Source organism: Dendropsophus ebraccatus, chromosome 7 (genome assembly GCF_027789765.1).
Source record: "Dendropsophus ebraccatus isolate aDenEbr1 chromosome 7, aDenEbr1.pat, whole genome shotgun sequence".
NCBI classification, from domain to species: domain Eukaryota; kingdom Metazoa; phylum Chordata; class Amphibia; order Anura; family Hylidae; genus Dendropsophus; species Dendropsophus ebraccatus.
In genome coordinates this window covers 136,254,389-136,326,477 of record NC_091460.1, presented here as the reverse complement: position 1 = coordinate 136,326,477, position 72,089 = coordinate 136,254,389, and the positions used below count along the sequence as shown (strand labels likewise).

The 72,089-nt window shown below is 43.0% G+C and overlaps 1 long non-coding RNA gene across 1 annotated transcript; it reads right to left on the bottom strand.

Annotated features, from left to right (window-relative positions):
• Nucleotides 1–23,865: 23,865 nt before the first annotated feature.
• LOC138797056 (uncharacterized) lies at nt 23,866–48,969 on the bottom strand. Its single transcript, XR_011363886.1, has 3 exons — nt 48,895–48,969; nt 48,615–48,686; nt 23,866–24,205 (listed from the first exon to the last, which is right to left on the bottom strand). It is a non-coding gene; the product is annotated as an uncharacterized lncRNA (long non-coding RNA).
• Nucleotides 48,970–72,089: the final 23,120 nt, after the last annotated feature.

The window sequence follows — 72,089 nt, the reverse complement described above, 5'->3', positions numbered from 1 at the left end:
CATTATACCAAGTCCCTGGGTGCTGGGTGTGTATTATAGGAAGTCACTGGGTGCTGGGTGTGCATTATAGGAAGTCCCTGGGTGCTGGGTGTGCATTATACCAAGTCCCTGGGTGCTGGGTGTGCATTATAGGAAGTCACTGGGTGCTGGGTGTGCATTATAGGAAGTCACTGGGTGCTGGGTGTGCATTATACCAAGTCCCTGGGTGCTGGGTGTGCATTATAGGAAGTCACTGGGTGCTGGGTGTGCATTATAGGAAGTCCCTGGGTGCTGGGTGTGCATTATACCAAGTCCCTGGGTGCTGGGTGTGCATTATAGGAAGTCACTGGGTGCTGGGTGTGCATTATAGGAAGTCACTGGGTGCTGGGTGTGCATTATAGGAAATCACTGGGTGCTGGGTGTGCATTATAGGAAGTCACTGGGTGCTGGGTGTGCATTATAGGAAATCACTGGGTGCTGGGTGTGCATTATAGGAAGTCACTGGGTGCTGGGTGTGCATTATAGGAAGTCCCTGGGTGCTGGGTGTGCATTATACCAAGTCCCTGGGTGCTGGGTGTGCATTATAGGAAGTCACTGGGTGCTGGGTGTGCATTATAGGAAGTCACTGGGTGCTGGGTGTGCATTATAGGAAGTCACTGGGTGCTGGCTGTGCATTATAGGAAATCACTGGGTGCTGGGTGTGCATTATAGGAAGTCACTGGGTGCTGGGTGTGCATTATAGGAAGTCCCTGGGTGCTGGGTGTGCATTATACCAAGTCCCTGGGTGCTGGGTGTGCATTATAGGAAGTCACTGGGTGCTGGGTGTGCATTATAGGAAGTCACTGGGTGCTGGGTGTGCATTATAGGAAGTCACTGGGTGCTGGGTGCATTATAGGAAGTCACTGGGTGCTGGGTGCATTATAGGAAGTCACTGGGTGCTGGGTGTGCATTATAGGAAGTCACTGGGTGCTGGGTGTACATTATAGGAAATCACTGGGTGCTGGGTGTGCATTATAGGAAGTCACTGGGTGCTGGGTGTACATTATACCAAGTGACTGGGTGCTGGCTGTGTATTATAGGAAGTCACTGGGTGCTGGGTGTGCATTATAGGAAATCACTGGGTGCTGGGTGTGCATTATAGGAAGTCACTGGGTGCTGGCTGTGTATTATAGGAAATCACTGGGTGCTGGGTGTGCATTATAGGAGGTCACTGGGTGCTGGCTGTGTATTATAGGAAATCACTGGGTGCTGGGTGTGCATTATAGGAAGTCACTGGGTGCTGGGTGTGCATTATAGGAAGTCACTGGGTGCTGGGTGTTCATTATACCAAGTCCCTGGGTGCTGGGTGTGCATTATACCAAGTCACTGGGTGCTGGGTGTGCATTATAGGAAGTCACTGGGTGCTGGGTGTTCATTATACCAAGTCCCTGGGTGCTGGGTGTGCATTATAGGAAGTCACTGTGAACACAACGTCTTAATTTACCAACGTTCACTGCTGTCCAGGGAGAACATAGATATTATGGGCTGATCCACCAATGTCCACTACAGTCCATGGTGGAAATTGAATGATTGACAAATTGATTGACATTTATTTTTTATTTACATTTTACAATTTTGGCACTGTCGCCGCAACAGGTGTTGAAAAAAAATCGCTACTCTGTAATAGTCCTATTATTGTAGCTACTATAGTTTGCCTGTTTTAATGAGATTCGTTTGTATGCGATTCACGAATATAAGTGAACTTCACAAAACAAATTCTCAAGTGATTTGCTCATCTCTAATAATAACTATGTATACCAATGGATTACTGGCTATAGGCACTTGTTAGAGCACCCCCCCCCCCCCCCAAAGATTCTTATATAGGGAATACAGGGAATAACTCACTGCTGGCAGTCATTGACAAGGGGAACCCTCTTCCTTATAATGCTGAGATTGGTCTACCCCCCTCCCCCCCATAGGTGAACATATGGGTAGTACCCTCACACAGCCCTCCTTTCCTCCCACCACAGCCGGTCATCTCATTGGGTCACTTCTGTTACGTACCTGCTCCCAGCAGCTTACATTTACAGATCTGGATGGAAAAGGAGTTATTGAAGAAAAAAAATACTTTTTTTGAAACCTGTTAAGTATCTTCTGTATACTAAACATTTTAGGTAGGAAACTAAAACGGCGTCCCCGGCTGTTTATTTAATATTACGTATGGAATGTGTTCACATTATGCAATGTTTATTTGATACTTTGTAACATTTGTAAACTTCTGACAGGTCCTATACGGTGGGAGGGAGGAGCGATCTTACATCAAACTGCTCAAACACTGACCTAAGTGGAAAAAGTTGGATTTCTTCTCCTGACAACTTTTACTGGCTCCAATGGCAGGTAGTTCTCATTTTCTTTCCTTCTACCATGACTGAGGGTGTACTGTGAGCTCTGAAATTTAATCAAACCTAATTTTCCTCAACTTCCTGACAGGAAATATTTGTGGCCGATTGCTTCCTGCAAATGTTTAGGGATGAAAAGTATTTCGCGAACTTCAATTACAGTTTGCGGTGGAAGCTTTGAGAGGAGCTTTAGACATTTGACCCACTTTTCTTGATTGCCATGTGAACAGATCTGTTTTGAAAGAATACACACGAATTACGCCACATCGCTGCAAGTAAGCTTACACTGTTTTTGCGGTTTCAGATGTCTGTAAAAGTAAAAAAAAAAAAAAAAAAAAAAAGGTTGGAATTGGCATCGCAGACGCTGACGTCTACCGATAGGAAGTGTTGTCTCATTGGAGACGCTGTGCGGAATACGATGATGACAGCAGTCAGTCTCTCCTTGGATAAACATTAGAAATCACACTAAGTGTGGAGAAATATTTTTGAAAATGAATGTCTAGGTTTCATGTCTAATATGGTCCAGTGTACGAGGTAGATGTGTTGGCAAGCTGTTAACGGAATTAATTTGATTGCCTTGGCAGCAAAAAGAGGATGCCTGACTGAAACCTCCTGGCGACAGTGCCAACATTTAATACCAAATGATTATTGTGCTCACTGTTGAGTAGGTGTTATAGTGGTGCTGAACACAGAAGCATGTGTGGGGGCTCCAAAGAAACTTACCATGACTATTAGGTGCCAATTGAACATGGCATTAAACTTATTTCTGGAAAAAAAAAAAGTTTTCCATCAACATCACTGGAGCTGAAACTGCAAATAGGAGCTACCTTTTCTAGTCTAGTAAATGTTATGTTCCGACATGTTTTCGGGCAATGACTTTTTAGGTAAACAGAGAGAGAGAGACTGTAAATAGTAGAGTTTTAAAATTTGAGTTCCAAAGTTGTGGACCTATGAAATAGTCTGTAACTTATAATACCGTAAGACATAGTAATAAACAATCGGGGGAAAAAATAGGATTATGGATTTTTGAAGAACCTGGGGTAGAAATTTAAACCGAATGTACCAGCAGGTACATCGCTTTATGATTTTAACATCAATAGACCGGCATTGGCACGGGGATGCTGGTGCAGCGGTCCTTTTTGGACCGCTGCCTAGTTCCCATGCATGGTGCCAGTCAGTCACGGCCCAGCCTGAAGCCTTAGAGGTGGGATGGCCTGCCCCGCAGTTGGAGGAAACCCCTCCCCTCTGTCACAGAGGGGATGGCAGAATGTCACACTGGGGGCGGGCCATCCTGTCTCCCGTGCTTCAGGCTGGGCCAGTGACCGGGAACAGACTGGCGCCTTGAACTGGAACTGGGCCGCGGTTCAGAAAAAGGACTGCGGCATCGGCAATAATGTGACGACTCTGATCTATTGATGGTAAAATCTTAAAGAGATGTACCTGCTAGGGGGGCGGAGCGAGCAGGCAATGTGAGAAGACGTGCAGGCCGGGAGCTCCGTCCACACAGCAGCTAAAAAGGCCAGAAAAAGCGCATTTATCGCCCGACACCTGCATGGGGAAGAGGTCTAGAAGTGGCCCCCACCTACCCGCACCGCTCACCCGCTCCGGGACCGTCACCCGCACTCTGGACCGCTATTTCCAGCCGATACCCGGTGAGCCCCGCCACACGACACGTCCCATCCGGAGGTCCCTGCTCCGCTGCGCCGCAGATCCCTCTCGGCCCTCCAGCCTCCCGCCGGTCCTGAGCCTCTGGTCGGCGCCCACATTACCTGGCCTCCCGGTCCGTTCCCCGCTGGCTGCCGGCGGCGGAGCTCCAACTTCCGGTCCGGCCGCATGTGAGGGATCGCGGGCGCCATCTTGCCTCTGCACACCGCCATCCCGGCCCGCCTGTGGAAAGTCTCCGTCACTGCTGGGAGAGGCCCCAACGCCACCTGAGGTACTGTCTCTCCCTCACTGCTGCCTGGCAAACCCCTCAGCGCTCCCCCTAAGCTTGGGCACCGAGCAGCTGGACACCTCTGTGCTGTGCTCAGCTTCCAGCCAGGACTTCCCTGACTCACAGGACTCCCTGCCCTTAGTGTCTGCTGTGTTGGCCCTGGGAATGTCAACAGCCCCTAAACCCCCCAGAGGGGACAAAGTTAAATCCTCTAAAGGGTCAGATACCCCCCACAAGCATAAAAACAAAAAGGGCCCTGAAACTGCCTCAGCTACTCAGCTTGATTTGTGGGTGCAAAATGGGGAATCTGACTCTGATGCTTCTCTCCCAGATGTTCAAACTAAAAGTGGTCTCCAAAAGCTGCTTTCTCAACTCCCCACTAAAAACGACTTCAACTCCCTTGTCGCTAAAGTGCAAAATGCTTGTAGGGAGGAGATTGCGGCTGTACGCAAAGACTTACAACACATGGCAACTAGGGTGGACGAGCTAGAGGAGCACCATGATCACACCCGCTCCTACATTTCCGAGCTACATGCTACTTCAGTTTCGCAATCTTCTGCTATGAATGATATGCAACGGCACTTAGAGGACCTAGACAACCGGGGGAGACGCAACAACATACGGCTTAGAGGGCTCCCTGAGGCTACGCAGGAGGAGGATCTAATGGCTACCCTGGAGGCTATCTTCAACTCTATCCTGGACGAGCCTGCGACTCACAAAATCAAACTGGACAGGGCCCATCGGGCCTTGAAGCCCAAAACCACAACGGGATCCCCTCGGGATGTGATTTGCTGTGTTCATGACTTTGCCCTGAAAGAACGCATTATGGCCAGAGCCCGTGTCCTCAAAGACTTTGAATTTGATGGGGCCCCTCTACAGTTATTCTCCGACCTGTCCTGGATCACCTTACAAAAGCGGCGATCCCTGCGCCCCTTGCTTGCTGTTCTCCGGGACCATCAGGCTACTTATCGCTGGAACTTTCCATTCGCCCTAACGGCCCGCCGGGACGGCCGGACTGCCACCTTTAGGGATCCAGACGACCTAGCTGCATTTTGCGACACCCTTGGGGTCCTTACCCCGAGACTATCGGACTGGACTGTCGCCCCCCCGCCCCCTCCACCCCCGGCGGTCTGGACCACGGTCTCTCAGAAGCGGCAACGTCCGAGGTCTCATACCACCTCACCCCCATCTCGGAGCTCCCCGAGTCGTGACTTCTGAATTACTTAGGAGATCTGGGCCCTCTGATCTTCTCTCCCTCCTTCTTCATTGAAAACTATTGCAACACCTGCTGGCCTTTACTCATACGTTATATTGTTTTGCATTTTTTGCTGTGTGGACTTGTTCCGTAGTTCTGGTTTACTGTAAGACCTTCTCTACTGTCTGTCTCCTCCTCTTCCTCTGGGGCTCTTCCCGCTTGGCACTTCAACTTAAGTGTTTTATATTGTACCCCACTTTGGAGTGCTGCCCTCGCCCGTGCACTTGGACCACGGGATTCTGGCCCAGTGCCATGTTCTATTGGGTTTTGAATGTTTTCCTAATTTGTTCCATGTTCGTGTGTTTGTCTTGTCCATGTCCTCTTGTCTACCTTGTTTCCTTCCTTTTCCCTACTCAGGTTCTCCTTCCTCTGCTCCTGGCGCCTTTGTCTCCAGTGCTGAAAGATACTACACAGTTACCTGGGACCCCGGCTCCCCTTCTTTCTTCAGGACCCGGTGAGTTACCTCCTACGCAGATGACCATGATTATAACTCCCCATGACTAGTCTATTTTCCTTAAATGTCAAGGGCCTTAACTCTAACACAAAAAGGCGCCTACTATTGCAGGAACTGCGAACCTCACATGCAGACATAGCATTTGTACAAGAGACCCATTTTGATTCCACAACTTGCTTTAGCTTTGCCAGACACTCGTACCCGACAGTTTACTCAGCCTCTTCTGGATGTAAAAAAGCTGGAGTGGCGATCTTGATCTCTCGCCACTGCCCCCTGCAAGTCACGACGCACTACTCAGACCCGGGGGGGAGATTTGTGATTGTAGTGGGCTCCTTGCAGGGTAAGACGGTTATGCTATGCAATCTATATGCACCCAATAAACGCCAGATTCCCTTCCTCCGTGGGGTACTTGCTCGCCTGGCCAAATATCCCCCTGCCCCCCTGATTGTGGGCGGTGATTTTAATCTCCCCTTTTCGGAAAAAGCGGATAGACATTCGGTAAGGGGACATCCCCCCTCGCCAGAATTGTCGAGGCTTTCGCGAGAGTTTCGCAAACTAATCCGTTTGCATAATTTATATGACTTATGGCGCATAGGCCATCCTACTGAGGCCTCTTTCTCTTTCTTCTCTCACCCTCATGCCACCCACACCAGAATAGACTATTTCTTTGGAAATATCCCCACAGTGCGGCTACTCCGGGATGCAGACATTGGGCCTATCTCGTGGTCTGACCACGGTCCTCTGTCGCTGACCCTACAATCTCCCACTGCCCCTACCCGTACCTGTCATTGGAGACTTAATGACTCTCTTCTAAAACATCAAATATCCAGAGACTCCATCAAAACTGCCCTCACCAATTACTATCGGGAAAATGAAGGCTCTGTCACATCTCAGACTATCCTCTGGGAGGCCCATAAGGCAGTCATCCGAGGCCACTGTATAGCCTTGGGGACTCGCCTGAAAAAAGACCGCCAAACTCGTCTCTTGGAAACCCGGGGAAAAATTGGGGAGTTGGAAAAAACCTTGTTGGCTCGACCTTTGATCTCTACCCTGCGTCGATTGGTTGCAGCTCGTGCCCAGCTCAAAGATTTGTTGATGTATAAAGTGGAACGTCTGCTCCTATACTCACGGCAACGTTTCTATGAAAAAGGCAATAAGGCACACACTTTGTTGGCCCGTATGCTTTCAGAGAGGTCGGCTGCCCAATCTCCGCGGGCCCTAAGAGACGAACAGGGCTCCATTCAATACCATCCTTCAAAAATCTCCTCCCTTTTAACTAAGTACTTTTCCGCCCTCTACTCTCTCCCCTCAACCCTTCCATTAGACCCGGAGGCCCGCTCACGCAAAATAGGCGAATTCCTCTCCTCCTGTGAACTGCCCACACTGCCCCCGGATGCATTGGCTGACCTGAACGCCCCCATCACTGCTGAAGAGCTGGAGGAGGTCCTCAAAAATCTCCCCTCTGGCAAATCACCTGGGCCAGATGGCTTCACCTACCTATACTTTAAAACCTTCTCTGCCGAACTTGTCCCACGCTTAGTCCCACTCTTTAATGCGTTCCTGGACGGAACTGCCGTACCCTCCACTATGCTCCACTCTCTTCTTACATTGATCCCCAAACCTGGCAAAGATCCTCTGGACTGTGCCAGCTATAGGCCGATAGCCCTCCTGAACTCAGACTTAAAACTGTTCACTAAAATATTGGCCAACCGCCTGGGCTGTTGGCTACCGTCCCTAGTGAATGCTGACCAGGTGGGCTTTGTGTATAATAGACAAGGCGCGGATAACACACGGAGGGTAGTGGACCTGATAGATGCGGTTAACCTACAAGGAGAGCAGGCTATGGTGCTAAGTCTGGATGCTGAAAAGGCGTTTGATCGCCTTGGCTGGCCTTTTTTATTTGAGACACTGAAACACTTCGGATTTCAGGGCTCCTTTTTAACAACCATCCGTGGGTTGTACTCCAGGCCGACCGCCTCTGTCAAGACCACTCATAACCAGTCTGATACCTTTGCTCTTTCTAATGGCACGCGTCAGGGGTGCCCTCTGTCCCCACTACTATTTGTTCTTTGCATTGAACCCCTGGCTGCGGCCATTAGAATTAACCCGGACATTCGGGGTGTGTCTGTTAGAGGGAAGGAGTTCAAAATCATGCTGTTTGCTGACGATGTATTACTGACTTTGACGAACTTACCCACCACTCTCCCAATTCTGCATGCTCTTTTGAACTCCTTTGGGACCCTCTCCGGATACAAAATAAACACATCTAAGACCGAAGCGCTCCCCCTTAACCTCCCGAGCTCCACTCTCCAACAACTCACTGCTAACTTTAAATATAAGTGGTCTTCCACCTCCATACGCTACCTAGGCATTCGCCTAACCCCTACTTACCATTCTTTATATTCTACTAACTATATCCCCTTATTCAGAGACATTAGAGCCCTACTAGAGAAATGGAAAGATCACTATATTTCCCTTCTGGGTCGAGTGGCTGCTGTAAAAATGTCCATTCTGCCGAAGCTACTGTATCATTTCGAAACCCTCCCAGTGAACGTTCCTAGAGCGGCACTTAAATCACTCCAAACGGCCTTGTTCCGGTTCATTTGGAATGGGAAGAGGCATAGAATTCCTAGAACGGTTATGATGTCTGGCAAAACTCAGGGCGGACTGGCTGCCCCAAACATTCTACACTACTACTGGGCCACCCACCTGAGACATGTAGCTTCTTGGTCCCAATATCATGCCTACAATAAGTGGACGGAGATAGAAAAGCGGTGGCTAGCTCCAACGCACCCTAATTCCTTGCTATGGCACCGATCCCCACCCCCACCCGTAACTGGACCCTTGCTGGGACCCATCCTCTTTACCCGATATATCTGGTCCACCTGTGTGGCTAAGTTCCATCTTACTTCCCCAGCCTCTCCTATGATATCGTTCTTGCTACACCCTCAGTTTCCCCCGTCTGGAGTCTGGGATAGTCCAGCTGTGGGGTGGAAGGAAATTATTCCAGTTTGCAGATGTGGTGAACCCCATCACTCGAACGTTGCTGACGTTCGAGGACTTGGCTCATAAACACAATCTACCTCCCACGGAGCGGTACACCTATCTGCAACTACACCACTATATGGACTCCACATTGGGGACCCTTACGGTCTCGAAACCCACAGCATATGAACAATTGATCCGTAGAGGGCACTCCACTAAGGGTTTAATATCTGACATATATAGAATTCTAAATTCCCCTGTTGACGACTCCTTCCCCCGCCACAAATATATGGACAAATGGGAGAACATCCTCTCGACATCTATCTCCCCAGAAACCTGGCAGATTATCTGGAGTAGGGCGGCCAAGTCCTCCATCTGCACGACCTATAAAGAAACTCAGTATAAAATTCTAATGATGTGGTACCACACTCCTGAGTTGCTTCACAGATTAAACGCTACTGTCTCTCCGCTATGCTGGAGGTGCAATGGAGCGACGGGCTCCCTATACCACATTTTCTGGCTCTGCCCTTCTATCCAACCCTACTGGCAGGCAGTCTGTAATCTGGCGTCTGCGGTTCTGCAAAAACCAATCCCCGGGGACCCCAAGATCTGCCTGCTAAACCTCGCCCCGAAGACACTGGGCAAAAACTCCACCCGCCTGTTGATGCAAATCTTGATGGCAGCTAAGACCCTTATAGCTCGGCACTGGAGACAAACGACCCCTCCCTCCCGCCTAGATCTTGTAGCGCGGATCAAAGAATTGAGATCGCTAGAATATCTCACTGCTTCAATTAACAATAAAATAGAAGGCTTTGAAAAGATTTGGGAACCCTGGGATACCTACTCTTCTTCCTAAAGTACTACAGTTTGGAGGCCTGAGTCTTACCCCCCCCCCCCCCCCCTTCCCTTCTGTTTCCTTCTACTGTCTTGTTAAATGTACGTCTCACTTTCTGTGGTGTAGTTTGGTTCGCTGCAGGACTTCTTGCACCTGATATAATCCCCGTTTGGGACTTCTGTTTTACTTTTTTTTTTTTACAGGTGACACTGCCTTTACTGCCATAGCCTCCCTTCTGCCTGCTGCTCCATTGCGGAGCGCGGTATTTTTCCTGCACTTATAATTGTTTGCTTATATGTCAGTGTCTTACCATACGAATGTTTCTTACTCCTTTATGAGATAAGCGGTGAACCTATATGTTTTGTCACTGCTCTGTTTGAATGTTATTTGAAAAAATTTAATAAAAACGACATTTATAAAAAAAAAGAGATGTACCTGCTGATACATTTGCTTTAAGGCGACTCTGTACCCACAATCTCACCCCCCCCCCCAAACCGCTTGTACCTTCGATAGCTGCTTTTAATCCAAGATCTGTCCTGGGGTCTGTTCGGCAGGTGGTGCAGTTACTGTCCTAAAAAACAACTTTTAAACTGGCAGCCCCGTGCCCAACGGCCAAGGCTTAGATTGTGTATACATTAGGCTGGCACAACCTCTCTGTCCCTCCATATAGCCTAAGGAAAACCAAATTTCCTTAATAATTAGATGACCATGGTGTTCAATGGCATAGGTATTTTCTAGGTGCCTCTTGTCAGCTTCTTTCCTTAAAGTGTACCTGTCATTACAAAAAACTTTTGATATGTCATAGAGACATGTCAAAAGTTTTGATCAGTCTGGGTTCACACCTGTACCGATCGGGAGAACAAGCGGGGAGAGGACCATGCTGCAATGCGTCCTCTCCCCGATCTAAGTTAGAAAATAAGAGTTGGGCTCCATTCAGCTTCTTATTATAAGTCTGACTTTTTTTTCGAATGGAACACTCAGAGCAATCAAAACTTTAGACATGTCCATATGGCATGCCAAAAGTTTTTTGTAATGACAGTGACACTTTAACCTTCATACCAGGTACAGAAATCCGCAGTTGGTGGAAGGGGTCATAGGGGGCACCACATCCCATCGTGCCCCCTAGAACATCGTTCTAAAAGGGCATTAGAGTAAAATACGTAGTAACCAATAAACATTTAGGACGGAGAGCTCATTATTATCTACTAGGACAATTCCTCTTCCATGTAGGCCGTTGTTGGCTAAGTAGATAGTTTATTCTACCTACACATTGCTAATTTTAAGCCCAAGGTGTAATTTCGTGCAAATTTTTTTTTCTTTTTGAGCTAGAAAAAGTCTATAAGGCAAGCATGAAAATACTTCCACACACCAAGCTATTGTTTCCTGGGTCAGGGTTCGGTTAACTTTTTGAACTTAGCCTATTTATTTGCATTGTTCCCCGGCAGCAGTGAGTGCTGCCTTTACATCCTTTCTCACCCTCTAAATCGCCTCTTTTCCAGCTGCTTGCACTGTTATTCTTCATTTTAATTCTCTCGCTGTGCATTCAGCAGCACAACCGTTTGATCAGGTCATGGTCCTATTCTCTCACAAAGTCCTGTCAGCACAACCTGTAGTAAGGAGCACAATACAGAGATTACATTTTCCATTTAGCTTGCGACACATCCTGGCATAGGCCTTTTCATTTTCTTCCATGTGGATGGATTTCTATTACAATCATGTGATTTGGCAGCTTCTTGGTATATAGTATATATGACACGATTGCTTCTCAAGGTTATAAGGATTTACCATATATTTTTTTTAATCTACAGAGAGCACACCCTTTAATTTCTATGGTTTTACATATCAGGACTAGGGATGAGTGAACTGGAACTGCCAAGTTCGAGTTTGTGCCCAAATCTTTCCATTTTTGCATACAAACCGATTCACAAACAGTATTGAGTGCTAACACCCTGTATTAGGGTATGTGCACACTACAGAATCCCGACGGGACACCCGCCGCGGATTCCGCAGCCCAGACCCACTCACGGAATTTGGCAGCCGCGCACATCTCCGCTGCTACCATAGGCTTCAATCTATGGTTTGCCAGATTCTGCCGTCCGCCTGAAGAATGAGCGGGTTTTTTCCTTTGGGCGGACGGCGGAATCTGGCAAACCGTAGAATGGAGTCTATGGGAGCAGTGGAGATGCGCACAGCTGCCAGAGTCCACAAGCGGGTGCTAGCTGTTGAATCCGCGACGGGTGTTCTGTTAGGATTCCGAAGTGTGCACATACCCTTAAAGAGAATCTGTCAGCTGCAATTCATGTTCCAAATTGCTGAAACTGTTAGATAGCGGTTAGGACAAGGAGACACGCTGTACCCTTCATATATCCACCTGTGCTTCCAGAAAGAAAAAATATTTTATTCTATAGAACGAAGAGACAAAGAGGCTTTCCCGAGCTCCTGAAATCCCCCCATCTCCCCATACAATGAACAAGGCTTTTTCCCGTTTCCTTCCCTTTGTCTATATAAATCATAAAAAAAGAAATAAAAGTACAAATACTGAGTATGCCCACATCTGTTACAACCTGAAAAATAACATTATTTTATCATATATCCTGGACAGTAAAAGGATAAAAAGCTCAACTATTTCACAATATTGTAAACACATTGTTATTTTTTAAAGCTATACTTATTTTAAAATGGTAGTGATAAAAAGTATGACTTGTCCCACAAAAAAAGCCTTTATATGGTTATGGTCATGTAAAAATGAAAAGGTTATACCACTTGGAAGGCAACCATGGAAAAAAAAAAAAAAAAACTTGGATACTAAGGCCCAGAATGTGTGATGGAGGAAGGGGTTCAAGGGTTAATGTAATTTTCAATCCTGAGAGCCTGTGCTATCAGTAATTTTTTACATTAAAATATATGTGCAATACAAAATGTGTAAAAAAAATAAATAAAAGTTTTAAAACATATTTTAACCTCTTTAGGACCAGGCAAATTTTTGTTTTTTTTTGCGCTTCCATTTTTTCATCCTCGCGTTTAAAGGGCCATAGCACTTCCTTTTTTTCACCTACAGACCCACACAAACCTTTATTTTTGCGCCACTAGTTGTACTTTGCAATGACAGACTTAAATTTTCCATAAAATATGCTGCAAAACCAGGAAAAAAATATTTGTGCAGTGAAATTGAAAATAAAACAATTTTTTTTTTATTTGTGGGGTTTTGTCTTAACACCATTTGGCCTATGGTAAAACTGACATGTTATCTATGTTTCTCAAGTCAGTACAATTACAACGATATGTATGATTTTCCCCCCAACTAACCTCTCACTGTGTCCTCTTATTTAGTACTGTAACATGTATAAAGGTTTCCATCATGTCCCCCCTTTCTCTTCTTTCCTCCAGCCTATACAGATTCAAATCCTTTAGTCTTTCCTGATATGGTTTATGCCTCACACCCTCCACCATTTTTGTAGCCCGACTTTGGACCCGTTCTATTTTATCAATCTCCTTTTTAGGTGAGGTCTCCAGAACTGGACACAGTATCCAGATGTGATGTCACCAGAGCTCTATACAGCAGGATCACAATCTCCCTCTTCCTACTGGTTATACCTCTAGCTATAAAGCCCAGCATACCATTATACTGTATATACAGCCCAGCATACCATTATATATATACAGCCCAGCATACCATTATACTGTATATACAGACCAGCATACCATTATATATATACAGCCCAGCATACCATTATACTGTATATACAGCCCAGCATACCATTATATATATACAGCCCAGCATACCATTATACTGTATATACAGACCAGCATACCATTATATATATACAGCCCAGCATACCATTATACTGTATATACAGCCCAGCATACCATTATACTGTATATACAGCCCAGCATACCATTATACTGTATATACAGCCCAACATACCATTATATATATACAGCCCAGCATACCATTATACTGTATATACAGCCCAGCATACCATTATATATATACGGCCCAGTATATATATATATATATATATATATATATATATACACACTGGGCTGTATATATAATAGTATACCGGGCTGTATATATAATGGTATACCAGGCTATGTATATATAATGTGTGATGGAGGAAGGGGGGGAGGGTACACCTGTATAGCTGGGCTGTATATATAATGGTATACTGGGCTATATACAGCCCAGTATACCATTATATATATAGCCCAGCTATACAGGTGTACCCTCAGGGTCCCTTGTCCCTTTCTTAGTAGAGTGGATGTCAGTCATGCACACCACTGCTCAATTTAAAGTCAAAGAGTCTGCTGAAGAACTGAGTACAGCTGAAAAAATGGTTGACTATAATGGTTGACTATATAAAAAAGTATAGCTGGAAGGAAGTAGTGTGGAAGACGGCACTCCTGGACGTAGATACTAAAATATAACTTTTATTCGTGCATATTAAAACATATAGGTGAGCATAGCAGGACCTACGCGTTTCGCGCTACTGCGCTTAATCATGGTCTAGTTACAAATGAATCTCGTGTCGAATAAAAACAGGTGACCAACCAATGAAAAGATCCCTACGTCATGGATCATGTGCCTGAGTGGCACAGGTGTAGCATAAGTGCTGCTCCCTCCCATCATATGTGTTTGAACAAATACAAGGTTATTTGCGGGATGGGAGTGCATGCTAGAAAAAAAAAGGTTATAAATAATGATACAATAGGTCATTTTTGTAATTGAGACCTTTAGGAAATCTGGTGTTTAAACGAAAAATCATTTCTGCTTCTTTGTGTAAAACTTTTTTATGCCAGTCACCTCCTCTCAATGGTTTGTTAACCCTTATTATAGCATATGTAATGAAGGTGCTGACATCCCCCCCATGTTCCTCTATAAAATGCTTCGCTGCCCCTGATACATTGGTTCTGTGTTGTTTCCTAATGCTGGTGAGATGTTCGCTAATGCGTTGTTTGTATTTCCTTATTGTGCATCCCACATAGGATAAGTTACAGATAGTACAGCCTATGATGTAAATGACATGATCACTGTTGCAGTTTAGATAGTTACTAATCTCATAGGTTTTTGATTCTGAGCTGTCACAAAAAGTCCTTTTGTTGTGAGTGACAAATTTGCATATGGGGCAGCGTGTGTCTCCGCATCTGTAACAGCCCGTGATCTTGCGGCTGGTGTGCACTGGCTCTAAGGCTAACATGCTAGGTGATAGCAGATCTCCAAGTGATTTGCCTCTGCGTGACACACATCTAAAGCCCTGATCCAGAATCTCGGACAGGATTTCATCCTGGCGCAGAATGGCAATGTTTTTTTTAAGAATGTTTGTGATTTGTTTGTATTGAGGTGAGTATGTAGTGGAGAACGTGATAGGTGTATTTGATTTTTGTGTGGTACGTGCATTATTAGCTGATTTCGAGAGCAGTAAATCCCGGTTCTTGGTAGAGACAATGTTTTGAGCTCTGCGTATGATTTGTCTACTGTAGCCTCTATTGGATAGGCGAGTTACAGTCTCCTTACACTGTGTCTCAGAAACCGTATTGTCTGAGCAGATACGTTTAACCCTGGTGAACTCCCCGACTGGAATGGCCTGTATAGTGTGAAGGGGATGTTCACTTGTGGCGTGTAAAATGGTGTTTCCCGCAGTGGGTTTTCGGAAGACTGAGGTGGTGACAAATTCATTATTGAATTTGTCACCACCTCAGTCTTCCGAAAACCCACTGCGGGAAACACCATTTTACACGCCACAAGTGAACATCCCCTTCACACTATACAGGCCATTCCAGTCGGGGAGTTCACCAGGGTTAAACGTATCTGCTCAGACAATACGGTTTCTGAGACACAGTGTAAGGAGACTGTAACTCGCCTATCCAATAGAGGCTACAGTAGACAAATCATACGCAGAGCTCAAAACATTGTCTCTACCAAGAACCGGGATTTACTGCTCTCGAAATCAGCTAATAATGCACGTACCACACAAAAATCAAATACACCTATCACGTTCTCCACTACATACTCACCTCAATACAAACAAATCACAAACATTCTTAAAAAAAACATTGCCATTCTGCGCCAGGATGAAATCCTGTCCGAGATTCTGGATCAGGGCTTTAGATGTGTGTCACGCAGAGGCAAATCACTTGGAGATCTGCTATCACCTAGCATGTTAGCCTTAGAGCCAGTGCACACCAGCCGCAAGATCACGGGCTGTTACAGATGCGGAGACACACGCTGCCCCATATGCAAATTTGTCACTCACAACAAAAGGACTTTTTGTGACAGCTCAGAATCAAAAACCTATGAGATTAGTAACTATCTAAACTGCAACAGTGATCATGTCATTTACATCATAGGCTGTACTATCTGTAACTTATCCTATGTGGGATGCACAATAAGGAAATACAAACAACGCATTAGCGAACATCTCACCAGCATTAGGAAACAACACAGAACCAATGTATCAGGGGCAGCGAAGCATTTTATAGAGGAACATGGGGGGGATGTCAGCACCTTCATTACATATGCTATAATAAGGGTTAACAAACCATTGAGAGGAGGTGACTGGCATAAAAAAGTTTTACACAAAGAAGCAGAAATGATTTTTCGTTTAAACACCAGATTTCCTAAAGGTCTCAATTACAAAAATGACCTATTGTATCATTATTTATAACCTTTTTTTTTTCTAGCATGCACTCCCATCCCGCAAATAACCTTGTATTTGTTCAAACACATATGATGGGAGGGAGCAGCACTTATGCTACACCTGTGCCACTCAGGCACATGATCCATGACGTAGGGATCTTTTCATTGGTTGGTCACCTGTTTTTATTCGACACGAGATTCATTTGTAACTAGACCATGATTAAGCGCAGTAGCGCGAAACGCGTAGGTCCTGCTATGCTCACCTATATGTTTTAATATGCACGAATAAAAGTTATATTTTAGTATCTACGTCCAGGAGTGCCGTCTTCCACACTACTTCCTTCCAGCTATACTTTGCATGCGGCGTCTGGCCAACGCCCTGAAGATCGAGCACCCTCCTCTGTCAAATCCTGCCTGCTGCCACTCCACCTACTTCATGGTGAGCTGTATCTCTTCTTTTTATATCTTCCATATATAAAAAAGTGACTATAATACATAACTATCGTTTTACAGATTTTATGTTTTACATATTAGACGTAATAGCTTCTCCTCGCATGCTAAATCATGACAGTGGTATCGTGACCTCATTTCCTTAAGTCAGGGTGTGAGACTCAGGGTATGACCTTTTATTCTGATATTTAGTTAAAAACATGATGTTCCCTCTTGAATGTTGTTTTCATCTCATAATACATTTGGATATTAATAGCATAATGTTATTATTTTTTTCTGAACACAGTTAGGCTATCCAAGGTTCAATTGGTTCTATGTAGAGTCTTACAAGAGTGGATAGTTCTGGCAAAATGCTTAACATTTTTTACAAGACAAAGGCAGCTCCATTTAAAGGGGAAGTCCGGGACATTAAAAAAAAAAAAAAAAAAAAGAGACGGGGAGGAGGTGGCTAAACATAGCAACATGCTACTACCTCACTGTCTCCCGCTCCAGTTCCCAGTCCCCAGGTTGTTTCCTGGTCTGAGCGAGGACATGTCCTGACACATCAGCCCTCTCAGCAAGTCAGCAGCTGTAGCGGGGTCCTGCCTTGGCCACTGACTGGCTGGGCAGGGCTGACATGTCACAACCAGTAGTGGATAATAATAGGTCCGTTTCAGGCAGTAGCCCAGGGCCCTAAGCTCCTGGGGGGCCCATGACCACCCAAAAAGATTTTCAGTGGTGTATTGTCTCCTGGCTACAGTTCTGCCATGATTTGCAAAAAATTGCTGTTTTTTTTTAACCGCAATTTTGCACAAATCAGGGCATCATGACATTTTCTATCTTGTACTAGGGGAAGAGTATTCTTTGGATATTATTATGGAATATGACGTTGTATGCTTAGCATGCCTATAGTCTCCTCAGTCTGAAGAGTTGTAGACTGCTTAAGCATTACACAATACAAAAACATGTGAAGCATTATGACCAGGCCAGCAACATCAACAGGTAGGCCTCTGTACAGATATCAGTGCCCATTGGGAATAAGGAGTTCATCATTATCTCAATGAATACGCTGTATATTTGACTAAGGGTCCTGCTGTGGCCTTCTCACCCTTTGGCCTACATGCACCTGAAACTGTCCTGGATCTTGGTTCATGTATTTCTTAAGGTGCCATATGGGTGTCAATCTTTTATTTTCTCTGTTCTGTACTGTCAAAAATTCATGGAATATATTCAATATAGGTAATCCAGGCTACTTACTTGTGCTCTGCATGGCCATGTTGTACTTCAGCTATCGCAATGCACTGTTAAGCACCTTTACTTACCACGGTATTGTGGTTTTCCATTATTGCACCATTTAGTTTTGAAGGTATATACCTATGGGGGGAGATTTATCAAACATAGTGTAAAGTGAAACTGGCTCAGTTGCCCCTAACAACCAATCAGATTCCACTTTTCATTCCTCACAGACTCTTTGGAAAATGAAAGATGGAATCTGATTGGTTCCGCCACCGCTGCTGCTGCCACTGGGACACTGGGACTACCTGCTCTCCGCCTCTGTCAGCAATTTCAAAATATCTGGTGACACACCATTCCCGCCAGAAATGGAAGCTCAGCATAGCCAGTATAGAGTCTGTACTGAGCTGCCGGCATGTTACCAGATGCTTTGAAATTGCTGACAGCAGCGGAGAGCGGGCAGCCCAGGACCCAGCAGTGTAACCTGAAGCATCTAGGCCCAAATGTAAAATCTTTTATGAAGCCTTTACATTTCATTTGCCATTTGTAATACTGGTGTTTTTTTCTGTGGCTAAAAGGCCTTGGACTTTCCCAAATCATGTCATCAAGTACAGCTTCTGTAGCTTTCTCCCTAAGCTTATCACCAGACAACCTACCTTGATGATTGTACCCTTTACCACCATCAACCACCAAGCAGGACAGCCACAAATTGAATCACTTTCTATCAGATACCAATTCAGACTTCCCTATTAACCACTACTTGCAAAATACAATGTCCTTGCACATCAAACATACAGTATGTCAAACCACTACAAACCAAAAATACATAAAGTCTATATGTTATAGATACATTGACACTACTACTACTACTACTACTAATAATAATAATAATAATAATAATAATAATAATAATAATAATAAAGCTTTATTTACTAATTTTACCTTGTGCCTCTTCAAGGGATTTTCTGGGAAAATGCCAAAGTTTAATATGTGTCTTTCACTGCATTAAAGTAATAAAAGACTGTATACTTACCCCCCTTGCTTCCCCAGCCCTGTAGTTTTCAGATCTTCAGGTCTGTGCTGGGCTCCTATTCTACCAGCTTCTGATGACATTCTTCTCCCTCCACTCAGCCCTGTGATTGGCTAATCAATGAATGTTACATCATCAGAAGGAGGAAGAGCAACACAGACTACAGACGAGAAGATATAACTGCTGTAGTGCTGAAAGAGCAGCGCAGGTGAGTATTCAGTCTTTTATTGTTTTAAAGGGAATGTGTCACCTAAATTTTCTTATACTGATTAGAATTATACCCAACACATGGTGGTTTATTCCAATCCGTTTCTATTTTCTGACAGTAATTTTTTTAATTTCACTTTTTGTACATTATTATGGGGGCTGCCTGTTAGGAATATGACTTTGCGCTCCTCGGTCCGTGCCGGGCGGTCGAGGAAGCGCTGAGTTTGTCTGTGTTTTTCTTTTTACTCTGTCTGAATTGTGTTGTATTTGCCAGCCACACCCGCTTTTCCTGGCAGACTCCTGGCAGTGCAGGGGTTACTGCTCTGCTTGATCTTCTCAGCTGAACTTGCTGCTGGGCTGGTCCAATCATCTGCTGGACTTAGTCTCTGATCCCAGATAAAAAGCAGCAAGTTTCTCCCTTCCCTGCTGACTATTAGAGTTCACTCGCCTGCTCAGCTCCCTGTTTAGTTACACTGATCTCTGTATTCTGGACCTTCTGCATTTGACCTCGACTATTCTCCTGTTTGCTGTTTTTGTACTTCGCCGCTCGACTGTTGCTGACCTGGTTTGTCTGACACCTCTTATTGTGTTTTGTTTGTCTGTCCGTGCTCTGTGTGTCGCACCTATTCAGTGTAGGGACCGACTCCGTGGTTGTCCGGGCCGTTTAGGGCCGTCCGTGGCAATTAGGCAGGGTCAGTGGGTGGGGTCAGCTCAGGGCTCACTGTCCGTGTCTTGTCAGACTGCCTTTGCCATACTGACCATAACAGAATAGTCAGCCTAATAATTTGTTGGGGTAACCTAGCATTATGGACGCCATGAAGACTCTGGTGAACCAGATGCAAGGTCTGAACACGCTGGTTCAGAACCTTGCTGAGCGCGTCCAGGAACAAGAGACTGCACCCCGACAGGTGACCATGACCACCCCTCTACCTCCGGAACCTCCGGTGCAGCTCCCTGAAAAGTTTAAGGGAGACAGGAAGCATTTCCGTACATTTAGAGAGGGGTGCAAGTTGTTTTTTCGTTTGTGCCCCCACTCCTCTGGAGATGAGGACCAAAGGGTGGGCATTATTATGTCCCTCTTGCAGGGTCCTCCTCAGGAGTGGGCTTTTTCATTACCCCCTGGATCCATGGAGTTGACCTCCGTGGATCAATTTTTTTCTGCCCTAGGACTCCTGTATGACGATCCAGACCTAGCAGCGGAAGCAGAACGCCAACTGACTTCCATGAAACAGGGAAAGAGACCTGTGGAGGAGTACTGTGCGGAATTCAGACAGTGGTGTGTGTCATCTGGCTGGAATGACCCCGCACTGCGGTGCCAGTTCCGGATGGGGTTGTCGGACCAGCTTAAAGACCTATTAGCGGTATACCCTACCCCCGACACCTTAGAAGAAACAATGACTTTGGTGATTAGGGTTGACAGGCGACTCAGAGACAGACATAGGGAGAAAGGAACTTCTGAGTCTTCTAGTTCTCTTCCTGTTATTGACTGTGTTTCTCAGCCTCCTCCTTCTGTTCCTCTGTCACAAGAAGAGCCCATGCAGCTTGGAGCCTCAGATACCAAGACCCGACGAGCCTTCCGCCTGCAACACAACCTCTGCCTATACTGTGGTAAACTCGGTCATCGTGTGAGGTCCTGTCCTGCTAGACCTGACCAGCCGGCTGAAAGACTCCAGCGCCTGAGTGACCATCGAGGGGGTCATTCAGGTGCACAGGTATCCCTTGAACATAAAAATAAATTATTGGTACCTATCTCACTTTGTTTGGGGCACAAATTGGTCTCGGGTTTTGCTCATGTGGATTCTGGGGCCTCCGCCAATTTCATTAGCTCCGGTTTTTGGTCACGTTTAGAGGCGTGTCCGCTTTTGCTCAATAATCCGCTGACCATTACTGGTACTGGTGCGGATTCTACCCCTTTGGCCAGGGGTAGAATCTGCTATATCACTCCGACTATGAAGGTGCAGGTTGGGTCAATTCACCAAGAAATGCTTGACTTTTTAATCATGGGCAATTTATCTACTGATGTTATTCTGGGTTTACCTTGGTTGAGTAAACATAATCCTGTTTTTGATTGGTCCACTCGTGAATTGGTAAAATGGGGATCTGAGTGCTCTCCTCATTGTATTTCGCTGAATGCCGCAGATGTCTTCCCTAAGGAGGGGGGGATCCCGGAGTTTATTTCCGATTTCTCAGATGTGTTTGATGAGAAGGCTGTTGATGTGTTGGCCACTCTGTTCATAAACCATATCCTAAGGTTACATGGGGTTCCTGAAAACATTGTCTCTGATAGGGGAGTGCAATTTGTCTCCAAATTCTGGAGAGAACTATGTGGTCGTTTGGGGATTTCGTTGTCTTTTTCGTCTGCCTTTCACCCCCAGTCTAATGGGCAAACGGAGAGGGTAAACCAATCCTTAGAACAATTTCTTAGATGTTTTGTATCATGTTCTCAGGATAAATGGAAAAACTATTTGCCTCTAGCAGAGTTCGCGCTTAATAATAGAGAGAGTCAGTCTACCAAAATGTCGCCTTTCTTTTGCAATTATGGGTATAATCCCAGGTATTCGTCGGCTCACTCTCCAGAGTCTGTAAATCCTTCAGCTGAAGTTATCTATCAAAGACTGTGCACAGTCTGGGCCCAGGCTCTTGTGAGCCTGACTAAGGCCCAGAGGTTGTCTAGCATACAAGCTAATAAAAGACGTATATCTGGCCATGAATATCAGGTAGGGGACAAGGTGTGGCTCTCCACGAGAAATCTTAAGCTCAGAGTCCCTTCTGGGAAATTAGCACCTAAATACATTGGCCCTTATCTAATTACAGAAATCATTAATCCTGTGTCCTTCCGCCTACAGTTACCCAATAATATGAGGATTCACAATGTCTTTCATAAATCATTGTTAAAAAAATATGTAGTTCCTGTGCTTCCAGCAGTCCTCCCTGCTCCTCTGGTCATCCAAGGTGAGCTGGAGTTTGAGGTGGACAAGATTTTGGACTCTCGCCAAGTTCAAAATTCCATCCAATATCTTGTCCAGTGGAAAGGATTTGGTCCCGAGGAAAATACTTGGGTTGCCAGTAAGGACATACATGCCTCACGCCTTATCCGGCAGTTTCATGCCCGTAACCCCTCTAAGCCTGGTCCTTTGAGTGAGGGTCCAGTGGCCCCTCATAAGAGGGGGGGTACTGTTAGGAATATGACTTTGCGCTCCTCGGTCCGTGCCGGGCGGTCGAGGAAGCGCTGAGTTTGTCTGTGTTTTTCTTTTTACTCTGTCTGAATTGTGTTGTATTTGCCAGCCACACCCGCTTTTCCTGGCAGACTCCTGGCAGTGCAGGGGTTACTGCTCTGCTTGATCTTCTCAGCTGAACTTGCTGCTGGGATCAGGGCTGGTCCAATCATCTGCTGGACTTAGTCTCTGATCCCAGATAAAAAGCAGCAAGTTTCTCCCTTCCCTGCTGACTATTAGAGTTCACTCGCCTGCTCAGCTCCCTGTTTAGTTACACTGATCTCTGTATTCTGGACCTTCTGCATTTGACCTCGACTATTCTCCTGTTTGCTGTTTTTGTACTTCGCCGCTCGACTGTTGCTGACCTGGTTTGTCTGACACCTCTTATTGTGTTTTGTTTGTCTGTCCGTGCTCTGTGTGTCGCACCTATTCAGTGTAGGGACCGACTCCGTGGTTGTCCGGGCCGTTTAGGGCCGTCCGTGGCAATTAGGCAGGGTCAGTGGGTGGGGTCAGCTCAGGGCTCACTGTCCGTGTCTTGTCAGACTGCCTTGCCATACTGACCATAACACTGCCATCTTTTTTTTTTTTAACAGCACTTGATATGCTTTACAGCAAGACTCATGGACATAGATGACAATAGACAGACTCTGTCCCCTTGAGATGAATGTGAAACATTACTGAGAGCTGCTATTGTCTCCTCTATCTACTGGTGTCACATGACTCTTTAATGCTGTACAGATCACTTTACAGCAGCCTCCTCTTATCACTACAGACACAACAGGAAGTCTCAGCTTAGTTTTAGCCCCAGTGGTGAGAATGAAAATTGGAAGAATATTTTATAAAATAGATTGAAAAATTAAAAATTAGAAAAAGTGTCGCCAAAAATTCTTCAAAAATAAGTTTAACATAAAAACATTATTTACACAGTAAGTCATTTTCTGCTGACACATTCCCTTTAAGTCCCAAAGAAAGCACTTTAATATGTGATAACTGAATATTTTAATACTTTAATATGTGAAAACAAATACATACAGTATGTATTAAGAACTTTACACACTCGGTATTGGTGTACGTGTATGAAGCTTGTATTATACTGAATGCAGTCAGCTTTTAAATCTCTTTATGGTGCATTGTAAAACAACAATCATGTGATTTCCATTATAAGAGTGCATTATCCCGATCCATGCATGCCTCGAGATGTTACGTGTGATTGTTACAAGTACATCTGAACATGTCTGACACTTCAAGTACACCAAGGATCCGTGACAGAGTTGAATGAAAACTTTTTATTGGCAGGAGCAGTACAAACATATAAAATCTGCCAGCTGTCAAGGATGTACTATAAATGGTGATTTTGTTTCACTGGTTTAATGAATTAAAGTAAGATTGAACCAAGTCCAATGATAGCATGTTTGGCCTTGCATAGACAAAAAATGAAAGAGTTGAGGATGTTTTCCCTGTTGGCAGTTGTTTTTAGTCAAGTGTTGACTTTCAATAGTTTCGACTTGGATAGGTTGTTGGTGAGATTTCTGTTTGCATCCAGTTTTGCACCATAGAGAAAATGATCAATCAACGACTGAAGAAGATTCCAGACCGAAGAAGATTCCAAGAACACCTTGTACTTATCCATTTCTGCTGGAAGACGTGTTAAATATTCCTTTAGCGTGCATCACTTTAACATTCAGTCCATGAATTCAGTCTCCTGCAGACACTGTTCTTTCCTGACATTTTCAATCTGCATCTCGCTAAAGTTAAACAGACTTCCGTGGTGTGTGTGTGGGAACGTCCCTGAATAGTAAGTGTTTCATTCTGGATTTCCTGGATATTGAAGTATATTTGGAAATGCTGTAAATAGGCGTGTAAGCAATCTCATGCTCAAGTTAAAAAAAATTGCATGCATGTTGAACTGTACTAAAGGGCGCTAGTTCCTGCCCGACTGACCTATAGAAGGGTCCACCGGTTGGCCGCATTGTCAAATCCAAAATTCGGCATGGAAAACATGGATCCAGAGTGGCATCCAACTTCTTCAGATGCCGGGAATTGAATGCCGAGTGTTTTTGTTCAGCCAAACCCGGACAATTTTCTGAGGTTTGCTAATCACTACTCAGGTTGGCTCATTAGGTAGGAGACCCCAATAAGTAATCTTCCCAATAATTCCCCAATCTTCCCCATTAAGTAGGCAGATGGCCCCAGTAGGCAGCTAATCACCTCATTAGGTTAAAGCGACTCTGTACCCACAATTTGTCCCCCCAAAACCTCTAGCTGCTTTTAATCCATTATCTGTCCTAGGGTCCGTTCGGTAGGTGATGCAGTTATTGTCCTTAAAAACAACTTTTTAAACTTGCAGCCCCGTGTCAAACTGGCATGGCCTAGAGAGTCTGTGCATTAGGCTGGCACACCCTCTCTGACCCTCCTCCCCACCCTCTTCATTAATAGGAATGCCCCAGGCAGGATTTCTCCTATGCCTTGCTTGTCTGAACACTGCACAGGTACCTTAACGATCAAGCCCATGTCCCGGGCTCACACAGCTGATGAATAGGAGAATACCTGCCTGGGGCATTCCTAATGATGAAGAGGGCGGGGAGGAGGGACAGAGAGGGTGGTGCCAGCCTAATGCCCAGACACTCTAGGCCACGCCAGTTTGACACAGGGCTGCAAGTTTAAAAAGTTGTTTTTAAGGACAATAACTGCATCACCTGCCGAACGGACCCCAGGAGAGATCTTGGATTGAAAGCAGCTATCCGAAGGTACAAGCGGTTTGGAGGGGACAGATTGTGGGTACAGAGTCACTTTAATACCCCTGTAAGCAGGGCTGTATTAACAGCTGCTGCTGCCCTAGGCACAAAACCTGAAGACGCCCCATCTTCACGCACCTATTAATGATACCAGACCTGACCAATATCACCATACCCCCCCACCCCCCTGGAAAAGACACCATATTTACTGGCAAGTCTGAACGAGAGGAGGGAAACAAAAAAAATAAAAACAAAAAAAATAGTTTTTTCTGTTTCCCTGCTCCCTGGTGCTGCCCCCTGCAAGGTGCTGCCCTAGGCACCGGACCACGGGTGCCTAATGGTAAATACGGCCCTACCTGTAAGTAGATAGTGTCGTCCCTCACATTAGGTATATGCCCCCCAGTAAACCTAGTACAAGGGTAATCCCACTATTAGGTAGAAGCCCCATGTACATTGATAAGTCCCATAGTGGGAAAATGTCCACAATAAATAGGTAATCCCACTATTAGGTAGAAGCCCCATTTAGCTCCAATGTCAAAATAAAAAATAATAAAATACCACTGACCTACTGTACCCTCGACTCTTGCACTGAGGTTGGATGTGTGTACCCCATTAGTTTAAACTATAAGGCTATGTTCACACTGTGTAAATAAGGCGGAATTCCGTGGCAGAACTCTCCGCGGCGGAATCCCGTCTGTCTCAGTGTGTCATAGCCTTTCTATGGGAGAGCTCACGCGCCTCTGCTGCCACTGCTCTCCGCTTAAAGAAGCCTGAGTCCCGCCTGAGTCTCTTCCCAGCTATAGGCTGTATCCTTGTTTTCCAGGTGGGACTCGAGCTGTCTCCACCTTTCCAACGTAATGGGGAGACAGCAGGATTCAAATGCCGATGGTTCGGGTTGGTGCGAACACCAACTTTGGCCCTGCTCACTCATCCCTAGACAGTGCAGTGATAACGTAATAACATATCAATAATAATAATAATAATAATAATAATAATAATAAAGAGCTGCCTGTATGCTAAATCTGGTACAATACAAAAATGCTTTTATATTCTCCAATAAAAAAAGCAACTCTGAGAGGAGCTTATTATGTTCCTTTTCACTGGATTTCGTCCAGTTTCAATAATTCCAGAGATATTTTCAAAGGTTCAGTGTTTTCATTTATATTTTTTGTATTTTCCCTTCATCAAACCACTGTTTGCAAATTTTGCCATAGTTTCCTTTTTTCGGTGCCACAGACTATTGCTGAAAAGATCCTGTTCTTGTATAAATAGCAATAGGTCAAAAAATTAGGGACCTGATGGAAAGTAGTCATTTAAGCTATGTGTTCTTTGGCTTCGGGCTGTTACAAAGTGTATAATCTGTATAAATGTTAGCTTTCTTAGTAAACATAACCTCTGGTCAAGTAAAAACAGGGGAATACTGGAAACCTGTATCCTCCGTTTAATAGCATTTCAAAAACATCTTTTGTTTTTACCATAAAAGCAAAAATATAAAAATATTTTCTACAAAATCCATTCTTAGAATGTAATCTTCCCCTGAAAATGGTGTGCAGATGTGCTGCGGAGCTGCCAGCAAATGGAAGCCAATTTTACTTCTATACAAGGGTTGAGTCTAGTTACAAATGTAATGTACTGAGAAGATTTAGCTTAGGATTCCAAAAGTTTTTAAGTCTTTTGAGACATTATATAATGTGTCTGAGATTCCTGCTTCATAAGTGTTTTGCTTTGTGTCAAACGATAAGGGACAGTCGAATATCCCTGGATGTAGAACTCAATATAAGTATAAAACCTGTGAGCCACTACTGCCAGGGCTGCATCCATGACTGAAGTGGTAGGAGAAGCAGATAGTATATGCAAGAGTGAAAGAAGTAATCCAGCGCACGTTTCCTGACGGGCGTCGCAGCTACAAAATAGGTCTGGGCATTATAAGACCTGTCTTATTTTTGTCCAGAATTCCATCATGGATGCCCCATAGAACCAAATAGGAGCATCTAGAATTCCGGATGTGTATCCAGAATTCTAGATATGCTGCTTGCCAGCCCTGGCCAGTGTCAGCGCCTTGGTGCTGCATTTAGCCCTTTAAATGTATCAGCAGCACTTACAGTTGAATGCGGCATTGTGTTTGATAGGGAGAGAAGCCATTGGATCCCAGCATTGTCACCCACTAGCATTATGCCTCCGGCCACAAGAGGCCACTCTGCCCCCCATGCTGCGGCCTATGAATGTTGTTACCTGTGCGCTCGCAGAGAAGGAAGGAGGAGGAAGGATCCGGAGGAGGTCGCCACTGCAGCAGTTGAGTAGGGCTTTTGTTTTTTAACTTTATTTTTTCCATTAAGGGAATAGTGATGGTTTCCTGAAGCCTATTGAAAGGCTTCGTGATCAGTATTTCCTGACCATAAAAATGGCCACAGACGTGTGCAGTGGGCCTGCAGAGTGTGAACTGTCTTCTGTTTTGTTTAAAATTGAATGTGGTTTCTGGCAGTCTGACACAGTGCTGCTTGCTGCCCCCTCTGTCCATGTCAGGAACTGTCCAGAGCAGTAGCAAATACCCACAGCAGTGGCGTAGCGACCGCGGTCGCAGGGGTCACCGCCGCGACCGGGCCGCTACCAAGGGGGGGCCCGCGAGGCCCCCCCTTACCACTGCACTGCCCGCCTCCCACTCCCTCTTGTGACTGCAAGCAATGTTTTGCTTGCGATCACAAGAGGCAGGGGCCTCCGGCTGTCTCGCGGCCCCCAGGGAGCTCTGTGTGCGGCGGGGGGGGGGGGGGGGGAAGTACTTCCAGCGCAGGGAGCATCGCGTTAAGCTCCGCCCCCTCCGCGCTAAGCCCCGCCTCCCACCGGGGGTAGCCCGCCAGCGCGTGTGACCTGGGGGCTACAGAAATCATGCAGGTGAGTATAGATTTTTTTGTTTTTAAGGGGATGATGGGGGTGTAGTGGTATGATGATGGAACAAGAGGATGATGGGGGTGTAGTGGTATGATGATGATGATGGAACAAGAGGATGATGGGGGTGTAGTGGTATGATGATGATGATGATGATGATGATGAAGGAACAAGAGGATGATGAGGGGTGTAGTGGTATGATGATGATGATGGAACAAGAGGATGATGGGGGTGTAGTGGTATGATGATGGAACAAGAGGATGATGAGGGGTGTAGTGGTATGATGATGAAGGAACAAGAGGATGATGAGGATGTAGTGGTATGATGATGATGATGATGATGTTGGAACAAGAGGATGATGGGGGGTGTAGTGGTATGATGATGATGATGATGATGATGATGGAACAAGAGGATGATGAGGATGTAGTGGTATGATGATGATGGAACAAGAGGATGATGAGGGGTGAAGTGGTATGATGATGAAAGGGCAGGAGGATGAAGGGGTAGTAGTATTATGGTGGAGGTGGTTGTAGTATGATGATGGAGGGGCAGGAGGATGAAAGGGGTAGTAGTATGATGATGGAGGAGCAGGAGGAGGGGACAACATGGGGGGCATCTGTAAGGGGGATAAAATGGGGGGCATCTATATGGTTGATAACATGGGGGCAATCTATATGGGGGATAACATGGGGGGCATCTATAATAGGGACAACACAGGGGGCCATCTATAAGGGGGAAACATTGGGGGGCCATCTATAAGGTGGACTACACAGGGGGTGTATACAATAGGGGGATATGTACTATAAGGGAGTCACATAGTGTCAGGGCTACCCACTAAATGAGGGTGTAAAGGGGCCAATACAGATGTGCAGTTTGTAGAGAGATGAGGATGGTGTCAGTGTGAGGAGCCTAATATGTTTGTCTGGCAGATTCTGTGGATTCGTGGCTCCAAAAAGTTCTCATAACGGCCCAGGACAGATGGAGAAGATGAAAAGGGAAGAACTCCGATCAGAGAAGACGTCCCCTGTGAGTCACCTGATATATTTGCACTGTAATGTATATGGTGTATAGAGCCTGAGTAGAGCTGGGGCCACCTCGATATGACTGGATGAGGTGATATTGGTCTATGTACAGAGGATTTTATTCAGTAGCAGCGGTTGTGTTAGTCAGTATGTGGTAAGGGGGGGGGGCCCAAGTTGACCTCTTGCACCAGGGCCCAAGAGACATTAGCTACGCCCCTGCCCCACAGAAAATGTTTCCTGCTTTGGACAATTCCTGACATGGACAGAGGTGGCAGCAGAGAGCTGGATAAGTCTCTGGCACACCCTCTCCATCCTTCCTCTCCACCCTCCTCATCATTAGGAATGCTCCAGGCAGATTGCTTCCTATTCCCCACCTGTGTGTATAATGAACATGGGCTGGATCGTTAATACACCTGTGCAAAGCTCAAACAGCAGTAAATGTTCCTGGATTATTCCTAATGATGAGGAGGGTGGCGAGGAAGGACGGAGAGGTGGTGCCAGCCTAATACATATACAAATGTAAGCCCGGCCGTTAGACAGAGGAATAGGAAAAATCCTGCCAGTGGCATTCCTAATGATGAGGAGGGTGGGGAGGAGGGATGGAGAGGAGGTGCCAGGTTAGGGCACAGATACTCTAGTTGACGGCAGTCTATGACAGGGCTGCAAGTTTAAAAGTTGTTTTAAGGACAATAACTGCATCACCTGCCGAACGGACCCCAGGACAGATCTTGGATTAAAATCAGCTATCCGAAGGTACAAGTGGTTTGGGGGGGACAGATTGTGGGTACAGAGTTACTTTAAGTAAAGTGACGATATCCTGGTTAATTTATTGGACTCTGTCTAGTCATTCACACCCACATACTTGGGCTACCTAAACCTTGCAGAAGCAGAGCCCGTCCAACCAGAGATGGGTATTACCGCCACTCCAGGCTACCATGACAAGTGCCCAATTGACTCATTAGATCAGCATGTACATGCACGCTTTGGCTTAATACTTAATACTTTTCTAATAGTCAGAGGACAATAAGCTCCCGACACCTATCCACCGTACAAAAGGTTGGAAATCAAATAATCCTTCATTCATTTCCCTAACATCTGTTATTGGGGGCAGTATGGGCATGTGGCAATATGTTATAATAATTGGGATTTTGGTAAAAACATTGAATTCTGTGCTAGATCCTTCAAATCAGTGACTGAGAACCTGCATCCCTGTGGCTTTTGCAAAACTACAATTCCAAACCTGAAGGGCCGAAGGTTCCCCGTCCCCGCATAACGAACGATTCAGCACTTCTAATACACAGTCACCAATTTAAAGAGGCTAAACATAGCAGAAATATTATCAACGCAAACCGGTCACGTAAATTACCTATAAAACCTGCTTTTCATACTGCATATACTATAGTCAGTTGTGCTCACACATGAAGGGATGGAAGCTCGAAGTCTAAATACTGGAACAACTAATAACCGTGATCATAGGTCATGAAATGGTATCCGGCATACAAAGACATATTCACTGACAACGGTTCATCGAGACGGATGTTTCTTTGGAAAATCAAGGAGCAGAACCTTTTTATAAAGTAAAGCCGGGTTTGGCAGCAACACTTTTCCTTACTTTCAAAGGTTTGATTATTTTAATAGGAAGTCAAAACTAAACGTGGACTATGGTTATCTACAACGGAGCATTCACTATTAAAAGCATCGGAGAGCCTCCAGCTAATATGTTTAAATGATGCCAAGGGGTGAAAGGAAAGTAAATAATGTACAGCCCGATGAATGTCAAGATTTGCAATTACTCAATGTGCATAAAATATGACACATAGACTTTAGTGCATGTTCTAGTCTCCCCGCGCAGGTGTCAGATACATTATATTTTCTACACGGGATTCACACTTCATAAGCCAGTTCATTAAACACTGGGTTAGTTTTCCCTCTTTCGATGCACTATTTGGATTTAACAGTAAATTATAAAGTTGAGGGAAGAAAAGTGTATTTTTCTTCTCTATCCCTTCGTGTGGTAGCAGATTTTTAAGTACAGAATTTTCTTATAAAGTTCAAGTAAAATAAATATTTACTGCAGATTGCTTGTGGAATCAATAATTTTACTAATGCTGGCAAAGATAACCACCTTCCCAGTGGGATATCCACCTGGTATAAATACTGGTATGCCACTTGTTCTTTGTACACAGTTTATTCCATAGCATGCACTCATTAGTCAGTGCCATATGTTATATGTTTCAGGTAGAGATGAGCGAACCGGGTTCGGGTTCGAGTCGATCCAAACCCGAACGTTCGGTATTTGATTAGCGGCGGCTGCTGAACTTGGATAAAGCTCTAAGATTGTCTGGAAAACCTGGATACAGCCAATGACTATATCCATGATTTCCACATAGCCTTAGGGCTTTATTCAACTTCAGCAGCCCCAGCTAATCAAATGCTGAAAGTTTGGGTTCAGATCGACTTGAGCATGCTCCAGGTTCGCTCATCTCTAGTTTCAGGCCATATTGATGCATTGTAAATTGGTGGCACACTCTGTTTGATCAAATGGTTTGCTAAGAACTTCATAGAAAAAAAATACTGAAAAAATAGAGCAGTTTTTCCATTTTGTATATCTATATTGTGTATACATTGAGGGAGTATATATAGTAAGGCCTAACATTTACAGGTTGCTGTTGCATCTTTCTGATTTTGTCTGTATCTTTTAAGTAATTTTTCCAGACAGAACATACTGATTAGCTATCCTCAGAATAGGTTATCTGCAGTGTCCCAGAGCGGGTGTTCCACTCCTTCAGAGCATGTGTAGGTCGGTACCCATGTATTCCTATGCTCTGGGATAGAAGGATGTAGTTTGCACTCCTACCATTTGGTGTCACTGTATTCCATGTACCACTAAGCATAGTTGAAGGACAAAGTAACTAAAGGGTTACCGGCCTATGGGGGATATTTATCAAACATGGTATAAAGTGAAACTAACTCAGTTGCCCCTAGCGACCAATCAGATTCCACCTTTCATTTAAAAAAAATAGTCTGTGAGAAATGAAAGGTGGAATCTGATTGGTTGCTAGGGGAAACTGAGCCATTTTTACTTTACACCGTTTTTACTTTACTTGATAAATCTCCGCCAGAGTGTATACGCTCCGGCCGGAATCCTTAGTGGCGCCGTAAAAAGCTGACATGTCAGTTTTCTGCAGCCACTATTCATTGAATAGCGGCCACAGAAAACCCTGTCACAGCACACTATGGAGCGTGCGGCTCCGGCCGCACGCTCCATTGTGTGCAGTGGGGAGTTCTGATGTGGGCGCGAACGGATGCGTCCGCATCAGAACTTAGCGGCGCTAAAGATCATCTGGCCGGTACTGCAGTACTGGCTGGGATGATCTTTTCAGAGACCGGCCGTTCCGTGACAAGGCCGAGTCACTGAACGGCCGGTCTCATACATAGTGTGAACATAGCCTAAGTCTGGATTCAGACCAGTCTAACATGGCTGCATTTCTACATTTTTATATTATGGCCACAAGTCCCAACTGCTGATCTAATGACCTGAACTGACAGCATGATAGCGTTCCATCACTGCACATATTATCCCGCTGCCCTATAAATTTTTGGTGCAAGTGACAGATCCAAGTCCCTCTTGACTCTTTTACTATGAAAATGTAATTCTTTGCAGCACAGTTTAAATGCTCCATATTTTTCTTCATTCAGACCAGGTGTTATTATCCTCTTCAGTGATAGATACTCTCATTTGACCCATGTCACGATGAAACATTGCAACACTCTATAAATCAGAGTCGGAGAACATTGGAAATATTACGGCATATTGTTACACAATGAATGTAGATGCACGTATTGTAAAATAATTACAGCTGCATACTGAAACCCACAAAACAGACAAAACAGAACTAAATAATAAAAAAATAAGCATTTTATAAATTGTGCATCGTGGGCCTGAAAATGTAAATGTATTTATCTATTTTATAGCAAAAAGAAAACTATGTTCCTTAGATTCAACTACAGTATTTTGTAATCAAAATTGTAACTTGGTTTAAAAGCATTGCTTTGGTTTAAGAGCTTCTTGTATTGGAAGGGAGAGGGAGTGGGGAAGGGGCATGGTCTGTATAGAGAGGTCTACAACACTGTACTCTGACCCAGGGAGTCTCCCCCACAGTCCAAATCATAGCAGATCTACTTCAGGCTGGGGCTTACATCAGGGGACAGGACTGTGGAGGTCATCTGTTTATAGCTGTAACCCCTCTCTCCCTGGACAGAGAGTGCTGCTATACAGTGCCCACATCTGCCCTGCTCATTCCTTCATGCTCCCTGCAGTGTCTGTCTTGTGTTTCCCATCCTCTCCATTCCTTCTATAATGTGCCTGCACTTACACTCAGCTATAACACTGCTGCTATAATGTGCCTGCACTTACACTCAGCTATACACACTGCTGCTATAATGTGCCTGCACTCACACTGCTGTATAGAAAGTTTCTGTCTCTGTCCTCCTGCACAGTTCTGTGGTTCTCACTTCCTGGTCCATGCTGAACACTCCTGCATTATGGGGATCTGCAGTTCCATCCTGTATCTACAAACTGCTGCTGTGTTATGAGATTTATGCAGTTACTATACATTATACTCCACATGATGATTGTTATACTGTACAGTTACTTATAATATCACATATTCAGCTTTCAGTTTCTCATTGTTTGTTTAATTTGTTTTACTTATTTTTCAGAATAAAAAATCATTATTTTGGGGGTGTGGAACCAATTGTTTGCATATCAGTGATTTCTTATGGGAAAATTTGCTTTGGTGTAAGAGTGTATTTAGATTACGAGCATGGATAGATAACTGCCAATCAGCAGCTGTTGGGTGGAGATTTCTGCTTCTCATGAATATCCAGGACTACTGGGCTCATGCACATAATGGAGAGGACTACTTATTGTCCATGTTATTTAGGAGGAGATCTCTGAATCAGCTGCACAGAACAATGTAAGTGATATATCATTCTGTTCAGCTGTCTGTTGGCCGTGCATCACTATTACATGTAGCGTTGTGTGGTCGGCGGCAGATGATTTTAGGTCTTGACCTGAAGAAACGATCAGCTGATGATCTTTGTCTCTATTACACTGAGCGATAATTGGCCGAATAGGGCCCTTAGAATCCCCAACAGAAAATCAACAACATATCTGCCCCAACATTAAAGGGGTTGTCCAGAGTGTAAAGGGTAAATTTTACAGCTTTTATTGCTTATTTTATATTATACGTCATGGTGTTTGTTCTGGTAAAAAGTGGTTTTTATCAACTGTGGATTGGGATATGTGGGTGGCACTTCGCGGTCTAAGCACCACATCGTCCCGCCCCTAGTGACACTTAGCCCCGCCCCATCAGTGACGCCATCGCCGCATAGCCCCGCCCCCTCAGCGGCCATTGGTGTGAGTCAATCTAGGGAGGTGGGGCCTAGATCTTTATTCTGGCCCTTCCAATGGCTGTTGGGGGATCGGGGCTAAGTGGGGCTAGGGGCGGGGCGATGTGGTGCTTAGGCCGCGAAGCCCCGCTCACATATCCCAATCCACAGTTGATAAAAAACACTTTTTACCAGAACAAGCTCCATGATGTATAATATAAAATAAGTAATGAAAGCTGTAAAATTTACCCTTTTCACCTGTGGAGAGCAGTCAAAACGCAAAAAGGGGGTGACAGTGTCACTTTAAAATTTACTTCTATTTATAAATATCAAGTTTTTTTATTCTTATCAGCTGCTGTATGTCCTGCAGGAAGTGTTGTTTTCTTTTCAGTCTGACACAGTGCTCTCTGTCCGAGACAAAACTTCCTATAGAAAACCTCTCCTGCTCTGGACAGTTCCTGAGATGGACAGAGGTGGCAGCAGAGAGCACCGTGTCAGACTGAAAAAAAAACATTTCCTGCAGGACATAAATCAGCTGATAAGTATGGGAGGATTTGATATTTTTAAATAGAAGTAAATTACAAATCTATATAACTTTCTGAAACCAGTTGATTTGAAAGAAAAATATTTTTGCAGGACAACCCCTTTAAAGAAATGGGGACTTTTTGCAGCAGATTTTGATGCTGAAGTGCTGTGGATTTTCCTCTGAAAAAGAAAATTCACAAACCTGTCCACTATGTGAGACCATACCCTTACCGATCCCAAAGTGTACTGCATGATGGCATTGATAACATTCATTCTTTTTAAATAAATATAAGTATTTTAGATCTTTTCTTCTTTTCAGATATATTTCGAATTGTGTTACATGAGATTTTTTCAGGTCTCATCACATAATATAAAACATCTGGAAGGTTTACCCTACTGACAGAACAGGCACATTAAAAAGAGTGATTCCACAGCTGTGTGTAGAATTAATTTCCCTGTAGAATTTTCAATTAGTTGCCTTTTGCTAACATGTTCCCCATAGAGGAAACATAAAGAAGCACAGGGCTAGCACCTGCTCCTATAACTATGTGTTTAAAAATAAATAAATACACGAAAATTACAACTTTAAGCGACTCCTAATAGGAATTCTTCTTCTTTTCTCAAAATATCATTTCCCGGTTAAATCAAAGCTTGAAATCTTTTAAAGGGAAAAAAGTTGCATGACTTGAGTTAACTTTCAATGGATATGAACGATTTACTGACATGCGTGATTTATAAAGTCATTAAAGGGGTTATCCAGTGCTACAAAAACATGACCACTTTTCCCCCCATAGTGTCTGATAGTCACGTTGGACTTGAGCCTGCACCCTACAGTACCTCGTGATGGAGTGGAGGTTTTTTTCTGGCCATTTACTTCAATGGAACTGAATTTGAAACCACACCCAATCTGGAGACAAGAGGGGGAAAAGTGGCCATGTTTTTGTAGGGCTGGATAACCCCTTTAAACTATAAATGTGTCAAAAATACAGCAATCCACTGGTTCAAAATGATCTTGCACACATAATAACATTGCTCAATCGGCCTAGGACAGGAGGGATCTACTGCCCCTGACTTACCTTGTCTACATTACTGTATTTTGATGTCACCAAACTGTTTTTGGAATCTGCCCTATCCATCTTTACCAGTATCATGATTTAGGGCCCTATTACACGGGACCGTTATAGGGGGGAAAATTGTTACATTATTCGAATGTAAACGATAATCGTTTCGTATAATTGCAGGCAACGATCGAAAAATCATTCATGGGCCGTTAATCGTTTATTTAGATTTGGCCCTAAAATCATTGTTTACCTTCGCTAATCGTTCGCTGTCATTCCGCATTCGTTCACTAATTGTTTAGTGTAATTCCAAATCGTTCCTTCTTTTGCTTGTATCGGATGGAGTAAATGATTGTTGTAATTCGTGGCGTAGCTACCATAAAGGCAGGGTAGGCAGTTACTATGGGGCCCGTGCAGGAAGGGGGCCCGGGGAAGATGGTAAGAGCATGTGTCCTTCTGCTTAACCCTTTATGTTCTGCAGTGTGTAAGTGTCCCAATGTTTACTTACATGCTGCAACACAAAACAAGGTTTATCAAGCAGAAGACAGAGATCTCTGCTTCACTGCACTGATAACCTCTGACCTCTCTTCTCCAGCTGGCAATCATGTAGGAAAGGAAAATAGAAAAAAAGGAAAAAAATAAAAAAAAAATAAAAATAAAAATAAAAAAATATATTTTGCTTCGTTTTGTGCGTTGGCAAGGGGGGGGGGGGGGGGCTTAAAATTTTAGCTATGGGGCCCTGTGAACCCTAGCTACGCCCCTGGTTGTAATGATCGTAACTAACGACTATTGTTCTGTGTAATATCTTGAACGATTTCAGATTTACGGTAAACATTCTTGTTTGCGATCGTTTATCGTTATTCGCTATTCGTTAAAAATCGCTTCATCTCATATGACCCTTAACACTAGAATTCATAAAGCCGGTTTACTCTGCCCTTTTCGGCACCTCCATAATAATGAATAGAGCATGGGTTACGTGTCATACCTGCAGCTCTATTCATAACACAGAAGCTGGGGGCCGATACAGAGATCGCCAGGAAGTTCGGAGGTCGGACCCCCATGACCTCGTACTTGTCCGCTATCCTGCGGATAAGAGTACGTGGTTACAAAAGATGGCCACTTTAAAGTAAAATTGTTCAGTCCACTTAAATGTACCCTCTGGGTAGAGCCTCATTACACATGCGGCCTCCCCTTGAGCCATCAAGCGGACACACCTGACACTCAAAATGATACTTTCCAGGGTGTTAAGATACCAAGATGTAGACCTCAGCCCTTCTTCATACTTCATATCTCACCTTTCTGATTTCTTGCATATCAGGCATGATATGCCCCGGACATGCATAATGTGAGATCCCTCTTATATGATGACAACAGGTAGATAGACCATGTTTATACTCCCTGCGATGTCCTCGCTATACCTGAAGCTATGAAGTAGGTTCTGCAGCAATCTGATCGATCAGAAACAAGTTTTTGAAGATTCCATATTCCAAGCTTTGATGACCATTGCTCCCCACCTGCTGGATCATTTGTGCGCTCCTTCATTTACATAATTGTCAGCCACACAGGGAGACCCCCAGGCTCCTTGTTCTTTAGTAGGTAGTCACAATCGATCTTTTTATGTCTCTCTCACAATCTGCCAGTAATTATAAAACTAGGAAATTTTTTTAGCTCATTCCCTTGCCTGCAATTTAATAGACAGTAGGAAGGTGTGGGGCTGATCTGTTAGATCCTGTGCAGGACACATGGTATATCCACCACTGAGATGGACAGATAGTCTTGGTGATTACTTGACACACAGGTAAACAAAAAATGTATATCCAGGATATTAAAGGTGTACCCCCCCCCCTTAAAACTTTTACCAGTTAGTAAAATGTAGAAGGATACTTACCTTCATTCTATAATATGCTTTTATTTTTGTTCTTGCACTGTTCCTCAACTTGCCACACAGTATCTCCTCTAACCATTCTCACCCCGACCGTCGGCACTGCCCCCGCCCCCCCCAAAACAAGTGAAAGGCTGTAGAGCCTTATATAATCGAAAAAGAGGGAAAGGAAGCACTACATACAGCACTCCTGAAATTTTTTCCAAAGAGCCTCTCTGGCCTCCAGGTGCAGTTTTATTGCCCAATGGAGATGGTCTTTATTTCTAGCCTATCACTTTTCTTCTTTTTCTATGCACACATTCCTTTCCACCACTCACAGGGTCTCTTACATATCCCTGTAGGGAGTAGTAACATGGTGGGAGGAGTTGTAGCTTCAGTTCTACCCAGATTCTCATGGGAGGAGGACACACAGAGCAGACTTCCCTGCTGTAGCCAAGCCAGGGCCTGACTCTGCCAGGACCCTTGTCCGGGACAAGTTCAGTTCAGTCTAATTCAGACAGTGTTAGTTAGTTGGTTAAGACAAGTGTATGCAGAAGCAACCAGAGACGCTCAGTTCTTATAGTCTCCTCTATCTACTATGCAAAGCTAGACACTACCAAGGAAGAAGAGTCAGGGATAATCTCAGCCCACACCGTGAACCAGTTTAAAAGGTGCAGGGCAGTGTCCTACAACACAGGAGGAACTAGCCTGGATAGAACAAAGCTACTAGAAGGTCTGTGTATTCTATCTCGCAGTGCAAGTAAACTGGAAAGACTCGGACACTTAGCTTCACCAAGGTGACCAAGGCTGGGGCTTGTACCACCCTATTACGACAAGTCCCTCAACACTGTAGGGCAGAAGGTGGTTAGACATTAGTCTAAACACGGTACAAGTATCTCTTTCACTCTCAAATATTATTAAGTTCAGGCAGAGCACAGTACTACATTGGGTTGAGACTCCCTTAACAGACTCCTCTCCTCTGCGCTGCTCTACTTTGTTTCCAACTCTTCGAGCACCGGTACAACTACCTCTACTCTATTCTACGCCTTCAAGCATCTCTGCAGCACAAACCATGTTAAGCACTTAAGTCTGTACAAGGATTTATCTATTCGTTGCCAACGTGTTTTGTATTCTCAAGAGACTGTACAGTAAAGCTGTTCTATTTTTTCCATCACTGAGACTCTGTCATCCATTCCTCCACACTAGCACCTGGCCACACTAGCCACACACCTTGGGTCATTTTTCCTCTTTCTGTGGGTGGCGGCCTCGATAGTCCCGGTGGTTCAATTGCCACTCAGGACTACCGTGATAAGAGTCCAAGGGATCCATCACAGCCCGGCAGGTCACCGGCCATTTCAGGGGAGTACAGCCAGCCATGCTCTACAAAGCAGGTACCAACACCACACCTGTGTACTGGACTAGCACTGGCGTCACAACATTTGCATCCTTGGCTGAACTGTACAACAGAACCGACCAACCACTACAGAAGTGGCGTCACCAGTAACACCTTAGTACGTCACCGGTCGAGCACCACAGATGGTTAGGGGAGACGCTCTGCAGCCTATCACCTGTCACATCAGGGGAGGGGATAGTAAGAGGTGATGGTGCTTGTAAGGGCGCTGTGTTTACTGTCCAACATGCCACGTGAGGAGCAGAGGGCGGGACACATGTGGACCAAAGACAGTGCTGCACTGCATGATGGGAAATGTAGTTTCCTGGCTGGCACCATGTTAGCTGTATATCAACACTACAAAAAAGTTCAAAAACAAGAACGGCAGCACATAGAGAGGCATGAGATGGCTCAAAATGCTCAGAGGAACTTGGTAAGTATGACTGGCAAGGTTGTATAGCATTTAATTTTTTTTAAATTGTGAGGGGAATATTTGACTTTTATAGAAATTGAAAAAGACAAATGATATCCATAAAACAACTTATCGAGAAAAGATCCTACTCATGCCTCTGTGCCTTCCAGTCCTAGGATCCATCTCTACAGTGAAATTTACATTCATTACTTTATAAAGCACATATTTCTCCCCCCCTTACAGCTTCAATATAATCAAAGTAGAATCAGAAGGTTCATTTTAAGAAAGATCATCTTACACTGTTCGTCTTCTTTAGATCTAACTAAATATACTTGTAGACATGTAGAAACAACTCACCGAAACTCCTCAAATCAACACTACCAGGCTCAAGATTCTGCAAAATGAAGGTTTTGGCTTCAATCCAATCTCACCTATCACCACGGGGCAAAAAGTCATTAATTTACAATATATTGTTTCCTATTTTTCTATTACACTTGGAAGCTAGTTACAAGCTTCAAAAGGAGAGTTGCTTAATACTGTGTGTGTGTGTGATACCTTTACACACCTTTTGCCAAAAATATATTAGCAACCTACTGTATATCAATAGATAACCTTTTCTTTGCCAAAACATCAGCATCCCACCTCTTTGGATTAAACAAAAGGATATAATTATATGTTATCTCCTTGTCTAAATTTAAGGTAACGCCTAACTTGAAAAATGGGTCACATATATAAATTACTGGCAACACTCATTATATGCACCAATACTCTACCTGACGGTTATATTCTTGAAGGAAATCCCTCATAGTAGTTTTATCCGATGAGTGTTGGAAAGACTATTTTCAAATTATTTCCACTGCCTGATCATAGGCTGTCTATTAAAATTGGGTTGCTATGTTAAAGGGGTACTCTTTTTCTTTCAGTTCAACTGGTTTCAGAAGGTTGTATAGATTTGTAATTTAATTTTATTTGAAAATCTCAAGTCTTCCAGTACTTATCGGCTGCTGTATGTCCTGCAGGAAATGGTGTTTTCTTTTCAGTCTGACACAGTGCTCTCTGCTGACATCTCTGGCCATGTCAGGAACTGTCCAGAGCAGTAGCAAATCCTCATAGGAAACCTCTCCTGTCCTGGACTATTCCTGTCTTGGACAGAGGTGGCAGACAGGAGCTTCTCCTGATGAAGTGCGAAACATGTGTCGGACACTCACAGAGGTCAAAGGGATACTGGTGAAGTAAGGCAACAGTGATAATGTGTTTCCCTTAAAAATATTATTTTTTGCAAGAAAAAAAAATTCAGGCACTCCCAAAGTGATAGCTACATTTCAGCTCTCTCACAGAGAAAAAAAATTCAGTTTTTTTTTTTACCTTTTGTTTTTTTTTCCTGGCTTTTTTAGTGCTTTTTTTTTTTTTTTTGCTTTTTTTCTCCTCTCTGTGATGTTGGTATAAGGGCTATAGGCAGTCACAGAAATGCACGAAGCTCTTTAATTACTCTATATGCATTATTGTGTGTAGCCAGCAGAGGGAGCCAGAGTACTATGTAATTAAACTAATACAGTAAGCATATTACAGCACAGTTACTGTACATCCAGTGACTCACAAGTGACCTTTCACTGTCTTCCCCACTTTGCCCCTAATGTCATGATGACTTCTTTTGGTCACTATTCTATGCAGAATCTGTCAAACACACATCTTAGGCTCTGCACTTTTATAATGCCACATATCAACCTCTGCACAAGCTGCCCACCTATAGTGCCCAAAATAGTAATAATGCCCCCTTCTGTATCCCATGAAGTATTAGTTCCCATAAAAATACCCCTTAATAGTGCCCTTCATGCAGGGCACCCACCTGAAAAATTAAATGAAAAAAAACAAACAGCAACTCACCTGTCACCTGTTCCACAGCCGCTCCTTTCGTTTCCTGTGTCGCATGTGCTCTGCAGCCCCTATATCATTCACCTATGTGTATGCTTAAAGACACACACATGAAGATGAATTATAGTGGCTTGATGGATATCCTGTGCAGGCAGTGACTCTGTACCAAGCTGCCTGCAACAGAAGATGAGAGAGGAGAATGCGTGCCATGAGAGGAGATGCTGGGGAGCGGGTGAAAGGTAAGTTGCTCTTTTTTGTTTTTCCCAAGCTGGTTAAAGGGTTTGGCCACTTCTAGTAAAATAGGTCAGTATACAGTATTAGTAACTTTACTCACTGTATATACTGACAGCAGCTCCCTGTGTACCTCATAGAGCTAATATCAGCCCCCCCCCCCCTCCTCCAGGCTGGGTTGCCCTGTTCTGTTTTGTTTTTGTCCATAAAATGACCGACATGGAGGAGCATGTGGCCATGCCCCGCCCCCTGTGTCCTCCATAGACATATACAGACTCAGTGGTGGACACTGGGGGTGGGGCTAAGTCACATGCTCCTCCATGTCGGCCATTTTATGGACAGAAACAAAACAGAGCAGGACAGTACAGCCTGGGGGAGGGGAGTCTGATTTTAGCTCTATGAGGTACACAGGGAGCTGCTGTCAGTATATACAATGAGTACACAGGGAGCTCCTGTCAGTATATACAGTGAGTACACAGGGAGCTGCTGTCAGTATATACAGTGAGTACACAGGGAGCTGCTGTCAGTATATACAGTGAGTACACAGGGCGCTGCTGTCAGTATATACAGTGAGTACACAGGGAGCTGCTGTCAGTATATACAGTGAGTACACAGGGAGCTGCTGTCAGTATATACAATGAGTACACAGGGAGCTCCTGTCAGTATATACAATGAGTACACAGGGAGCTGCTGTCAGTATATACAGTGAGTACACAGGGAGCTCCTGTCAGTATATACAATGAGTACACAGGGAGCTCCTGTCAGTATATACAATGAGTACACAGGGAGCTCCTGTCAGTATATACAATGAGTACACCTACTAATACTGATACTAATATCAGGGACATTTATGCCTTGTGACGCCCCTGCCCCTAACCTTCAGAATGAGACAGAAATGCAAACAACACAATGTGTAAAACCAGCCTGAAGGCTATACATCTTAAGAGGATGATGCAAATAAAAGAGTTCCATCTTCTGTTAAAAGTAAAATGTAGTCTAACTGCAGCCAAACATCCCTTATGAATGGAGGGTGGGGAAGAAGTAAGTTCAAATAAGGTCGAGATAGCATCTCACTGTTTTTGACTTCAAAATATTGTTTGCACTGGGAACATTTGTAACATTTATCCAGATGTTCTTGTGTTGCTATTGTTGTCATTGTTTGCGGAGAAGCGTGCAGAGATCAATGATCATGGGGAAAACCAGGTGCTCCTTCTTGACCAACATAAATTTTTGAAGGTATGCTTAACACTGTGCCCTGTATGGCCACTTTATTAACCCCTTAAGGACAAAGCCCATTTTCATTTTTGCACTTTTTGCTTTTTCTTTCTCGTCCAAGACAGGAACTGTCCAGAGCAGTAGCAAATCCCTTATAGAAAAGCTCTCCTGCTCTGGACAGTTCCTGACATGGACAGAGGTGGCAGCAGAGAGCACTGTGTCAGACTGGAAAAAAAAACACCACTTCCTGCAGGACATATAGCAGCTGATAAGTGCTGTAAGACTTGAGATTTTTAAATTGAAGTAAATTACAAATCTGTATAAGGTTATTAAACCAGATGGATTGAACGAAAAAGATTTTAGCCGGAATACCCCTTTAATAGTTAGACCTATATCCCCGAGATAGTCCACATAGATCACAAAGAGACCTGTCATAAATTACACAATGTTTCTCTGTCCTTTGACTTTGCGGTGTAAAGAAAGAAAAGGATGTTTAGTGGTGCGGGAGTTATTGACCCAGAATTATTTGTGTTCTATACCTAAACCGAAACATTTAACACTTGGAAAAGCCATATGGAGGTGCATTCCACAAGTAAATGAAGTGTGGCTGATAATGCACGCTTAAGGAACTCTGTCATGTTTATAAAACAGCCCATTCCTTACCATACAACATGTTTCCTATTTTAGGAATGTAGCAATCCAGTTTGCCTTATGTGAACTAAAAAAAAAATAATTCAATCTCTGAATATAAAGGAAATTATTATTTCAAGTGTCACTGTAGTTTTATTTTTTTTATTTTTTTTTGGCAGAAATCAATAGTACAGGCAATATTAAGAAACTTTGTAATTAGGTTTAATAGCCGAAAAAGCATTTTTATCATGAAAAAGCAGTTTGAAGCTCTCCCCCCCGTCTCCATGATTGTCTATAGAGAGGGGAGGGTTGGAGGGAGATGAGGCACGAAAACAGGACAACAAAGAGTTAATTTACAGGTATATCACCGGGTTATCTCCTCTGAAGTCAGCAATGACCTCTCTGACCTCTGTAAACCAGCTTTCATACAGCTCCCGCTGTGTAATCCTTTGCTCTCTGCTGGCAACTAATCTCCCTTCTCCCCTCTCCATAGGTTACACAGGGCTCGACTGATGTAAAAGAGTTGAGATTTCCTAATAATGAGCAGTGAATGAGAGAGAGGAGGGAGGGGACCTGGGGAAAGTCTTTTTGACTGCAGATAATGGCATATTTGCCTAATAAACCCAATTACAAACATTCTTAAACACGCCTGTACTATTGATTTCCAAAAAAAAACAAAAAAAAAAAAACGACAGTAACACTTTAAATGCACTGGAATACAACATTGGAGAAGTATGAAATGTGTCTGCAGCATTAACAAAATATATAGAATATGGAGGAGATATTATAATTCCGACTCTCACCCCTTAAAACGGTGTTGGCCCTGCTGTGCAGTATTGTTTTGGCACAATGACCTTGCCCCCTCAGCCAGTCGGTGTCAGGGTCCCTGTGTCGTGTTGGGCAGCAGGGACTGACACCTTGAGGCAATGTTCACACAACGTTTCTTGTTGTCCACTTATAATTTTTTAGAATGATGTCCGTTATTTGTCTGCCCATCAGTGCAGTGACGGCTATTGGTCCCTTAGTCTAGGTCAGGTGGACTGATCGGCCTTTAATGTGTCTTTAATTGAAAAGTCCATTGAATTCAATGGTAAAAACGGTGAAATGATGGTGAAAAAAGAAAAATTGTGTGTGAACAACTAAAAAATAGCGTCCGCTGTTTGCAAAAGACGTCCAAAAATAGTTGTCTAGAACATTATTTGACATCCTCCTCAAAAGACGTCCGTTATTTAACCCCTTAACGACCCATGAGGTATTAGATACATCATTGCGCCACAAGGGGGAGTTCAGAGGTAGTATCGCCATAATTAGGGCAGTTAAATGCAGCTGTCAAACATGACAGCTACATTTAATCTCTAGATGTCTAGTGGAGAGGCTCTCTATGGGAATTGGCTGCTAATCTGGACATTTCCTGTCATGGACAGAGGTGGCAGCAGAGAGCACTGTGTCAAACTGGAGAAAATACACCACTTCCTGCAGGACATACAGCAGCTGATAAGTATGTGAAGACATGAGATTTAAATAGTAAATTACGAATCTATGTAACTTTCTGAAACCAGTTGATTTGAACCTTTTTTGACGGAGTACCCCTTTAAGATTACCATGGTTTCTACAAATGCTTTAAAACAATAAGGCACTGGTGTTATGTATAGTAATGTTACATCTGATGATCATACATGTCTATGGGAAGTATCTCTATTTCATAAATGGAACATAGATATGTGTTCAGTTATAAACAGTGATATGAAGCTGATATAAGCCCCGGGATATGGAAGAAGTACCACAATGTACCAAATGAAGAATGCAAGTACCATGCAAGCTGGACCCACAATCTGTGAGACATCATAGATGGCAATGAGGGAACGGGATTGTCAAAGACATGGCGGACTTGGGTCTCTATTAAAGCCTCTCTCCTCAAAGTAATTGTTGTAAAAATCGCTGTGAAAAAAACCGAGATTAGCTAATTTGTGAAATGTTGAATCAAATCTGTAAGTCAAAAGTAAAACATAAAAGAATGTGTTTGAGCTGCCTGTAAACCCCAGATGAGTGGATGTGTTCACCGCTTGATTCTGCTTTTTGTTCCATAAGCGCCATGAAATGCTTCTTAACATCAACTCGGTCACACAGATTTTCCTGGATGCCAATGAACAAGGACACTAAAGAGGACTTATCACCTCCTGGGAAACCTCATCATGTAATAGAAGGCTAAAATATAGAACCTTAGAAATAATGATAATAAATATGTATATATTTATTATATAAATATGTGTGTGTATATATATATATATATATATATATATATATATATATATATAATAGGTAATATGTAATAGGGTTATGAAGGGGGAGATTTATCAAACATGGCGTAAAGTGAAACTGGCTCAGTTGCCCCTAGCAACCAATCAGATTCCACCTTTCATTTTCCAAAGAGTCTGTGAGGAATGAAAGGTGGAATCTGATTGGTTGCTAGGGGCAACCGAGCCAGTTTCACTTTACACCATGTTTGATAAATCTCCCCCTTCATAACCCTATTACACGTACTGTCCACCTACTTTCTGACCACCCTGTGTATTCAGATAAATTAAAACATTTCCTCGAATTTAGTTGTAAAGGCTTTGGTTCTTTAAGAAAAAGAGATTGGAGTCTGCCGCACTCGGGATCCCCACAGGCAGTAAGTGAAGAGAGATTTTTTTACATTTTTTTTACAGTTTTGTGAGTTGTCCTGCTTGCAAGCTGGGAGAGCCCATTGTGCGGGGGAGCGACTGTAACTTGGCGGAGACCTGTGCTGCCATCTAATGTCCGTTTACACACAGGGATATCTGACCAATTTATTTGACGGATTTTTGAAGCCAAGGCTGAGAATGGATTTGAGAGGAGGAGAAATCTCATGACCTGTTCTGTTTATAGTCTGTTCCTGGCTTTGACGTGTTTAACCCGCACACAGAGAAAACACATGAGGAAATTATTGCATTGTGAATCCACATTAAAAAAAAACATTTTTTAAAGTCAGAAAACAATAAAAATGTTTACAAAAATTAGGAGTTCTGTCCAATTAGCTGTCCCCAAGTGCTACCATTTTATACAAGAGTATATCTCCCCTAATTGATGTATACCCTCATGAAAGAATATTATAGATCCTTAGGCCATGTTCAGACCTTGTAAGAGACTGGGCCGGCCGGTTCACGGAACGGCTGGTCCCAGAAAAGATCATCCCGGCCGGTACAACGGTATCGTCTGGATGATCTTTAGCACCGCAGAGTTCTGATGTGGGCACATCCGTTCGCGCCCGCATCAAAACTCTCCACTGCACACAATGGAGCGTGCGGCCACAGACGCTTGCTCCGCAGTGTGCACTGACAGGGTTTTCTGCGGCTGCTATTCAATGAATAGCGGCCGCAGAAAACTGACATATCAGTTTCTCGCTGCGCCGCTGGGGATCCCGGATGGAGTGTATACCATGTGTATACACTTCGGCTGGGATTCCATAGGCGGCAATGTTACGTATATTTTCGTAATAATCGGCAACAACGGCTGTAGTTTTACGAAAATATATGTAGTGTGAACGAGAAGTATGGGGGGAGGCAAAAAAAGTATTTCAGGCCAGGGGTGGGGGAACATAAAAAATACATCATACTCGCTTTAAGAGAAACAGATCACTGATCTCAGGGAGACCAGCCAAACGACAACACTGCCTGCTGCTAGTGAAAGCGCTCAATGCAGTGAAGTCCTATACTAGGCCTGGTGCCTGCGCAGCGCCATGTCCCGCTCCCAGACCTCAGCTGGCTGTTTTCTCAGCTCCCCTTCGGCTACGACACAACCCGACTGATGGATGCCCCGCTCAGCCAGTCAGTGACTGGGGTGGGACACTGCTGCATTCACTGATTTTCTGAGCGGGCTAAATCCCATCCGCCTCTGACATTTTAACCAGATCTTGACATACCCGGAACCGGGGAGAAGAGGACATCCAGCGGGTTATGGGAGACTGGTCATGAAACGGACACAGGGACAGGTAAGCTTAGTGTCTTTTTTATTTCCCCCCACCCACTGCCCGTAATGATTTTTACCCCCTTCCCCCTGGACTTCTCCTTTAAATGCCAAAACACACACATTCTACAGACAATCCCAATAAAAATATACTAGCCTAAGTAAAGTTCTAAGCAATGGCATACATAAAGTCTGCAATATAACCAGCAAACATACAGAATTATTGCCCAAAGCAACCAATCAGCTTATTTTTTTTAAACTGCACTTTGTACTTTTCGTTGCTACGGGCAAGACAGTTTTTTTTTATTTTAGATAGTTTTCATGCCCCGATGTTTCTTTTTTATGACATGTGATTATCATTTGTATAAATTATTTTTTACTATATGGTTTCCATAGCTGCTAAGCACATCCGTACCCACAATGCAGCTTGCGTAAAGGTGCATGCTGGAGGATGTTTGCGAGCAGGCTTATTGCCCCGCACTTCACTTGTGACACGTTTTATAGCTTTTTGTGTGGATATATTTTGAAGGGTTTTCTCCTTTTGTTCCTCTTCCTGTAGCCTCTTTCTTGCATGTTATAACACGAAAGGATCTGATCATAAGCCAAACAAGAGGAGCACTCGCGTTCATTCCAAGCATGTCAAAACACAAAAGTTGCCCTAGCAACATTAGTTATCTAAAAACTAAAAAAAAAAAACAAAAAAAAAAAACACACAAAAAAAACTTCATTCTAGTTTTTGAAAACTTGTTCACAACCTTCATCTATGATGCTCTCTGCTTGTCTGTGCTATAAACTTATTGTGATGAAGACATTCTTAGGAAAGTGGAAATACCTCATCTGGTTGGATTAGGACTTCTGTATAAACATCTTTTACTGCGTTCGGGAGTTCTTGTTGGGACTTGACCTAGATGTTTTTGTGCGAAAGGTTGAACAAGACTATTAAATCAAATCTCAGATATTACTCGAAAATTACTGCTGAATCATTCTATAAAATGGATGTTTAGTTTGACACTCTGGCATAGTTCACACTCAGTTAATATGTCAAACTACCCCCCCCCCCCCATTCTGGATTATCTATGAGTTTAATATACATCACAATATGACTCTATTACCTGCACACACAGAAACATGCTTCAGTTTAATGAATGTGGTTTCAACCAATTATAATCCAGGGCAAGGAATCTTCTAAAAAATTATTTTCACATGATGACAACGGAAAGATAAAGGGACAAATGAATTAAATTTACCATACTGTAACATCATAATGACAACTATAGGACGTATAAGGCAGCGTGAACAGTCAGTTCTTGAAGTTAAAGGGGGTACAGTAGTTCACCAATTATTTTTTTTCTTTTAAATCAACTGGTGCCAGAAATTTTCAATTTACTTCTATTAACCCCTTCAAGACAGAGCCCTTTGATGCACAAAAATCCAGGTCAAATTAATGCAATGTTCCTCCCCGCCTTCTAAGAGCCATAGCGCTTTTTTTTTTCCACCTACAGGGCTGGTTAGGGTGTAATTCTTTTGCGCCATGATCTCTAGTTTTTATTAATATCATATTAGTGTAACAAAAAAATTTTGATTGCTTTTTATAATTTTTTTTGTGATATATAATTTAATGAAATCAGCAAACCTGGTGCGTTTTTGTTTTTTTTTTTTACGCCGTTCACCGAGCGGGAACAATAATATTATATTTCAATAGATTGGACAATTCCGCACGCTACGATATGTAATATGTTTATTTATTTATATTTTTATAATGGGTAAGGGGGTAGTTTAAACTTTCATTGGGAGGGGGTTTATAAGGGGTTATTTAATACTTGTATAAAACTTTTTTTTTTATAACACATTTTTTTTTTTACACTTTTATCACTCTAAAAGATGCAATCATTAGATTGCACATCCTGATCTATGCATTGATCAGTGTTATCGGCGATCTATGTATAGAGCCTGCCTGAGAGCAGACTCTATACATGGATTGCCAAACTGACAGGACGGAGGTAAGTGACTTACCCCGCCTGTCGGCACATGCACAGCTGCGGGGGTCCTGATCACTCAGTGACAGATGCTTGATCTGTCACTGAGCACCTTTAACGCCATGATAGCTGTAGATAACTCACATTACCTCCGGACTTAGTGATGTGAGCGGGATCGCTCTCCCTGCAGCGCTCCCGCTCACATTAATAACCCTGTCAGTCAGGAACATATATATACAGATTGCTGACGTGAAGGGGTTAAAAAAAATCTTCTTCAGTACTTACGAGCTGCTGTATGTCTTGCAGAAAGTGGTGTATTCTTTCTAATTTGGAGAGCAGCAGAGGTTTTCTATGAGGATTTGCTTCTCTTCAGACTGGACTGGAGAGAATTCACCACTTCCTGCAGTACATTCAGCAGCCTATTTGTAATGGAAGACTAGAGATCTCAAACAATTTCTGACTCCAGTTGATTAAAAAAAAAAATTATTGGTGAACCACTTCTTTTAAAGAGGAATGGACAGGTGTAAGGATCTGAGTGACTTTAACGAAGGCAAAATTGTTATGGATAGACAAATGGGTAAGAACCTCTCCAATATGGCAGGTCTTGTGGGGTGTCCACAATATGTAATGGTAACCATGTACCAAAAAGAGTCCAAGTCCACTACAAAAAAGCTGTACTGTAACACAAATTGATGAAAAAGTCAAAGCTGGTTCTTATAGAAAGGTGTCAGAACAAAGCGCTCACCACATGTATATGGGGCTGAATAGCCACAGACCAGTAGTGGATTATAATAGGGGCGTTTCGGGCGGCAGCCCGGGACCCTGAGCTCCTGGGGGGCCCATGACCACCCAAAAAGACTTATACTTTCAGTGGTGTACTGTCTCCTGGCTACACTTCTGCCATGATTTGCAAAAAATCACTATTTTTTATGGCAATTTTGCACAAATCAGGACATCATGACATTATCTGTCCTGTACTATGAACGCCAGGCTAGTGCTGCCATAGTTATAGTGGGGAGGGGGGCCCAGGCTTGGTGAACAGCCCGGGGCCTATGGTAAAGTTAATCCGCCCCTGCCACAGACCAATCAGATTGCCTATCATAAGCCGTGCTAGCCCATGAGAATTATTCAGTAAAAGTTTAGGGAACATGACAAAGAGTTCAAGGTAAAAAACTAGTCAAAAGTAATTGGTATCTTTGACCCAATCCCCTATCCCTCTTTGTTCTTTTAATGTCTACATTTTTGACAACCAGTTTGAAGCTCTCCCCCCTGTCTTCATGGTTCTCTTATGGAGAGGGGAGGGGTTAAGGGACATGAGGCATCAAAACAGGACAACAAAGAGTTAATTTACAGCTGCATCACCATGCTATCTCCTCTGACAGTCAGCACTGACCTCTCTGACCTCTGAATACCAGCTTTCACACAGCTCCCGCTGTGTAATCCTTTGTTCTCTGCTCTCTGCTGGCGATTAATCTCCCTCCTCCTTCCGCCCCCCCTCCCCTCTCCATAGAACAGACAGGACTGACTGACTTAAAAAAGTCGCGATTTCCTGATAATGAGTAGTGAATGAGAGATTGGAGGGAGGGGGACCTGGGGAAGTCTTTTTGAATGCAGATAATGGCATATTTGCCTAATAAACCCAATTACAAAGTTTCTTAAAATTGCCTGGACTATTGATTTCTGCAAAAAAAAAAAAATAATATGTATATGAAAGTGACACTTTAATGTAATCATAAATAAAGATGATAAAAAGGGAAACCAGGTTTCTACATTTCTGAACATTTTCAGAGAGTCTGTAGCTAGTGAGAATGTGTCACTGTCATAATAAATTTCAAAATCTAAATTAAGGATAGTCCGAACCTGCCGAGGTTTGGGTTCGTATGAACCCGAACGCTCGGCATCAGATTCCCGCTGTCTGGCCGCTCCGTGCAGCGGGTGGATACAGCGGGAGGACCGCCTGGAAAACTGGGATAAAGCCTATGGCTATGGCTGTATCCCAGTTTTCCAGGCGGTCCTCCCGCTGTATCCACCCTTTCCACGGAGCAGCAGACAGCGGGAATCATTGCCGAGAGTTCGAGTTCGTACGAACCCGAACCTCGGCAGGTTCGGACCATCCCTAATCTAAATCAACAGATGTGAAATAAAGCGAGTTTGCAATTCACTTTTTTTTTTTTAAATCATGCTTTAAAACAAAGCTATACTTACCTATATTCAGGCCCAGTCTCCTGAACACAGCTTTTTAGTCTAAACTTGTTGAAAACTGGTTGGAAAAAAAAAATAAAACTAAATGCAGGAAGTCCCTGTCATCTGCACTCAAAGGGAAGCCATGACACTCTGTACTACCCAAGCCTTTTTTTTCAACCAGCACAAGAATAAAAAGCCACCTTCAGGAGACTGGACCTGGATTTCAAGTAAGTATAGCTTTGTTTTAAAACACTGAAACTAGGGATGAGCGAATTTACAGTAGAAACAACTTTGTTAGGTTTGGTCGGCAACTTGCCAAGCTGAAGTCCGTGTTATTCCTCCTTGGGTGCCAGGAAAAGCTGGAACTAGTCTGGTGAAACTGAGATCCAGCTTTTCCCAGCCCCCGGAATAGAGCGGAACAGATTTCAAAGCCAGCAGCCTGGCCGACTGATCGTAACAAAGCACTTGGCTTCTACTGTAAATAGACAGCCACCAATAATGATCATTATCAGCAGCCATCTATTTTACCAGACGGCGCCTTTCCCAATATATTTCCGAAGTGGGAACATAGCCTCTCACTTATATGTACAAGCTATTTAGCGCTGTAACATAATGCAGCAGGCAATGGCCTCGGATATGACATGTCGAAATACAGGGGGAGATTTATCAAACATGGCGTAAAGTGAAACTGGATCAGTTGCCCCTAGCAACCAATCAGATTCCACCTTTCATTCTTTACAGACTCTTTGGAAAATGAAAGGTGGAATCTGATTGGTTGCTAGGGGCAACTGAGCCAGTTTCACTTTACACCATGTTAGATAAATCTCCCCCTAGAAGTCTAACTGTGACCACTCAATCTAACCAACATATCCATTTGAGTAAATTACAGTATGTAAAAATTGTGGATGTACTTGAATTGTACATTTAAATAATGAAAGGGCTGATGACATCACTCAAGGGGCGGGGCTATAGCTCAGAGACAAGATCCAGTCAAGCCTCCTGTGACATAAGAGGATGATGTGTTGTCTTTGGAAAGAGGGAGGAGCTAGGGAACTGGAGACAATACACACTTTGTAGTTCTTCTATTTTTTTTTATTTTTTTTTTTTGTCAGGGACAAAGTAATAACTAGTGATATTATATCTATTATAAAATGTATATATATATATATATATATATATATATATATATATATATATACATACATACACACATTTTGTTAAACATAATGTGGCTGGCTATACATCGTTTATGTGGGTAGAAATTGGTAAGAGAATTCAATTGTTAATGTAATTAAGCATCTATGGGTAGTGCTGGAAAAAACATATCTTAGGATATGTTCACATGGAAATTTCAAGCGGAGGCTTATTTATCAGATGCTGTATGCTCTGCAGGAAGTGGTGTATTCTTTTCAGTCTGACACAGTGCTCTCTGCTGCCATCTCTGTCCATGTCAGGAACTGTCCAGTGCAGGGGAGGTTTTCTATGGGGATTTGCCTACTGCTCTGTACAGTTCCTGACATGGACAGAGGTGGCAGCAGAGAGCACTGTGTCAGACTGAAAAGAAAACACCACTTCCTGCAGGACATACAGCGGCTGATAAGTATGGGAAGACTGGAGATTTTTAAATGGAAGTAAATTACAAATCTATATAACTTTCTGAAACCAGTTGATTTAAAAGAAGAATATTTTTGCTGGTGTACCCCTTTAAAAGCATGTCAGTCTATGCGCTATATGCCAAAAGGTCACATAAGTTTGGCCTATGAGTCCACCACAGGATACATTTGCATAGTGTTTTTTATATAGATAGATTTTTATTGTAATAACTAGAAGTATAGTTATACACAGCATACATCATTTTCATATAGTGATCAACAAAAACTTTTTGATCTTCAAATTTATTACGATCAGTAATTTGTCACAGTTACGTGACCGACTTAGAGGTGTGTATGTATGATTTAGATTTTTTTATGCTTTTCGGATTATGTGACATCACTAGTTTTTTCTTCTAACAGTGCGTTAAAAATGCCAATAAGCACATGACGTCTAGTAGAGAGCTATGTGCCTTATCAGGAGCAGGCCAAGCTTCTAACATCAGTTTCCTAGAAGATAAGACTTTACCATAGTAATCTTCGGAAGTGCGCCCACGCCGCTGCCTGATAAGTTTACATAAGAAAGGAAATAATCAATTTACGGCTGTTACTGAATGAGTCCTTATCGAGCTCATTTCCTCACGATTGCTTCACAGGCTAAATATTACAGGTTCAAAGTTAACTTCAAAGTGACAGCAAAACGATTCCCGAGTAGCATGAAGATTGATCACAGAATGAGGCAACAAGGCAAATTAATTCTCTTTTTTTTTTTTAATTATTTTGGAAAGAGGCAATACCTTCATGCCGTTTTAGTAAATTTGTAAATGATCAAATTTTGAAATAACAAAGATTGTGGGGGATATTTATCAAACATGGTGTAAAGTGAAACTGGCTCAGTTGCCCCTAGCAACCAATCAGATTCCGCCTTTCATTCCTCACAGACTCTTTGGAAAATGAAAGGTGGAATCTTATTGGTTGCTAGGGGCAACTTAGCCAGTCTCACTTTACACCATGTTTGATAAATCTCCCCGATAGAGCTTGTCTAGTTTTCTTCTAGCGAGAGTGAATGGAACTGTAAAAGTGACATAATAAGTAACCAATTCATTCCCTGAGACCTTCCTTCCTGTCTATCTGGACACTTGTAAATTATTGACAGGCTTGTTATACAGGCAGTCACTGGTACCTAATGTAGCCTGAATGTCAGCTTGTTAACTACAGTCTGTTGATCTTTCCACTAAAGAAAGAAATCATTAAGTTTTCCTGTGGAACTAATTCTCCCGTAATCGTCTCAGACCTTTGTATTCACTCATTCTAAATGCTGACATCGGTTGATAGGGATTCTGCCGAAATTCTCATAATATTAATGTGAAATTAAGGTGCATGGTAACTTTTAATTTGAATGTATTTTTATACATGACAGTGAAATCCTTTGCAAAAAATTAGAGCAATGCACAGATATCGTATGGTGCTACAGAAGATATATTATACGTATCCTGAATAGGTAGGCCATTAGTAGAGATGAGCGAACCGGGTTCGAGTTAATCCAAACCCGAACGTTCGGCATTTGATTAGCGGTGGCTGCTGAACTTGGATAAAGCTCTAAGGTTGTCTGGAAAACATGGATACAGCCAATGACTATATCCATGATTTCCACATAGCCTTAGGGCTTTATCCAACTTCAGCAGCCACCGCTAATCAAATGCCGAAAGTTCGGGTTTGGATGGAGTCGAGCATGCTCCAGGTTCGCTCATCTCTAGCCATTAGATGTTAAAGGGGTACTCTGGCAAAAATCAACTGATTTCAGAAAGTTATATAGATTTGTAATTTACTTCTATTTTAAAATCTCAAGTCTTCCCGTACTTATCAGTAGCTGTATGTCCTGCAGGAAGTGGTGTATTCTCTCCAGTCTGACACAGTGCTCTCTGCTGCCACCTCTGTCCATGTCAGGAACTGTGAGGTGCAGTAGTGACTTTTACTTAAAGTGGTAGCGGGGGCGTAGCTAGGGGTTCAGCCTGGGGGGGGGCAAGTGAGTCTCAGTGGGCCCCCAACCGATTATGTTACCCATAGGGAACCTCAGTAGATGACAATGCTTTTCAAATAATACAGGGTATTTTCTATTACATTATTCATAATAGGGATGAGCAAACCGAATCGTTACGTACCAGATTCGTTACGAACTGTTTAAAATAACAACGGTGACGCAAAACTGTACTTTTTTCGCAGAATAGACCAGGATACAAGGGATTATTACTCCTATAACCCTTTGTATCCTGGTTTTCTGTGAAAATCAAGATGTGTGCCGTCACCCCACAGCACCAGGAAGTGCCTGAACGCGCCAGGAGCTTGTCAGTGTGTTGCTAGACTTCACAGAGAGAGGAGCTCCATATCAGATAGAGAGGGAAAAGAGATAGGTAGATAGATGTTATAGGTGAAGTAACCTATAGCAGCAAAACTTGTTGAAGCCCTCCATAGATTTTGACGCTAAGTCAGCGCCCCACAAAACCTGTCCATTTCTGCTCTGCTGGGTGCCGTCAACCCTGTTTAGCCGCACCAAAAAAAGTTTAAAAAAAGTTTCTTTCTCATAAGCTGTTATAGGTGAAGTACCCTATAGCAGCAAAACTTGTTGACACCCTCCATAGAGTGTGACGCTTAGTGAGCACCCCACAAAACTTGTTTCTTCTCAACAATACTGGCCTGGGTGCAATCAAGTGCTGCCTCCTCCTGCTCCTCAACTCTTCTCTTCTAAGCTATACTGTCCTGGGTGCAATCAAGTGCTGCCTCCTCCTCCTGCTCCTCAACTTGTCTCTTTTTAACAATACTGGCCTGGGTGCAATCAACTGCTGCCTCCTCCTCCTGCTCCTCAACTTGTCTCTTCTAAACAATACTGGCCTGGGTGCAATCAAGTGCTGCCTCCACCTGCTCCTCAACTTGTCCCTTCTCAACTATACTGGCCTGGGTGCAATCAAGTGCTGCCTCCTCCTGCTCCTCAACTTGTCTTTTCTTAGGCCCTATTCACACATCCTGTTCCTGTCCGCAATTGCGGATCCGCAGAAAAATAGGACCAATGTATTTCAATGGACCCATACACACATCCGTGTTGTGTACTGGGCTGCAATCCGTTCCGCAAAAAAAAAAGGACAGACCCTAGTACGGACAGTAACTGACACATCCAATACAACTCTATGGGGTCCGTATTTTACGGAAGCAATACGGATGCAATACGGATGAAAATTTGCGGATTGCTTACGGATTCAAAATTGCGGATTGGAAAATATACTGACGTGTGAATAGACCCTTAACAATACTGGCCTGGGTGCAATCAAGTGCTGCCTCCTCCTGCTCCTCAACTTGTCTCTTCTCAACAATACTGGCCTGGGTGCAATCAAGTACTGCCTTTTTCTGCTCCTCAACTTGTTTTTTCTCAACTATACTGGCCTGGGTGCAATCAAGTGCTGCCCCCTCCTGCTCCTCAACTTGTCTCTTCTCAACTATACTGGCCTGGGTGCAATCAAGTACTGCCTTCTCCTGCTCCTCAACTTGTCTCTTCACAACTATACTGTCCTGGGTGCAATCAAGTGCTGCTGCCGCCTCCTCCTCCTCAACTTATTATTTTTTATTATTATTATTTATTATTTTTTATTCACAATTTTTTTTGCACTATTTTTGCACTTTGATTTTGTCCACTTTTTTCATTGTAATAGCAACTGCAACTAAACGAAACTATACCCTATCAGACTCCCACTATTGTAGCTGCAATTACTCAGCCCTTATAGCAAGGTTCGTTTTAGGTTCGGTTCGTACAAATCCGAACTTCGCGAAAGTTCGCCGAATCAAACCGAACCGAACTTTTCAAAAGTTCGCTCATCCCTAATTCATAGTAAAAAGGGACTGAGAACAGTGGAAAGGACTTTCTACATTTCACATATATAACCATGTAAAAATTAAAGGGGCTATCCAGCTTTGCAAAAACATGGGAGATTTATCAAACATGGTGTAAAGTGAAACTGGCTCAGTTGCCCCTAGCAACCAATCAGATTCCACCTTTCATTTTCCTAAGAGTCTGTGAGGAATGAAAGGTGGGATCTAATTGGTTGCTAGGGGCAACTGAGCCAGTTTCACTTTACACCATGTTTGATAAATCCCCCCATAGTTTCCAGAAACAGCGCCACTCTCATCCAAAGCTTGAATGTGGTAGTACAGCTCAGTTCCACTAAAAGAGAATGAAACCAAGTTGTAACATCACAAACAACATTGTGGAAGCTATGGCGCTGTTTTTGTTTTCTGATTAGCCATCCATCCATTCTTCTATCTCTTTATCTAATATCTATCTGTCTAATATCTATTGGGCAGCATGAGGACTACACCATAGCTGATGGTCAATGACACCCGAAGGGGATACCTGCAATACAAATAGAGTAAATGTATAGTACAAATGCTGGGTAATAACAATAGTCCTATGCAGTTCAATGCAACTATACTAAATACCCTATATACAAAAAAGCCAGACTACTGCAACATAACTAAATGGAATAATTACTTTACTAATTCATAGAAATAATACATGATGATACATTAAAATTGTAGGAGAAATCATCCCGGATAATTATGGTGTACAGTATTAGTTAGACCCAATTTTAGCCCTTGTATAGTTCACAGGGTCCCTCTATGCTCTCCCATAGTAAAAAGTATACCCCAACATAGTAGATTATCCCCCTTGTTCCTCCTTATAGAAGATAGACCCTCCCTGTGCACCCCATAGAGTAGTGAGGCCCTTCTGTATTTTCATATTGAAATTCAGCTTCTCTGTGCATACATATAGTAGTTAGACCTTGTGTGCCCCAATATAGTAATTATTTCCCTCTGTTTCCATGTAGTAGTAGTTAGGGCCCTCTGTGCCCTCATATAGAAGTCAGACTCCCCTCTGTCTAGTATTTAGACCTCCCTGTGCAGGCAATCCCCCCCCCCCCCCCCAAAAAAAGGTAGTATCCTTCATGTAGGCATCCCCTCCAGCACTATCTCATGTAGGTATTCCCCCTTGTATGTATTCCATATGAAGCCACGTAATCTCCTTGGTAGTCCTCCTGGTGGTTAGACATCACCACCACTGTGAGTAGACTGTACCTCCAAATTAGGTACCCCCTTTTCAGTTAGCCAGCACATCCCATACCCCAACCCTCATAGATAACATCCTTCCCAGGAGTTAGCCCCACCCACCCACAAAGGTCTCTTTCTCTATGACTAAGGAAAAAAGCCATACTTACCTGCTAAGCGGTTGCATTACTGTAGTTTTCTGATGACAACTGTAGTTTTGCTGATTCCAGTAAATCTCCTCACAGGCTGTAGTCCCCTCTGTGGATGTTACTCCTGCTACAGCTGCACTCAACTCTCTCCCTGTGTCAACTGTCTTTTGAGGGAAACTCATTAGCTCCGCCCTCTTTCTGGACCTTTCTCCTAGATACTATGAAGGCAGCTGGTGTTGCTATGGTAACTCCCTGAGAGCGGTGTGTGTAAATAATAAAGATGACTCATCTCCAACATGGCTCCTCTCTATAATACAATAAAGAATAACCAACATAGGGTGCATTCTCGACCCAACCTTCAGGAAGCCCCCAACTCCTGTACACTACAATAGCAAGACCTCCCAGTCCCTTCCTTACATGTTTATTGGCTAATTAAAGCCACCAAACATACAGGGAATAGATCATCTTTATTCGAGTGTGACGCGGTATTCAGCTGAGTATCGAGTACCTTCGAGCACCGCGATACCCGAGCTCAAACCAGTCTATTCACTCATCTCTACTGTTAACAATTATCTATGCAAAGGGAAAAACAAGAGAACCACAGATGGTCTGATTTGTCTTTTGACTATAGAAACACATTCCGATTTCACATTTCTCTGGGTTAAAGTATATTCTAGGCTTTCCTTTTAATGACATCAGTGAAATTTATGAAGCTCGGTGAATCAAATTGACTTTTGTATGTTAATAAATCGTGTATATCCTGGCGCTGTCTGCTTGTGCTTTTCTCTTCCCCTCCAGCACTATTAAGGTACGGCACATATTCATTCAAGCCTTAATGAACAAGCCCCAAGGCCCAGGAAAGGAAAATATGGAGAACTCATCACGTCTGCTCAGGGCTGGTAAATACTCATCTCATCAGCACTTCATTAGTCTTAAGTAAAATTGCTATTAGCTTTAAAAATGAAGATGGTTATACCCTATAGCAAACCGTGCTTAAAGGATTTGCTTAGTTTCCATGGTTTTCAAATACTCAAATGCAAATGTTTTATAGATGTAGTTACCTGTAGAGCAGAGGTGCACAACTTACGTTTTATGCTAGTTGCAGCCCGACTCTGCTGGACAGGAACACAGCTGATCACCTGCTTAAAGGTATGTTCACACTATGGATTATGCTCCAAAATGTTAAGCAAAGTCTGCACGATTGACTCCACTTGAAGTTCTGTCTGTCTCGTTGACTCAATGATATGCTAAAGCTCAATTCCCCGTCCACCCTTAAGGATTGACATGTCATTTCTTTGGATGGACGGCAGATTGAGCTTGAGAATATCACTTGAGGTCCTATTCCACGGGCCGAGCAGGACCCGATCAACGATATAAACGAGCGCCGATCTGCTAGATTGACGCTCGTTTACTGGGCCTATTCCACGGCCCAACAATCGTTTAGCGAGGGCTGCAGGGACATTGATACTGATGTCCTTGCAGCCCTTGTTTCATACATTACCTGTCCAGACGCAAGTCTTCTCCTTCATCTTTCCGGTCCCGTGGTGCAGCAGCTTTGGAACGGCCTGTTTGAACTGACAGACCGCGCAGCCAATCACTGGCAGCGGTGGTCCTGGCCAGTGATTGGCTGAGCAGTCTGTCAGTTCAGACAGACCTCTCCGAAGCTGCTGTGGCGCGGGACCGGGAGGAAGAAGGAGAAGACCTGCAGCCTGGACGGGTAATGTATGATGCTGCTGAAATCGTCGGTCGCCCGCCACGCCCGCTATTCCACGTAGCGATGCGCGGGTGGCGACCGATGATTTTAAGTCTGAACCTAAATGAACGATCAGCCGATGACACGATCATCGGCTGATCGTTCTCTCTATTCCACGGAGCGATAATCGGCCAAATTGGGACGATTCAGACGATTATCACTCAGTGGAATAGGCCCCTCAGTCAATGGGACAGGCGGAACTTCAAGCGGAGTCCACCATGCGGCCTCTGCTTGAAATTGTCAAGTGTATTCCGTTGTGTTAATATACCCTTAGGGTAGGTTCACACTACGAAATCCACCCATCCAATCTCCTCTGAAAATGTGACAGCGACACTTTAATCATCCGTTTTTTCATATGTTTTTTCATCCGTGTTTTTGCATAAAACACAGTGTGAACCCAGCCTTATGTGAAAGCGTCAATTAAGATGTAAAGCTTATTAACCTCCATGGACACTCCCAATGGTATTTTGCTATCACCTTCATCCACACGGGCTGACTTTGCATCTTTTTTTTTTTTTTTGTGCTGTTTGATGTACAACATTTTTGGTTCTATTCAGACTCCTCGCCTTGATGCACTGAACTTATCATGAGATATTTTATAGAGACAGATGTTTATATAAAGTATAGCCGGTATGAGTCACCCAGCAAGCTCACTTTCATCCAGAATACGCCATTTTTTCCTCTAAGAACCTCAGATAAATTATTTTCCATTTTTTGCCCGTTTTGGAGGAATACTTTTTTTTTTTTTTTTGTCTAAAGATAAAACAAAGTTATTAGAAGAATAAATGAAGAATGAATAAATGTCCCTGATAACAATGACGTGCATGCAGACATGTTAAAGCTGTGGAGCTGTTTTTCAGTGAGAGGCGCATCACTGCGCGTTGTTCAGACATGACAGAGATTCGTTGTAATTACAAGCAAATCATATTAATCTGCACAGGAATCCAACAAAATCCAGTAAATGGTGTGGAGAATTTGCAGTGGTATTTATAACCATCAGAGTCCCATCACTTTAATGGGAGATGCTAACATTCTTTATCGTAATGGGCCTTAGAATCCATCCAACGGATAATGTGACATGAGCAATCCGACTTTAGGATAATAAAGAAGCCAAAAGTATGATTAGAGCGAACATATAGATCAGCAGACAAAAATACCCCCCTCTACACAGCAGAATAGAATTACACAGACTGTAGACTGTGTGGCCTATTATACATAGTCACTATACCTCTATATTGTAACTATTATATTCATTACATCAGCTAGAGTAAATGATACAACTTTTTACAATTCAGACATGTGCCCGTCCGGTTTACGCTGATTGGTATGGATTATGCTGTAATCCTGAGCAAATATATATCCACTTATATATCCATGGGCCCTTGTGAGTTGATGATGATAACAAGTGTGTCCCCCTAATTGGAGATCATAACATTAGGATGGAGACCAAAGTCTCCAGAAAAAAACTAATGCCCTCCATCTAGGCTTTTTAAAGGGGTTCTCCAGTGATTTTTTTTATATTTTTTCAAATAAACTGGTATCAGGCTGGAATCACACATAGCTGTATATTGAAAAACTGCCAATGGTGTTTCCAGAAGTGGATTCAAATATAAAGCGAAGATTTGTACTTTTTTGCTTGTTGGATCCACTTCTGGTTTTGGCACAAAAACTGCAGTAGTGTTTTTTTTTTTTTTTTTTTTTTAAATGCTGTGTATGTTTCCAGCCTCAGAAAGTTATACAGATTTGTACTCTACTTATATTTTAATTTAAGCTGGGTTCACACTATGTATATTTGAGGCTGTATTTGTGAGGCTGTATAGCAACCAAAACCAGGAGTGGATTGAAAACACAGAAAGGCTCTGTTCACATAATGTTGTAATTGAGTGGATGGCCATCATTTAATGGCAAATATTTGCTGTTATTTTAAAACAACGGCTGTGGTATTGAAATAATGGCCGTTATTTACTGTTATATGGCGGCCATCCACTCAATTTCAACATTGTGTGAACAGATCCTTTCTGTGTTTTCAATCCACTCCTGGTTTTGGTTGCTATGAGGACCTGACATGAGGACCAAATACAGCCTCAAATATACATAGTGTGAACCCAGCCCCCAATGTCAAGCCATCCAGTACTTATCAGTAGTGATGAGCGGATGTGTCAAAATGTTTGGGTTCCCCACCGTTTTCCATACTCGAACACTCAGGAAAACATGAATGAAGCCATAGGCTGTATCCATGTTTTCCTGGCAACCCTAGGACTTCATTAAAGGGGAACTCTAGATAAGAAAAACTTGTTTTCTATTAAAAGTACATTCAAAGTTCTATAGATGTGTCTATACAATGTATTACCGTATCTGTACAGTTCTGCCACACTGGTAGCTGATAGAAATCCAGGAAGTGAAAAAAATGGCCCCTGTGCTAATTCACATTGTCTCCTGCTCCTTCTGCTCTCCCTCCTTAGGAGACAAATATTCCATTGTGTGTGTTTGCTGAGGACAGGCTGATGATGCAGACAGGGGGCAGGGTGTGATGTCACAGGAGGCGCGGCTGGATCCTCCAATCCCCTCAGTGACCCACCATCTCTGAATGGCCAGAAGCAGGTGCAGCACAAATTTTACTGATTGTGATGGGAGGGGGGCTGTGATGATCAGCTGAGGGAAAGCATTGCATTCTGGGAACTGCTCAACCAGGAAGGACAGAAACACAATACAGAACAAACCCCCCCCCCCCCCCCCAAATATGGATTTTTGGTAGTTTTAAAACTGGGATAGACAGGTAAGTAATGCTATATGCTTCTGCAGAAGTTTCATTTTTTAACCTCTACCTGGAGTTCCCTTTTAAACCCGTTTTTTTTTTTTTTGTTTGTTTTTAATTCTCAGGAGTACCTCTTTGATCAAAATGTAAATCAACAGTAGATGTGATATAAAGCAAGTTTGCAATTTACATTCATTATTTTTTTTTTATTTATCACGCTGTAAAACAAAGCCAAACTTACCAGAAAGCCAGGTCCAGTCTCCTGAAACTTGTTAGTCTATTAACCCCTTAGCGACCCATGACGTATCTAATACGTCATGGCGCCGCGGGGGGTGTTCAGAGCGGGGTCCCGCCGGGACCCCGCTCTGGACGGCGCTGATCCCGGCTGACATGTGCAGCCGGGCAGTGCCTCTGTTAGCCGGCGCGGGTCCCGTTGCCGCGCCGGCTAATTAAGCACTTCAATGCAGCTGTCAAACCTGACAGCTGCATTGAAGTGCTTTGTACACACTATCCCTGGTGTCTAGTGGGTCGGATCTCCCCCCCGCGATGCGATCGCGGGGGGGAGATCCGTTCTTCTGCCCGTGCCGGGCCTCAGCGTCGGAATGACGCTGATCCCGGCTCGGCAGTAGATTGCTATGGCCTGCAGCAGGCCATAGCAATCTATGACCGATCTCATGGATCTTTGCTGTGTATATACACAGCATTGATCTCTATGAGAGATCAGTGCTATGTATATACAAGCCCCCCAGGGGGGCTTCTAGTTACAGTAAAAAAAAAAGTTAAAAAGTGTTTTTATTAATAAAAAATCCCCTCCCCTAATAAAAGTCCAAATCACCCCCCTTTTCCCATTTTATAAATATAAATTAATAAATAAATAAATAAATAAACATATTTAGTATCGCCGCACGTGTAATCGCCCGAACTATTAATTAATCACATTCCTGATCTCGCACGGTAAACGGCGTAAGCGCAAAAAAATCCCAAAGTGCAAAATTGCGCATTTTTGGTCGCATCAAATCCAGAAAAAATGTAATAAAAAGCGATCAAAAAGTCGTATATGCGCAATCAAGGTACCGGTAGAAAGAACGCATCATGGCGCAAAAACTGACACCTCACACAGCCCCATAGACCAAAGGATAAAAGCGCTATAAGCCTGGGAATGGAGCGATTTTAAGTGACATATATTTGTTAACAATGGTTTGAATTTTTTACAGGCCATCAGATACAAGAAAAGTTATACATGTTATATATCATAGTAATCGTAACAACTTGAGGAACATGCATAACAAGTCAGTTTTACCATAGGGCGAACGGCGTAAATGCAAAACTCCCCGAAATCAAAACAAATTAGTTTTTTTTTCAATTTGACAGCGCAAATGATTTTTTTTCCGGTTTCACAACATATTTTATGGAAAAATTATGCCTGTAATTGCAAAGTACAATTGGTTTCGCAAAAAATAAGCACTCATATAAGTCTCTAGGTGAAAAAATGCAAGCGCTATGGACTTTTAAACATAAAATGGAAAAAGCAAAAGCGCAAAAACGAAAATTGGCTTGGACCTTAAGGGGTTAAAAAGAAAAGAGACTAAACACTAGTGATGAGCGAACCGGGTCCGGGTTTGAGTCGATCTGAACCCGAAAGTTCGGTATTTGATTAGCTGGGGCTGCTGAACTTGGATAAAGCTCTAAGGTTGTCTGGAAAACATGGATACAGCCAATAACTATATCCATGTTTTCCACATAGTCTTAGGGCTTTAACCAAGTTCAGCAGCCACAACTAATCAAATGCTCCAGGTTCGCTCATCTAAACTAAACACACAACGTCTCGGCCAGTACAGCCAGTCACAAGTCAATGGGCCACATGTATCATCCGGCGAATGGATGATTTTCGGCGGAAAGTGCAGATTTGCGTCTTTTTTTAAGCAAAAATGGCGGATTTGCGAATAAAATATTCGCAAATCGGCACTTTCCGCCGAGTACGCCAGGGGGCGGAAAAGGGGCGGAGAGTGGGCGGAACGGAGGGCGCGGACTCAGAGTCCGCGCGATTTATCATCCGTTCCGCCAAAATGTACGCCGAAAACCTACTCCAGTCCTCAGCTGGCGTAGGTTTTCGGCGGTGCGCAACGGCGCGCACGGGATTTATGTAGAGGCAGTCCGCCTCTACATAAATCTCCGTAGCGCCGGACTTAATAAATGCCTCCCAATGTGTCCATCAATCACATGACTGCCTTCTCTCTGTGAGCGCTCAGATGACCTGGGATACACAGGACTTCCTGTTTTTAGACTCTTAAAAAAAAAGAAGTCAGAACACAGGAAGTGCCGTGTTTTCCATAATAACTAAACAAAAAAAATAATGAATGTAAATCACAAACTTGCTTTATATCACATCTACTGTTAATTTAGGTTTCAAAAATCATAACAACAGGGACACTTTAACAGGGGGGGGGATTAACACAAGGAAAAAATACAAAACTAGGCGCGGTTTGGATAATAAATAAATAAACAAATAAATAAATAAATGAATGTATGATAACTAATAGAAAATATTCACGTGTATAATTAGTCAATTAAAATGTCTGCAAGATACATACCATGCTGTTTTACCTAAACATTTCATAAAGTGTGTTTAGTGTGAACAAGGCCTAAAGCAGTTAAAAAAAAAACAGAAATTAACATAAGATTGCTTGTGATTATTTTCAAGAACATGAATGACATTACCTCCAGCTTCATCCTGTACAATTATGTATTTAGCAAAAATTGTTGAATGGTATTTAAATCGGTTGCTGTTTGGCTAATCTACCTTAAGTATTCACAGCTGTCTCTCCGGAAGAAAATGATTATGATATGAAGTCCTAGACTCTTATAATAAAGATTAGTATTATCCAGCATAAGAGCATTCCAAACCCTGTATTACTGCACATTCAAAAAGACTGCCTGGAATGCCGGGGAGGAGAAGGGATTTTTACTCCTTTCCTTTTGAAGTGTCTTGGTTAAGTATTTCCTAACTCTCTGCATATCTTACTATCTTTGCCTCTTTCCTTATCACAGCATTAACTCACACAGAAACAACACATAGAAATTTGTCTTTTAAAATTTTAAAATGTTGTGGTGGCTCAAGACTAAGTACAGTCAATAATTTAAAAAATTATAAATTTATAAATTAGTATAAAGGAAGTAACACAGATTTGTGGCCATTCCTATAATTTCTTTGCTACAGAGTCATATAGTAACACAGGTTATTTCTGGGTTAAATAAATTTTCTAAATTGTAATGCAATGTTTTGTTACAGTAAAGGGGTAATTCACCAATAGTTAGTTCTGTTCCAGTCAGAAGTCAGGAGAGTTGCAGTTCTAGTGAGAGACTATCAGCAGTTATGGGCTGCTAGACCTTAGAATTGGGGCAACCGGACATCAGGATAACCCTTGTCTATGCAGTGGATTCTGGTCCAGGACAGTCACTCCCTAAGGAAAAGAAGAGGGACTGATCCCCAGTAAAGCAAAGATGCGTTTAGCCGACGTACTTTATTGACACTATGCTTAACTATGTGGGGAAATCTTCACTAGTTAGCTCAACCTAGAGACAAAGGCCTAGTACTCGTACTTCCTCATGGGGCGGTCACCGATACTGTGCAGGAAAAAGGTGGTTAGATATCAGAGATATAGCTAAACATGAGTACAAGAAGTTCTTCAAGAAACTATACTTTCTATACACATCTCGGCAGAGTACTGTTAGTAATTAGATAAGGATTCCTATACTACCCTAGCACACAAGTCTCTACTTCTTCTTCTCAAGTCTATCGTTAAGTTCTTCTCAGAGCATTGTCAAGTATTTTTGCACTACCACTTATAACCAGTATTTTTCTATCATATATTTTGTATTGCACTGAAGTTATTTTTTAAGTGAAGTTAAAGCACTGTTCAATTCAGGACTCTCTGTTCAAGTCATCTGTATCGCCGCACTTTGCACCTACACCTGTACCTCACACCAGTTCTATGAAGGTCCAGTGCCTGTGTGTCCGGGACTGGGTACTACCACTCCTGCCACTGTGACAAGTTGCCCCAAAACACCAGAGCCCACCAGCTGCACACATCATCTGCAATCAGTGCCCTGGGCCACAGCATATCCAGTAGCAACCATCTGGATACCCTAGTTAACTTTCCTGCATGGTTCACCCCTAGCAACCAATCAAATTCCACTTTTATTTTTCAAAGAGTCTGTGAGGAATTAAAAGTGGAATCTGATTGGTTGCTAGGGGCAACTGGGCTAGTTTCACTTTACACCATGTTTGATAAATCAGACAGACTCTTTGCATTGATCGCAGATAACACTGATCAATGCTATGCTATGGCATAGCAACAATCACTGTTTCTGATCTAATGTAAAAATTTAAAAGTCACCTAGGGGGGCGTAACAATTGTAAAAAAAAAAAAAAATAGAAACTTTTATAAAACATGCCATAGCCCCTTCTCCAATAAAAATACACATATTATGTACCGTAGCGTGCATAATTGTCTGATCTACTAAAATAAAAATTTTGTTGGTGAACGGCGTAAAACAATAAGCGGTTTTAAAAAATGCCAGAATTGATTATTTTTATTCCTTTTTTTTTTTTTTTTATGAACAAGAATTGATCAATACGTTTAATTTACACAAATCTGTTACTAATAAAAACTAGAGATCATGGCGCAAAAAAATGAAAGGGACCATTAAAAAGTGTACCTATTTTTTAAGTCTTTCCAGAAAGGACTCCTTTGTCATTTTTTGCAACATGCCAGGCAAGCAATTCCCCCTAAGTGGAAATCCACTTTGTCTCCTTCTTCAGGAGACTTTTTGGATTGTCTCACTTTTCTGAGGCCGATGGAGGAGCTGACCGCTCAATCTGAGAAGGAGAAAGACAATTGCACTAAAGTGCGGTATTGCTGGGACGTGTTCAGTGATTCTGGAGACCTCTTAACGCAACATTGGAGATAAGGTTTACTCTTTTTTCTTCTAGTACTTGGTAGATATTGCACCTGACCTTTCCTGCCCCCCCTTCCTTTCCGCACCCCCTTCTCCCCTCCAACTATAATTATTATACATTTTATTTATTTATTTTCTCCTTCTCTCTTTTCTGTCTCTCTCTCTTATTTTTTTTTTTTTCTTACCTAGGCTGTATTCTGGAATTCCAGGCAGTACCCGGGCTGTCTCCTCCTTCCCCATGGAACGAGAAGGCATCGGGAATCAAATGCTGAAGGTTCGACAAGGTTCGAGTTTGATAGAACCTAACTTTTTACAGTGTTCGATCATCTCTAATTATATTATTGACATATCCTGCATTTTGTCTACTAGATCGTGTTTATTGAAGCACTTGTTATGGATGGGTCAGGGTTTAGTAGGGCTACTGATACAGCCAGATTGTATTCTGAATCATTATTATGTCCCACACGTTTATTTATACTGTTTTTGATTTGAAGGAAAATAAAGGTGCTATATAGCTCTTAGAAGGCAAGGAGGAAAAAACGGAAACGCAAAATTGAAAATTCCTGCAGTCCCTAAGGCCATTTTGGACTAAGTGGTAAATTAGTTGAAAGGGCTAATTAATAGTAAAAATGGAGAAAGAACGTTGGAAAAAGAAAAACTGCATGTGAACAACTAATAAAAAACCACCGCTGTTTGCAAAAGACGTCTGAAACTAATGATCATGTTCATTATTTTTACTTCCGCGGTAAAAACATCTGTTATTTAATGCATTGTGTGCACTGGACGTCCGTCTTCCCATTGACTTCAACGCATTGCCATTGCAGTCAGTTAAATTGCAACAAAAACTGACATTTTTTTAAAAATCAAAATCGGCCGCCTTTTCTCTATTTTTGATGATGTGTGAACATAGCCTTTTACTCTTACATCAGACAGATAAATTGTTCCATAATAAATACCCATAATACTGAAGAATACCTTTTGCGGTTTTATATTTCAGACCTTGATAGTTAAAAAAACTAATTTTAAAAATAAATTATATTTCAACTGATTAAAAAATACATTTTTTTGTTTTGTTTTTGTGCTATTTTGGTAAAATGAAATTTGACCTTAGAAGCCATGTATTCTGCTTAGCGCAGGGCCTGCACCTATTAATCACACACGTCCCCTTTCTTCGGGCAATCCCCTGTGCAACTAATGTTTAGTACAAATGGAATAATTGCTGGAAGCTGTTATCTCCAATCCGGTCTCCCCCTCTGTTTCCGGAGACAGGAGGCATCCTCTGCACAGAGGCTTTTCTCTCCCACTTACTTAGGAATGTATAAACAGATAGATCCAGCTTTGCAGCACTTCAGGATGAAAGCAATAGTGCACATTCCTTCTAAATGTGGATAGACGCTAGTAAGAATGGATTTAACCCTTTCTATGAAATATTAGCTTCACAATTGTGCAAATTATTAAATCATGCACATTCACAGAATACTTAGAATTTTATAACTCATCACTAGGTCACAACCACGGCAACTGTAGTCTATCCTGATCTGATATCATGCTATCATTCCTAGCTTTAGTTTCATTTTAATACATGTATAAGCTTCTTTTAAAGGGGCACTCCAGCAAAAATCTTTTCCATTCAGAACAACTGGTTTCAGAAAGTTATATAGATTTGTAATTTACTACTATTTAAAATTACTAATCAGTTGCTGTATGTCCTGCAGAAGGTGGTGTATTCTCTCCAGTCTGACACAGTGCTCTCTGCTGCCACCTCTGTCCATATCAGGAACTGTCCAGAGCAGTAGCAAATCCCCATAGAAAACCACTCCTGCTCTGGACAGTCAATGATCACTGTCATCAGCTGATTGTTATCTTTTTTATCTTTTTAGCAATTATTGACCTAATTCGGCAGATTATCACTCCGTGTAATAGGTCCCTAAGTTCGAGGTTGCGGGAACCTGAACTTTTGGCATTTGACTGCCAGTGCTGGAAAGGATGGATGCAGTCTTCGGGCTGCATTTATCTTCTCCAAGCAGCAGTATTCAAATGCCAATATTTCGGGGTCATTCGAACCTGAACTTTCTGTAAGTTCAGTCATTTCTAGTGACCAATTACCTGATGCAGAACGGCACAGTCTGGTCCATAGTGCGTTAAAGGGGTTATCCAGTGCTACAAAAACATGGCCACTTTTCCCCCTCTTTTGTCTCCAGATTGGGTGGGTTTTCAAACTCAGTTCCATTGAAGTAAATGGAGCTTAATTGCAAACCACACCTGAACTGGAGATAAGAGAGGGGGGGAAAGTGGCCATGTTTTTGTAGCGCTGGATATCCCCTTTAAATGAACCCCCTGTGGGCCAGACTTTACTCTGTTCGAGGGTATGGGGGGAATCGGGGGATGGTTAACTTACCCTCTGGTCTTCTCCTGGTCTTGTTCGGACCAGCGGCTGAGCAGGGACACTACTGCAGCCGATGTTGGCCAATCAGCGGCTGAAGAGGTGTCCCTTCACAGCCACTGATTATAAGAAGACCGAGAGAAGACTAGGAGGTCAAGTTAAAACCCACCTCCCACCCCCCCGGAACGGAGCACAGAAAGGTGCCACTAAAAAACACCATATGCATAGGCTAAGGCATTTTTTAGTGGAGCTGAAGACTTCGATTGAAATCTATGGGAAAATAAACGCCACAGTTTGCCGAAAAACACGCCAAACCCTTAGCATGCTGTTTTTGGCAAAAATTGCCAATAAAAAAAAAGGAAAAAACTCCCTGTATGCAAAGCAGATCATAAACTTCCATTGACTTCCAGCTAACATCTGGCCACAGGCGTTTTTGCAGAAAAAAAAATAAAAAATTTTATTGGCGTTTTTAAAGGCAGCCTAATAAATGTAGCTGTGGAGACTACAATTGTAGACCTCTTACAGACTTATCTTTCCAGCCGGCATTCCAGAAGTATAAAGGAATTGCATATTTGGAAACCAAACAGGATGCGTAGTAAGTCAAACACTTGCATCACCTGACAGATGGGTTCTTCAAATTAGTAAGTTTATTTAAGGCTTTTAGCGGGATGTGTATGTACAATACCGTGCGCTCCCAATGTTTTCTCCTGTGTTAAACAAGAATCACATGACATCTAATAGGACACAGATTGGGACAGAAAGGAAAGGTCATATGAAACAAACCAGCAAGTAATCTAAGCATAATAACAAGTTAGCTAAGCATAAAACTGTCACTGCTTGGGGGAAATAAATAGTTTGGCCAGAGGGGAGACAGGCGAAATCAATCTAGGAGTGAACGTTAAGCGGTTTGGAAGAACAGATTTTAGTGCTTTTAGGGTGAAGCCTATTTATCTCTGTCCTATTGTATTTCCCATGCTTCAGGTAGAATCCATGCACTGGCCTCCTGCTTGGCTCCAGTCAGGCTCCAGCCTTGATTAATGGCAGCTGGAAATGTCTGCAAGTCTCATTACCGCGTGATAAACTACAGCAAAAACAGAGAGCTCCTAAGCAAATGCCTGCAACCCCTTATTACCGAAGGAGTCCGAGTCTTTATCACTGCTGCGGTTTCTGTTGCTGAAGATGGTAATGATAATTATTTTTATGCCTGATAAATAGAGCGACCATGTTATGCAGGATTGATAGCAAAAAAAAAACAACAAAAAAATAAAATAAATGCACATCGTACAAGCTCAAAAAATTTAATTTTCAATATCTAAAATGTAACTAAACCATCTGATGTTGATCCTCCATAGGGAGGCTGTACAGCGGTGCACAGTTACCATATGGCACCGTAATGGAGCCATATAGCCATATGGGCTTGTTTGCATAGTGTATCTACAAACTTCTTATTCCCTAGAAGAAAAGTTCA